At 39.9% G+C, this 64,196-nt stretch overlaps 5 protein-coding genes and 3 pseudogenes across 7 annotated transcripts; 2 read left to right on the forward strand and 6 right to left on the reverse strand.

Moving 5' to 3' along the window:
* Positions 1 to 10,082: 10,082 nt before the first annotated feature.
* On the reverse strand, positions 10,083 to 14,926 carry LOC103343681 (protein STABILIZED1 pseudogene; annotated as a pseudogene). The gene is made up of 3 exons (XR_514982.3): positions 11,475 to 14,926; positions 10,912 to 11,228; positions 10,083 to 10,613 (listed from the first exon to the last, which is right to left on the reverse strand). The product of XR_514982.3 is annotated as a protein STABILIZED1 pseudogene (transcript).
* LOC148915840 (protein STABILIZED1 pseudogene) lies at positions 11,492 to 12,334 on the reverse strand (annotated as a pseudogene).
* A 3,946-nt stretch (positions 14,927 to 18,872) lies between the features above and the next one.
* On the reverse strand, positions 18,873 to 22,230 carry LOC103336571 (SET domain-containing protein). Its single transcript, XM_008239625.3, is given in 6 exon segments — positions 18,873 to 18,947; positions 18,949 to 19,952; positions 20,738 to 20,836; positions 21,031 to 21,131; positions 21,239 to 21,278; positions 21,375 to 22,230. Coding segments are annotated over 6 exon segments (2,061 nt in total). The 5' UTR covers positions 22,161 to 22,230; the 3' UTR covers positions 18,873 to 18,916.
* Positions 22,231 to 23,208: 978 nt separating this feature from the next.
* LOC103336572 (uncharacterized) lies at positions 23,209 to 26,997 on the reverse strand. Of its 2 annotated transcripts, none has more exons than XM_089055247.1 (5): positions 26,664 to 26,997; positions 24,805 to 24,893; positions 24,209 to 24,386; positions 23,621 to 23,690; positions 23,209 to 23,519 (listed from the first exon to the last, which is right to left on the reverse strand). In XM_089055247.1, exons 1-4 carry the CDS (start codon positions 26,862 to 26,864, stop codon positions 23,625 to 23,627), a joined length of 534 nt encoding a protein of 177 aa, XP_088911373.1. In that variant the 5' UTR covers positions 26,865 to 26,997; the 3' UTR covers positions 23,209 to 23,519; positions 23,621 to 23,624. The 2 variants fall into 2 exon arrangements, with proteins under 2 accessions (XP_088911373.1, XP_088911372.1); XM_089055246.1 differs by having other exon boundaries at positions 23,209 to 23,514; positions 26,664 to 26,995.
* A 939-nt stretch (positions 26,998 to 27,936) lies between these two features.
* LOC103336573 (Sphingomyelin synthetase family protein) lies at positions 27,937 to 32,801 on the reverse strand. The gene is made up of 4 exons (XM_008239627.3): positions 32,385 to 32,801; positions 29,129 to 29,523; positions 28,594 to 28,784; positions 27,937 to 28,481 (listed from the first exon to the last, which is right to left on the reverse strand). Exons 1-4 carry the CDS (start codon positions 32,765 to 32,767, stop codon positions 28,080 to 28,082), a joined length of 1,371 nt encoding a protein of 456 aa, XP_008237849.2. The 5' UTR covers positions 32,768 to 32,801; the 3' UTR covers positions 27,937 to 28,079.
* A 301-nt stretch (positions 32,802 to 33,102) lies between these two features.
* On the reverse strand, positions 33,103 to 34,211 carry LOC103336582 (citrate-binding protein pseudogene; annotated as a pseudogene).
* A 6,378-nt stretch (positions 34,212 to 40,589) lies between these two features.
* LOC148915841 (uncharacterized) lies at positions 40,590 to 42,577 on the forward strand. Its single transcript, XM_089055004.1, has 2 exons — positions 40,590 to 40,878; positions 40,980 to 42,577. Exons 1-2 carry the CDS (start codon positions 40,590 to 40,592, stop codon positions 42,575 to 42,577), a joined length of 1,887 nt encoding a protein of 628 aa, XP_088911130.1.
* Positions 42,578 to 54,085: 11,508 nt separating this feature from the next.
* Positions 54,086 to 54,856, forward strand: LOC103336583 (uncharacterized). The gene has a single exon (XM_008239640.2). The coding sequence runs from the start codon at positions 54,086 to 54,088 to the stop codon at positions 54,854 to 54,856; it is 771 nt and encodes a 256-aa protein (XP_008237862.2).
* The last annotated feature ends 9,340 nt before the right edge of the window (positions 54,857 to 64,196 follow it).

Genomic DNA, 64,196 nt, shown 5'->3' on the forward strand with positions numbered 1-64,196 from the left:
AAAATTTTCACCCTCTAAAATTGTGCCACGTGTCCAATGTCAGATAAGATTTTCAGATATTTTAAAAAATTATAATCTCATATTTCAGATAAGATTTTTACCCTCTAAAATTGTGTTATGTGTCCCATGTCAGATAAGATTTTCAGATATTTAAAAAAAATTATAATATCAGGTTTTAGATAAGATTTTCATCCTCTAAAATTGTGCCATGTGTCATCTCTATCTTCTAAATCCCTCTATAAAACTACACCATCAACTCATACCTCTCACACCATCTCTTATCTATTCCTTCATTTCTCAGATTTTAGAAAACACATTCTACTCTCAATGTCAAACTTGTCGAGGGTGTTGGAGAGGCAACAGAAACAAAGGGAAGAAATCCGGCGTAGATATGCTCAAGAAGATCGGGACGCCGATGAAGAAGAGGAACAAATGCTTGCAGCAGCGGTGTGTATGATGGATCAATCAAGGCAACACCGTCGTCGTCGTGCCTCGAATGTAGACAGATGTAGGGAGTCTCGGGGTAAGAACCCGATCTTTGACAAAATTCTCCATGAATTTTGCTCCACATGTGATGAAACTTCATCTCATTGCCCGTGATAGGGTCATGACTAATGTTCACCCAAGATTGACACAACGCAATATCTTCATTCGTTGACCACGAGCCTCCGACTTCAACAGAAGATGCCATTCGTTTTTTTTATACAAATGGAAAGTAGTAGAAAAATGTGAGTGGAGAGTAAAAAATATTGGAAGGAGAAGAGTTTGTATGGAGAATTGGTGTGGAAGTGAAAAATGTGAGTGGAGATAAAAAAATATTGGAAGGAGAAAAGTTTGTATGAAGAATTGGTGTGGAAAGTGAATAATGTGAGTGGAGAGTAAAAAATATTGGATGGAGAAGAAATGGTATGAAGATTTAGTGTGGAAAGTAAATAAAATGGTTAGGTATTTATAGAGAAAAAATACAGAATTTTTGGGTATTTTTTTTAAAAAATTCAGAATTTTTTCGATTTTTTGCAATTTTTAGCCAAAAAAAGGACCGTCTTGAAAAATCCATCCGAGCACCTGTCGCGCCACGTGGCAAACGCCGTTGAGGTTGTGACGTTAAGCCGCGCCACGCCGAAAAAGTCACACTCGGGCTTCAGGCAAGACTTGCCCTTGGGCTTCCTCGGGCTCGTGGGACCCACCGTGAAACCGGCTACGGGCATTGGAGCCATCTCGGGCTCATGCAGCCTTTCACCCATTTAGGTTGGGTGCTGGACATGCTCTAATCAATGATATTTTTTGGTATTTTGAATGTTTTACCATTCTCTACCTTTTGCTTTATATATATATATATATATATATATTTAAAATATATAAAATTAAGCGTTCAGACACTAATCAGTAAGAAAACATTCCGGCAAGATTGCTAATTTGCTGGTCCCCCTTAATCCATGTTGGAGTAAGAGAGAGAATAAGTGGAGGAAATGCTTTGGTTGGGGCCGTTTGGTAGTGAGAAATAATTCACAGATCAATGACTGTTGCGGATTGCCGTCTACTTCTCTTGGATCAAGTAATAGTTTGTGATAAGGACAATGATTTCACTCCTATTTTATCACTTACACTACATTTTTAGTATAAAAATGGAGTGTAAGTGAATAAAATAGAGAAAAATGAGTGAAATCATCACTCTTGTGATAATTGTGATCAAGGCGGCTATAAAATTTATAATTTCATCGAAAACTTACATGTTTTATTACTGAAAACCTATGTTAATTAACCAATTTATTATAGACTTCAAGCTCTATAAAAATAAAATGATTTGTAAGCAATGTGTGATGTGTTTAGTTGTGGGTGAGTGGCGAACATGGGACTTGTAGATCAGTAATTTTAGGTTTGAAACTCGAACACATTCTCAGTGTGTGAGAAAATCTGACTCTTTGAATATAGCTTATATTAAAAAAATATATATATATATATTTAAAAAAAAAAAAGGTGTGGTGAGTGAATTGACCTAACTACTTATGGATAAATGGGTCCTCCTTGCATAAAGTCTGACACGTTATCCAATCAAATTAACATAGTTGGATAGGTGTGAGGTGAGAGAGAAATTGAAACAGGACAAACACTAATACAAGATGATTTTCAGGGAAAAGGAGATAAACCCTAAAAAGTTGAGGTGGGAACCAAATCCCTCCTTTTCTTCTTGACTAAGACAATTTATTATGGCCGGTGGTGGAGCTCGTTTGAATGGCAGTTGGAGCTTGGGGTTGTGTCGGCAAGAGTATATTCACCCCCAGATACTCACTCCCTAGTACAGCTCATCTATGGCTATGGCCCACAACATGTTATCCAAGATTTCTATTACAAGATTCAGAAATTCAACCAATAAAAGTGGGGGTAATTATGACTCAATAGGATCATCATGATCATCCTACAATTTGATGACTTCAAATGCAATCAAAACAAGCATGTGAAACACGAGATTGTCTTCCCTGAACAGTGAATGCAATCAAACCTTCTTTCAAAGAGACATGACATCCTTTTTAGTGTTGTTGTTGTGCTGTCGCGTTACGATTATTGGTCTTGTTCCTTTTTTTCTTTGTTGGTCGAAGGTCTTGCGGCTTATGTGGTCGAAAGAAAAGGAGAACAGAAATTATTCTGATTTTTTTATTAATTGTTTAGTGATCACTAATTCACTACGTGTAATAATTAGTGCTTCACAAAACACATTGCAAGTAAAATATGAAGAAAACTAAACATCAGGATTTGAAATTGTAAAAAGCATGTCAATTAGGTCTAGCCTAGTAAAAAAATGGACCTTAATTTGTAGACTAGTAGAATTTGAATCTCTATGTCACTTTGGTAATGTGTGTGTGTGAGAATCCTTCTCACCCTTGTTGTTTAGAAGCGTAAGATAGTTTATAAATAGTTAAAGGGACAAATCAAATACGATATTTCTTACGGGCAATTGAAATATTATGATAATAATCAAACGGTTAAACGATTTCCGATTTGAGTTATTTTATTTTATTTTGGTGAGGACATATAGTGTAAGGAGCAAAGATAATCTGATGAGCCTAACATTATTATTATTATCATTATTATATTAATTTATAATGTATTCAGATACAGTTGACCTGTGAGGTTGTGGCAATTTCCACAAATTGAATTATACCAATTTAGCAGTGCAGACTGCAGAGTTGATTTCCATGGGCTACACGGCAACCATGATCGTGTGGTCACGATATAGTGAAAGTGGTACATACAATTTGCGCCATAAGACTGCAGAGGAATGATGTTTATTTTCTTTGTAAAATTTTAGATCTGATTTGAGAATGAAGATCTGTGCAAAAAGTGCACAATGGCTGAGAATTTCTTTATCTGGTATTTTAAGAGGAATTAGAATTAATATAGGATCATTATACATTCTACATTTCACATTTCCACATGGAAGATGATGACCGATAAAGAGATACTCCTTCTTTTTGCGAATCACAATTTAAAACATATGCAAATGTAGAGCTCCTACTTACTTGGTGGAGGGAAGTACTCCTTGTCTATTAATGTGGCCCAACCACTGACAGTTGTCTTTTTTTTTTTTTGTCCTTTTTTTTTTTTGGGTTTAATTCTCACTAGTGCATTTATTTTTCACTTTCATTGTTCTTAACTGAATTTTTTTTTTCCATGCCTCAGTCAGTTTTGTTTTTTTGTTTTTATTTTTTTAAAGTACAAGCAATAGTATAAACTAGAGGAGATGAGGATTTCTCATAGACACACAACTATAATGTCGTGGGATTCAAACATGAAACCTTTGGTTTGCTTGTCAAGACCTTTTTCACTTGGCTATACCCCATTAGCCAGTCGGTTCAAATTTTAAGACTTTTGGTTTTATTATCATTATGAACTTGTTCATTGTAATGTTGTATATTTAAACATTATGTTTGTGCATTTGGGAGGTAACTTCTCAGCCATTGGAGGCCTGCCCTTCACTGTTTTTGGTTCATTGTGGCCTTTTTTCTTTCAAAACTTGGGCAGTGATACATAAAAAAGAAAGGAACAGAACCAATGAAAGGATACAACATCCATCTCAGAATATGAAAATACCAACAAATGCTTCCACAAACAACAAAGTTTCTACGTTTGAACTCAGAGCTAACTTTTTGTTCAAACCAAACCAAAAAAGACGAGATAGCTTGATGTCATTTTATCTTTCTTCTTGATTGAAGCTTCTATATATGTGATTGATACAACAAAAATGATTTGCTCATGTGGATGTTCTTCATCTTGGAGACGTTAGTTTTGTTGGTGAGATATCCTAGTCTTATTAGGATATTTCTTTCTTATTCTATTAGGATTTTATTTGTTTCCTTTTTGTATAGATATTATGTAATTATAACTTTTCTTATTTCCTAGTATAACCCTACTAGGGTTTGTAACCTTGTATTATAAATACCTCCTTTCGGAGAATGAAATACATCTGAAAATATTCTACCTATATTGTTTGACTTGGCATCAAAGCCAGGTTTTCTGGTGACCTGTGTGTTGTGTCCACCCGTGTTCTATCCCTATTTTTTTTCTCTATCTGCCGTGTGTGCCCTCCTGGGTTTGCGTTGTCGTGTTGTAGTGTTCGTGCATCTACTGTGTTCATGTCATTCATGTCTTCGTGCATCTGCCGTATTTGTGCCTTTGATGTGTTCCGATGTGTACTCTGTTGTGTTCGTGCCGCTTCGTGCATCTGCCGTATTTGTGCCTCTGCTGTGTTCTGCCGTATACTCTGCCGTAATCTGTTGAATTTCTGCTGCAATCATGGGTGATAACTCCATTGTTGGTGTTGTTGCTGCTGCCTCTACAAATTTTGTGTCTCTGATTCTATTCCAGGTACTGGCTCCAATACTTGGATAATTGACACTGGTGCTTCTGATCATATGACTTATGATGCTAAATTTTTTGATGAGTTGTCTAGTAACACCCGTGACCCATACATAACTAGTGCTAATGGCTTGCCCTCTCCAATTACTGGTGAGGGCACAATCTCTCTCACTCCTACTTTGTCCTTGTCTCGTGCGTTACTAGTTCCCAATATCCATTGTAACTTGTTATATGTTGGTCGATTACTTGATACACTTAATGCTTCTGCTACTTTCTATCCTACGCATTGCTCTTTTCAGGATCTCAAGACTCACGAGACGATTGGGTATGATAAACGGATAGGGGTTATATTATTTGACATTGCCTTCTGCACTTTGTGATCGTGTCGTTAATCTGTTCAAAGTTGCAGTGTCAAAGACAAACAACAAATTTGGTTATGGCATCGTCGCTTGGGACACCCGTCATTTGGCTACCTTAAGCGTCTGTTTCCATCTTTATTCCGCTCTTGTGATGAGTCAAGTTTTAAGTGTGAGACATGTATTTTGGCCAAGAGTCATCGCACTGTGTTTCCTTTGAGTGACAGTAAAGTTGCAAAGCTTTTTGATTTAGTGCATTCTGATGTGTGGGGTCTCGCTCGCGTTACTTCGAACGGATTTCGTTGGTTCGTCACATTTATTGATGATTGTACCCGACTTACTTGGGTTTTCTTGCTGAAAAATAAACATGATGTTGCTTCCATCCTTCCAGAGTTCTGTACTATGGTGTCCACTCAGTTTCATGCTCAGGTCAAAGTATTTCGGACTAATAACGGAGGCGAATATGTGAATAACACTTTGGCATCTTTCTTCCGTGCTCAAGGTATTATTCACCAAACGACAACCTCATTTACTCATTAGCAGAATAGTGTGTCTGAAAGCAAGAATCGTCAGTTACTTGAAGTTGCTCGCTCCCTTATGTTGGACATGTTTGTTCCCCATCATCTTTGGGGGTATGCTATTTTATCTGCTGCCTATTTGATTAATCGTACACCTAGCCGGGTTCTTGATTTCAAGACTCCACATGATGTGTTTGGTGACCATATTTCCCCTGTCTCAGTCTCCAAGTTGCCCCATAAAGTCTTTGGGTGTGTTGCCTATGTTCATGTCTACTCTCATTAACGGAGTAAACTTGATCCTTGTGCTCTGCGATGTGTTTTTATTGGTTACTCGTCTACTCAGAAAGGTTATAAGTGCTATCATCCACCTACCCAGAAGGTGCATGTTACTTTGGACGTGACTTTCCATGAAGAAGTGCCCTATTATGTATCTCTCTCCTCTCCAATTCAGGGGGAGAGGGGGAGTGAATTGGAGAGTCTTGGATTGGATAATGATGTGTTTGAAGATGCTGCTCTTGGGAAGGAAACGACCTGTCGCACTGAAGCAAGTGACCGATCACCCATATATGAAAACGAAACTTATGGTTCCTATGAAGAAACTACTGATCGCCCTTTGGAACTCGATCAGTCGCCCATATCTGGAGATGAAACAGGTGCTCTCGGTGTCATCAAGCAAGTTACCATCCTTTGTATCGAAAATAATGACAGTGATTCTTGTATGTATGAGTTCGATGTAATACCCCCCTCTGCCCTGCCATTGCCCAATCTACTCATGATAATGAATCAAGTGAGGTAATTTCTAATGATCTACCTGTGTCAACTTATCAGTTACCCCCACGAACCACTCTTGGGAAACCTAAAGTACAATATTCTCCTGATATACATGCCAAGTCTAAGTATCCCATTAACTATTTTGTGTCAACTCATCGTTTGTCTAAGTCATATGCATCATATTTGTGTCAATTATCTAGTGTATGTGTGCTAACTAAACTGCATGATGCTTTATCTAACCCAAAATGAATGGATGCCATGAATGTTGAAATGGATGCCTTGAACAAGAATAAAACATAGGATTTAGTTCCTTTGCCACGAGGGAAGAAAGCTGTTGGATGCAGATGGGTGTTTACTTTGAAGCATAAAGCTGATGGTTCCATAGACCGTTACAAGGCTACATTGGTAACAAAGGGTTATACTCAGACCTATGGAGTGGATTATTTGGAGACCTTTGCTCCAGTGGCAAAGCTCAATACTGTGCGTGTACTATTGTCCTTGGCTGCTAACCGCGACTGGCCCTTATTACAATTCGATGTCAAAAATGCATTTCTACATGGTGAACCTCAAATAGGAGATTTACATGGATCTCCCTCCTGGTATTCCTGTAACCTCTAAGGAGGGTGTTGTGCGTAAGCTGCAAAAGTGTTTATATGGATTAAAGCAGTCCCCAAGAGCGTGGTTTGGGAGATTTGCAGCATCTATGAAGAAATTTGGGTATGTACAGAGTAACTCAGACCATACTTTGTTTCTAAAGCGTCATAAAGGTAAATTGACAGCTTTAATTATTTATGTTGATGATATGATTGTGACTGAAGATGATCAGGCAGAAATGCAAAATCTTCAGAGTATCTGGCTTCCGAGTTTGAGATGAAGTCATTGGGTGATTTGAAGTACTTTCTTGGGATTGAAGTTGCTAGATCTAAACATGGTATTTTTCTGTCTCAAAGAAAATATATTTTGGATTTACTTGCAGAGACTGGAATGTTAGATTGTAAACCAATTGATACCCCTAGTGAACAGAATCATAAGTTGGGGTTGTATCCTGATCAAGTCCCTACAGATAAAGAGCGTTATCAACGACTTGTGGGGAAATTGATTTATTTATCTCATACACGTCCTGATATTGCATATGCAGTGAGTGTAGTGAGTCAGTTTATGCATTCTCCTAGTGAAGATCATATGGGTGCTGTGATGCGCATCTTGAGGTATCTGAAAGTAACTCCTGGAAAAGTTAATGTTTTCCAAGTATGGTCATACAAATGTGGAAGGATACACCGATGCTGATTGGGCAGGTTCGGCTACTGATAGACGTTCTACGTCTGGGTATTTTACGTTTGTTGATGATAATCTTGTCACTTGGAGAAGCAAGAAACAAAAGGTGGTGTCTCGATCTAGTGCTGAGGCCGAGTATCGTGGAATGGCTCATGGTGTATGTGAGTTACTGTGGTTGATGAGATTATTGAGAGATTTTGGCTTTGGGCCTAAGAAACCTATGGATTTATATTGCGATAATAAGGTTGCGATTGCAATTGCTCATAACCCTGTACAACATGATCGTACAAAACATATGGAGGTTGATCGAAATTTCATTAAAGAAAAGTTGGATGCGGAGATTGTTTCTTTCCCATTCATCGTTCTGAGTATCGTTAGCAGATGTCCTTACGAAGGCTGTTTCTACTAGTATCTTCCACAACGCGCTTGACAAGTTGGGCATGCGTGACGTCTTTACTCCAACTTGAGGGGGAGTGTTGGCGAGATATCCTAGTCTTATTAGGATATTTCTTTCTTATTCTATTAGGATTTTATTTGTTTCCTTTTTGTATAGATATTATGTAATTAGGACTTTTCTTATTTCCTAGTATAACCCTACTAACCTTGTATTATAAATACTTTCTTTCGGAGAATGAAATACATCTGAAAAATATTATACCCATATTGTTTGACTAGTTTATCCCATATGCTTGGTTTACCAATGAAAGAAAAAGAGAACAGAAATTATTCTGATTATTTTTTTATTAATCGTTTACTTATCACTGATTCGCTACATGTAATAATTAATACTTCACCAAACACATTACAAGTAAATATGAAGAAAACTATAACATATTTGAAAATTTTAAAAGGCATGCCAACGGCACACACACACACAACTATGATGCCGTGGGGATTCGCACCTAAGATCTCTCATATGCATCTCAAGACCTTTTTCCACTAGATAGATCTTATTGGCAAGCAAGTTAGAAATAACCATAAATGGATATTGAGTTTGAAGTTTGATGGATCTTTGGGATGTTGAGTTTTAGGATGGTTTTATATGCTAGAAAATGAAAAAAAAAAAAAAAAAACATATGTAGCAAGTTGTGAATTTTTTAAGTTGTAATGACTAACAATATTGAAAAAATGCAAAAGGAAAGAGAATTTAATATACTCCATCTCGTTTCTTCTCCATATCTGCAATTCTCCTTGGCTCTAGGGGATCTCTCCTGGAACCACCCCCTTCGGTTAATAATCCGGGCCTCTATCCCCCATTATGTTGTGGAGAGGTTTTCCCTTCCAACTTTTGTTGGGTTTTGTCTGCTCCTTGCTGTTGCAAGGGTTTGTTTATTCCTTTTCTTGAGGGTTTGTTTCCCAGTCTTTTGGGCTAGTTATTGGTTGATCTTGCTAGATCTGCTACTTGTGCGGTAAATCTAGTGTTAGATCTCTCTATACTAGAGGTGGAGCTGTTGAATTTGGTGGATCTACTTTTATTGTGCTTGGGGATCAAGGGGGATTAGGAGATGCTGTGATATTCTTTGGAATGTCCTTGTGGAAGTTGAGCGGTTATGCCCTCCACTCTTAGGGTGTTTCCTGTCCCATGAAGTTTGAGAAATTGTTCTCCATCTTGATCTTTTTTAAGCACTGGTTGCTGCAAAATTAGGGTCCTTCTCATCTGTAAGTCCTTGTTAGCTGGGTTTCAAGTTGTATATTTGTTTTTTAACTATCTTGTAATACTTGTGCTTAGTTGGTGTTGTTACAATCTGTATTGCAAGAACCTCCTTCCGGGGCTGTGTTCTTATTGTTGTATTCTGGTTTGTGCCTTGTTTCTTCAATTGCATTGCTATTGTTTTGGAAAAAAAAAAAAGAAAAGAAAGAAAGAGAATTGAACATGAGCCCAAACCATCTTAAATTGGTTTGATTTGATTCGGTTTTCTTCATGATTTTGGACTAAACCAATTGTACTTAGTTCGGCCTCAGTTTCAGACCCCAAAACAGAAACCGTACAATTTTCTAAAAGTGGACACATGGTCAGTCCACTACGGCACTACTTTCCAAAGATCGTAGAACAATTTGTAACTTAGAGAAAAAGGAAGATTTGAAAACCAAATAGTCTGGTTAAGTAGTAAACTGGCTCAATTGAGCTAAAGCATCCACTGCAAAAATAACACTTCTCTGAAAATACGCTGAACTTGTTGAACTGTTATTGCACTATTACTATTTTAGTCATCATGCGTTATATATTACATTATGGTAAACATATCATCTATGTCATTGTGATTGAATATATAATACAATGCTAATTTTCTGTTAGATTTAACTAAAATTTAGGGTAAATATGACTTTTCATAATTAATAAATAAAGAGAGGGTTAAAATAAATACAAAATTAGAACAAATTGAAGGAAAAAAAAAATTCATGACACCCAAACCCAACACCCGTGTAAATATCGGGCTCCATTTCATAATATATCCCGACAGAGACATTGATGTCCCAATGAATGTATCAAATGAGATGAAATATAAGTTATGTAATGCCCCATGCATAAATCCACAGAGTATTACAATCCAACATCTCCAATGCATCACCATCTAGATGTCATATATGTAACCCGAGCAGTTTATAAGTCAAACCTTCTCGAGCTTGTCCTTGTCTCCATAATGAAGTTTATAATCATGACCATCATCAAAGATGAGTTAAGAGTTGATAGATCGGCTGTCTTCTTCAGATGGATTGGACCTTGCATAGGGGTTTTGGGCAGCTGAATTTGGCCTTAAAACTTCTGAGTATGGGTATCTTGCTCAAGACACTCCGTCAGAATACTCAGATGTCACTACTGAGTTTTGGACATTAAGTCCTGAGTGGTAGAATGGGAGAAAAATGGTTAGGATACAGTTCACGGTCCAAATTTGAAAAAGGTACTTCTCTTCTAAGTTACCAGCAAAAAGTACATAAGGAATAAAAATCCAGATTTAAGTATTAATATACTAGAAAAACTCAAAAAGATTTCTGTAGAAGAATAAGCTTTTTCCCAAATAAAAAATAACAGATCATATTATGGGGGAGCTAAAATCAAAAGAAGTTTAGCCTTCTGGGTTCTTTCTGATGATATGTGAAAGTTTGGATTAATAAATAATAGGTTTTCATGAATTTACCTCCTAAGCATAGTCCATATACATAAATTAGGCCACATCTCCTACAAGAGCAGATAAACCGATACGTTGATCATAACTCTGACTGCCTCATTGCCTGGAGGTAATAAATTAACAGGAGAATTTAGGACAAGAAAGAAAGAAACTAATTGATCCAACTAAAATCATGTATCCCAAGGCAGATTAATCCAACTTCCCTATGACAGCATGGTGACTTCCATGTTCGCAACTATTGCCAAGTCGTTTGCGAATTCTGCTAAACAAATCGATCAAGTGTAACTGCATATGCATCCACTGTAACATTTCTGTTTTTCCATCCCCTGTAATATTTCAAGAACTATTAAAAATAACTTCTTTATCTATACAGATTTCAAGTCAGAACAAATGGATGCAGAGCTGAGCTGAAATAAAAGCAATCAAATGGAAATCTTTTGGAGGAAACAGTCATATAATTAAGATGTGAAACAATTGCAGTTCCAAATTCTGGGATAGATATACATCAGCATAGTTTGTCCACCAACTACTTCTAAGTAGCAAAAATCAGAAGCAAAGGCTAATTTTTATACCTCTATGATAAGCAGAACTACTGTTTATTATTTTCCGCTGCCGCCACAACTTTCTTCAAGATAGCTTCAATTGGTTGATGGGAGTTCTCCACAGCCTTTGAAATAGGTTGCCATTTTTCTCCATGCTTTGGCCCTGCAGCAACGCATCTGTTCAATACATCCTTTTGGTTCTCCTCAGTACCATGCTGAAGTTCAAATTTGTAGTATAAAGCCCAAAAATCCCCAACATCGGGGGCAAGCATTACTGCCATGTTGAGCCAATTCCTAGCTTTGTCCAACTTCCTGTTATGCCATAATAACTTGGCCACAGCAGCAACAACATGGGGATTATGATGACATTTCTCAAGGGCATCTTTACTCTTTGCCTTCCGTTGGGGACGAGCTACCATCTCGAGAGCTGCTGCCCACAAGATACCACTATTGGGACACTCCTGCAAAGCCTTTGCCATCAAAATATCAGATTCCTTCTTCTTGCCATGCCTCAATTCAGCTCGAACAGAAGCAAGCCACAGTTCAGGGTTCTGAGGGTTCTTCTTCCTGGCAATTGTGAGAACTGCGCGAGCTTTACTTAGCCCAATCATTTTCTCCTCTAGATTAGTGAGAGAAAGCCAGAGTTGTAGAGAATTGGGGCAGTGCTTCAGACCTGAGTGATAGGCCTTTTTGGCTTTTTCCAAATGATCAAGCTGTTCCCCTAGCTGTCCAAGCATTAACCACAATTTAAAGAATGAAGGGAAGCGCTTCAAGCCTTCAACAAGAAACTTCCTCTCCTCATCAATGTTCCATAATTCCCTCTCAACAATTGCAGATTTCATCCATACTCTTTCGTTACCTCCCCTTTCTAGGGCTTTGGCAAGAAGCATCTTAGCTCTCTCAGATTCGTGATTCTCAAACTCAAGTTTAAACGCAGCAAGCCAAATTTCTTGAGAGTTGGGAATGGCAGCATAAGCTTCTTGGAGGATTGCACAGGCAGCAGGCACGTCCCCTGCAAGCCACTTCTCCTTAGCACCAAAAAGCCACAAGTTTTCAGCCTGTGGGCAATACGTCACTGCTTTACGAAGCAAAGCAACAAGAGATTCCCTAGTACCATGGCTCTTTTCAAGTTGAGCCGCTTTCCTCCATATGCTCTTCTTGGTTAAAAAGACAGTAAGTGCATGCGCATAAATTGCTCAGGCTGTTTCAATAGAACCTTTTTTCATGAAGTCCTCTGCATCAGAAACCCATGTCCTCTTCCTATCTTCCTCCTCTACACCAATCCCAATTGCGCTCCGAATGATAGCTTGGCAAGTCATTATAGACCCTGCAGGTTCAGCAGCTTCAGCCTCTTTCATCCATGCTTCTCTATCAATAATAACCGCTGTATTTTGCAAAGCCCTTATACCTCTTTCAATAATCTTCCCAACCATGGACACATTCCCATTAGCTTCTTCCAACTTTGCGGCGGTGATCCAAATTGCAGGCTCCTCCGATAGATTCTCCCTTGCCTTATTGAGGACCTTCTTGGCGTTCTCATAAGTTTCCAATCTTGTGAGTGCAAGCCAGAATTCAATGTGCAATGGATAACACTCCACAGCCCTTTTGAGCAAACTTCTAGCATCCTCCTCATTCGCTAGATCCATGACCGCCTTCCACAGCCTAACAGAATCAGGAATGTGTTCCAACCCTTTCCTCAAGACCCTGCTCTTGTTCAAATCATCATGCTCCAATTTCGCAGCCTCCATCCACAAGCTGACTGAATTGGGAATAAATTTAACTCCCTTAGCAATAACAGCCTTAGCATCTTTGGGGGTAGCAAGCCTACAAGCCTCCAACCACACATACTCACTCTTAGGACACTCATCACACCCTTCCTGAATCAATTTCCTGGCTGCCTTCATCTTTCCTGCCACTTCCTCAAACCTTGCTGCCGAAATCCACACACGTGGGTTCTTAGGATTTGACTTCATTAAACTCGTCATCAACAATCTAGCCTTGTTTTTATCATGAACGTCTGTATCACTTGTGATGCTCATACTTTTAAGATCAGTAAGATACCCTTTTGGGTCAACAACTGTCAACCCCGAGACAGAATCCGAAATCCTATCCAATTTCAAAGACAACACTATATCTCTGCCTTTCCTCACGGCAGTCAAATCTGTATAAGTGGGATCTATTGCAGTAACAAGCTCTTTCTCTTGCGTTGCCTTCTCCAAAAGGGTATCCGGCACCGGCACAAAGCTCTCAAACCTCCTATTCTTGTTTCTCATTGAATAATCCCCAATTTCAGGTATACTCTCCCATTCTTGGGCAGACAATGTGTGCAAATTCCTCTTCAAACTTGCAAACTGCTCTGTAATCTTGGGATTGGAAGCTCTGTACTTTTCAATCTCTTCTCTCAACAGAGCCTCTCTCCTGTCCTTTCTCCTGGAGTCCATTCTCTCATCAACTGTTTTCCACATTGCATCAGCCTTCTCATCATCTTCATCCAGTTTGGCATCTGGTGCCAACAACCCAACATCGTTGCCTTCAAAATCATCAAATTGCTGATTCTCATCGTACCCTTTTTCCTCCCCTGCTTCCTCAAGCTGCCCAATTGCCCTATCGGGCAGCTCGGGGGCAGATCGGGCAGGCCCAATGTTGGACCTTATGGTGAACCCAGAAGCACCACAGCCAAGCCCAGCGACATAACCCTTAGGAGGCTTGGAATTGATGAAATCAAGGCGGGGTTTGGGATTTTTGTGGGGTAGGGTGCCACCGAAGAAGGGGACGTGGAGGGTTAGGGTAGAGTAGGGTTTGATGCCAAGGTCGGCGAGGAGGGTGGAGCCTTTTTGGGTCAACAATTGGAGGCTTTGGGAGATGAATAGGCGCTGGTGAGAGATGGGTATGTTGGAAATTTGTTCAATTTGGAATTTCAGAGATTGGAGGGTGGTGGTGTTTGGGTTTAGGTTTAGGGTTAAGGTTTTGTGGTTGGGGGATGCGATGAACACCATTGCTGTGATTCTGTGATTCTTGCGAGTATTTGCATCTTGAAAACTCACTCTGCTCTCCAACAGTGTGCTGCAAACCTGCAATGAAGGGCAAAGTTTGTGATTTGAGGCATGAGATTAATATATAGAAAGGCATTTGGGTTTCCTTGACGGAATAGGAATAGGAATAGGACTAGGATTATTAATAGGCTTGAAGTTGGTTTTGTGCGGTCTTTTTCTTCCCAAGTGAGAGAGGAGACGGAAAACGCGCTCGGTAGACCAAAGATGAAAACACGGAAATGGTTTTCCGGCATAAGAGATTTTTCTTCCGAACCTCCTTTTTTTCATTGATTTATCATGCCCAGATTGTAGATTCATAAATATTTGATAGCAGCAAAGTACTCAATAAACACAACCAGCTAGAATTACTCAACATACTTTCTCTCACATCATCTATCAGATTCAGACACAGTGCCCACAATCACGTTTGCCATTAATTCAGATATTATCCTCATAAAAAGAAATAATATCATTTAATTCAGATATTATCAAGTCCGACTCGATTCCTATGAATTTGGGTAGAGACTAAACTCATTATATTATCTATGAAACCCTAGCCCCGAGGCTCCTAAATAGACGACTTCATTCCTCATTCGAGGTACATCTAAACCTACTACTAATACCCGTTCTCTCTCCCTCTCCACTCTCCATATTTTCTCCACACGGCTCTGGCCACCACACACTGCCTAGTTCACACTATACATACAACGCCTTTGGGCAACACCCCCAGGTATGGTCTATTTACTCATGTCTTTTTTATAGGAATCGAGGAAGAGAGAGAGGGAAGATCGAAGGTTGAAGGATCTAGAAGCGAATATTCTCCCGCGAGATTATTTGCACAAACAACATCAACGATGTGAGTCTTGGCGACGAAAACATCCTTGCATTTTTTGTCTTTCTAATTTCAGTTTAGGGAATGAAATTTCTTCAAGAGTTTTGGGAGCTAACAAAACAACCAGTGGAGGCTTTTTAAATACAAGCTACTATTTGGGAATGAGGAATTAAAATACAGGATCTCATATATCTCATTGATGTAAACCACTTAAACTACAAGTTTCTTGTTAATGAAAATTGATATGTTTAATCCAAAAGATAGCGAGATATGAAGGAATTGAAACCTAGAGTGAAGGCACTACTTACATTTTTTTTCATAATTCCTTCTAAGGCAAGTCAAGTATAATTCGGTTTCACTTTAATGTGATGTGAGCATCTGATTTTTAGGTGTCAACAAGAATATTGATTTATGGTTTTTTTGTTTTTGTTACCAAAGTTAAGAATGGAGAGGAGGAAAAACTCACACACACGAGTACTGTGAGAGTTTGAACTCAGGACCACTTAGGAGTGCACCAAAGGCCTGAGTGAATCTAACTAACACCCCTAATAACTAAGATTTATGGTTTATAACAAAATTGAAAGGATGAGAGATTCAAATTTGAATTTGAACTAAATTTTATTTAGCTATATTAGAACTAGGGGTGGTTGCGGTTCGGTAACGCAATTTTTACTTAAACCGCAAACCGACCGACTATTTGCGGTTTGGTGATTTTGAAACCGCAAACCGATCGCGTTTTGCGGTTTACAGATTATGTAAACCGCAAAATGCGGTCGGTTACCGAGAATTAGCGGTTTAAAACCGCGAGTTCTTAAGCATTCACAAAAATATAAATTCACAACCTAAATAAATAAATACACAACATCAATTTCTCAAACATATATAAATTCACAATCTCCTCAACTTCTGAAGCATTCACAACCTATGAAAATTAAAGTTACAATTCCAAACATTCTAATTAAAATTAAACTTCTCAAGCATTCCAATTCCAAATCCTTTAAAGTTATAAACCAAAAGGAAAATGCAAAACAAAATGAATTAAAGTTACAACAAAAAAGAAAAATCCAATTCAAAGTTAATTAAAGTTACAAACTAAAAGGAAAATGCAATGCACCAATGTTACAAACTCAATCATGGTGGTGAGTGGATTTGAAGAATCCCGTTGTGTTGTTTGAGCACCAATGTTATTTACAAATAAAACAACATAGTTTAGTACATTTTATTATAAGAAGAAGCATAAATAACATTAGTATAAATAAACTAATTACTTACAAGTTATCATATGTTCCATTTCCTTGTAAAATTCAATTTCATCATCCGTGGTTATACTTTGCGGTTTGCGGTAACATAAGTTTTGAAAATCAAATACCGCAACGCAAATGCGGTTCGGTTCTTAATACCGCAAATGCGGTTCGGTTTACTGCGATTGCGGTTTCATTGCATAAATTGTCGGTTGGTTTTTGCGGTTTTCCGATTTAAAATGCCACCCCTAATTAGAACTACAAGTCCCACCAAGAATTTCAATTTTGAAACTTTAGAATGCATACACTCAAACGGAGATACAAAAGAAAATAAATAAATAAAAATCCTCATAATAATATAGACTTACTATAAAAATAAAAATAATTTCTTTTTGGATTTATTTGCTCTGTTGTAAAATTACCAATAACAGAGTCGGTGCTTGTAAGCACAACTCAGGCGACCATTTTGTGTGCAAATTTAGAATCCGAGTCCTTAGCTCTGACGCGTCTTGGTCCCGGTAAAATCGCTAATTTTAATTATTCTTAAGCCCCTGTAATTCCGCGTATCTATATGTTTATCTTTACCTTGCAACTCTTTTAATTGCATATTTGTCCTTTTCCTTTTTTGTTACTAAAATATTACAAAACGCATTCAACAATATTTCATAATCTTGTTTTACATTTTACAAGAACTCAACTATGAAGAACAAGGAATTTCTTGGTCATTCCATGATAACAAATTATTCAAACGTCAAGATTTTATTACCGACATATAGAAAAATAAATCCTAAAATACGTGCAATCACACTCAAACTACACAAATCATATAAGTACGAGTGCTTTACGTGCTTGTACAAACCTAGGGTTATAAGCAATTAAAAAAAGTGTGAGAAATGTCGTATAAATGGATAACTAAAGTCAAATATACTAGAAATGAAGGGATCGATATGCAAATACATTGCCAGAAAAGGAATTTACAGGAAAAATGTGAAGGACCAACGAAGCACCTAAAAAAAAATATTAGGCAAAATATGAAGGGAAGGCAGCTATATAAACAAGCCTACATCCGCCTCTACCGTCAGAGAACACCACAAATCTCTCAATGAGTCTCTCTCCCAACTAATTTCAAATCTCGTCCCTTTTTCCTTCATTTTCTTTCACTTTCTCAGCCTTTCTTTTCTCAAGAGTGGGAGAGAGACTCAGATACATACAAAGATTACAGAGATTAATAAGAGAGCAAAATGGGGATGAAGTTTGTGGAGATTTTGGATCAAGGAGCGAGAATAGTTTCCAGGTCTTATTCTCATTGCCCCCAAACCAGCCGGTTGTACTACCATCCTCCCCTAGCTAAACATGAAGACCGCCACCATCACCAGCACAACCAACATTTTGGAGGCAGCACCACCACCTCTGGTGACGGTGATGCCACTACGTCCCAGAGGTGCTCATTTGGTCCCAGGGCAGCGGCTGATACTAACGAGTTTATTCTTTTTTCTGTCTGATTAATATTCAGGCAAAAGTGTAATACATGCTCACATATATTGGTTATATTATACTTGTTTATTTGAGAGCGACATATATAATATAATGCAACCCAAAAATTAAAAGAAAGCAAGCATGAGCTTAGCCAAGTTGGCTAGGACAGATGTGCTCCCATTTTACACCCGAGTTTGAATCCATCTCCCTATAGTTTAAAGTTAAATATCGCTTATATAAAAAAATTTAAAATAAAAGAAAAGGAAAAGCTATGTATTTACTCATGTTGTTTTTAAATACCGTGGTTTTCTCTTCAATGACCAAGGAAGGAAGCATGACTTGGCCTTGTTCACTGGTACTAATTAGTTTTAGGTTACAAGCCTAATATATCCACCCAACATAATTCAAAGGTACACGTAATATTCAAACACCTAACTTATTGCCTCTTCTCTTGCAAGTTTTCCAAAGAATCGAAGCTCAATCCTTATTTAACATGACCACTGTGAAAGAGTTTTTGTGATAGATACCACACGCTAGTATACCTTTGACTTTCATATAATTTTCTTTATGTGATTTTTCCGAAAGTAGATTGGTGAGGTTTGATCTCCTCTACCAAATGAAATCAAATCTCATCCCTAAATACTGTTAGGACGGAAGATCCCACATTAACAAAACAGCATATCCTAGAATGGCTTAAGAGCTCTTGAGCACCCTTCCTTTACAAGCCGGTTTTGAGGGCAAAATATAAACGCAGTCAAAATATAAATTTTAATTTTCAAGCAAACTGACCTTGATAATTGATACAGAAAACTTCAATGGGCATATAGCTTTCAACTAAATACAACAATTAACAATAAATCAAGTATAAATTTAACTTGCAAGTTCTAAAACTCAATCTGGTTCATGACAAGGATTCAATGCTTTCTTCCAAATCTAAAATTTTATCAACATTACGAGTCGAATGGGAATTACCATAACATATGCTCGCTAGATATCCTCCATAAAGTAAGCAATGGACACCAAGCTTAAAAAGACACATCCTTACCTGGTTGTTGTATCCCTCTGCTTCACTTCCAGATATTCTTCTGCCAGCCCCACACTTAGAAGCCACTTCAGTGCCACTAGATCGAACAATATCTTCCCCTACACTGGAATATCTTATCGTACCAAGCCAGCTGAAATCTATAGGATTCTTAACCACTCTCAGATACTGGCAACCGAGACCCAAAAAGTTCCAAACATTCTGTGTAAAATTAGTGATGCAATCGACGAACTCATTTGATACATAGTCAAAATCTGCATATCGAACTTGACCATGAAATGAGTCGGTTTCAAATTTATCTGCCAATGAGCAGTTTGGACATCTATACTTTCCAGTAGAACTTGGGTTTGACACAGGTAGATCCCGTTGGACAAACTGACTCCAGACTGAGCTTCTAGCAAGAGTTAGCAAGGACTCTCCTGCACTCGACCAGAAATTCGCAACAGATACGATTAGAGAAGATTCAGAGCGAAACAGATGGTGAGTTGCACCTGCAAGTAACAAGGAGTATGCTGTGCTGGTCCTGCTCAAGTCTAAAGCATTCAGTAGATGATCATCCATTTTGGAATATAAAGCAGATAAGTCAGTAGCACGGATTTTATACGCTGAAGCCAATGTTGTGTAGGCATTTAGAGAGAGGTGGTGCAAGGGGTGCAACCAGTAAGTCAGCTGAGATGTTTCTTCCTTGCACTCTGACTGCTTATCTGAAAGACCTTGGGTAAGCACATGCTCAAGCCTCACAGAAGAAGATTCAGGATCACCAATTGACAGGTAGTCATCTATAGCATCATCAATGTAATCGGTCAACCTTTGTGTTGCCTTATCTCTATCGAAGTTTATATCTGAACTCAAACTGGAAGAGTTGAAATTGGCTGCAGATATTTCCTGGAGTATTGAGCCAAAGGTTAATAGTTGTCCAAGATACTCCACCACATTCAGTTATCTCCAGGTAGAATAGAAGAAAAAAAGTTAGGATGGTACTTCGTGTTCAAGTTGAAAAGGTACTTTTGTTCAAAGCTACCGGCAAACCATATATAAATAAGGGGAGAAAAAAACACAAAAGTTATATGTACCAATACTAGTGGGATCTGGAAATTTCTGTAAAACCATTATTATAAGGATATTAGGGAATAACTCCAAACATACTTAAGAATTAGTATTTAATTAATAATTTGAATATAATTGTAGAACCAGCGATAGTATCAAAATAACATTTAGATCAACATCCATCTTCATTCTTCAGCGCCACAAATCTGGAACTCAGGCATGAGGGTAGGCATAAGTCAGACATTTGGCTTGAATTCTTAAATTACTGCCATGTTCATAAAAAGTATAGAACCAAAGAACTACTAGATTTTAGGCATGCAGTTGCAAGAAGGTGGAGTTGAAGGTTCAAACAGTAGGGAGGGATAAAATGAGAAACCCTCCAAGTTACTTTACCTCACTGTGGTTATTTAGAAGAAATGTAGGCATGGCTGAAATTATCAGGACTATATGGATCCATGAGGTCAGAGGGAATGATACAAATAGGTAATAAATGGATGCACACAACAACAATAATAGAGAAGTTTGTCACCATGTTGTAATCATAATTTTTTTGGATATCAGCTTGAACCCAGCGATTTCTGAAAGTTCATACTAAGAAACAATAAGTTTTCATGAATTCCCACCTCCAAAACCTGATCCACATAAGTTAGGGGTGACGCACTACATCTCGTACAAGAGCAGATAAACCGATACCTTGACCATAACTCTGACTGCCTCATTGCCTGGGGGTAATCATGACAAAATATACGATCACAAAGAAAGAACTTCTTAACATAGAACGTAAATGAAATAATTCTTTTTAGGGAAATAAGTAAATGATAAATCGAATCGCCAAGGATTTGGGTAAGCCCCCGGTATAGCAGAAAGAAGCTGGATTGTTTAGCTATAAGCCAGTTTGTGGAGAAATTAAAGATACCTTTGGCTGCAACAAGTCAGCGTAGGTAACTGTAACTTCCTCTCCTTTCTTGATTCTCTTGATGCTCCTAACTATCACTCTTGGACCATAACTACCGCATTCTGCATTCATATTGGCTATAGTTCAACAATACAGGGAAATCTCAAACTCTAATTCAAACAAACAAAAGAAATTAAAAGTGACAAGAAAGCAATAAGGACCACAACACCTTTTATAAATACATTATTGCTACAAACACCACTCTCAATCTGCAACAAATATCAATCTCACAGCTCTGAATTTTATAGCTGAAAATACTAAATTAAAAAGAAAAAAATGGAAATAGTAAAAATTTCAAGGATTACTTGTGTTCCTTGGCCGAAGTGGGCAATGCGGAGAGGCGTCTTTTCAGCTGAGCAAGGTGGTGCTGGGGGCGACACCAAAAACCGGTAGCAAGCATTGGGAGAGCAGCTGTGGTTGATCCAGCAGAAGCTGGGACCGTAGACGGAAATTCCAAGGGTGCGCCCGGTCTTATCCTGCACCTCCACAGCGTTGGTTAGCACCAGGCACAGTGCAGCCTCCTCCAAGACGGCGTCGTCTGGAGAAACTGAAGAAGAATTATCGGAACAGACGTTTGGAGCTTCGTCGCGCATCTTTCTGGCAAGGAACATAGCCCTGGCGCCGTCGCGAATTCTGTGCTGGTCGTGGTGGTGGAGGAGCTTGTGGTGATTGGTTAAGAGGCCGGCGATGCGCGAGGAAGGACGCGTGGCGGGAAGGGAGGGGAGGAGGCGGAGGGCGGCGCGGAGGTCGGACGAGTCGCCGTGGGGGTACGTGGAGGGGTGGGATTGGAGGAGGTGGAGGAGGTGGGGCTCGGCGCTGGACACCTGGAGGGGAGAATCAGAAGTGGAGCACAGAGGGGAGCAGTAGAAGGAGGAGGAGGAGAGGACATGGTGGGGATTATGAGGAAAGGTAGGGGTAAAGTGGAGAGGAGGGAAAGGGTGGGGAGGGAGGAGAGAGAAGCAGGAAGAGCAGTGAGAGGAGAGAAGGGAGTCGTGGAGAGCGAAGGCGAGGGGAGTGAGTGGTGGGGTTATGTCTTCTCCTATCTCTATGTCTTCCTCAGCTCTCATTTCCATCTCCATCTCCATCTCCATTGCAGCTTTGCTCAGGGATTATTAATAAATAGTATTTACAATCTGGACATAACAATGTAGCATAATTTGAAAAGAAAAAAAAATTGTAACAACATAACATATTTGATTGTTAGAATTTAGAAAAGTAAAAATTCATCAATATTTTGGGGAGGGTTATACAGAAATTTTGAGGCTGCTTATATTTTTTTTAATTAAAAACGATCTCTAAGGGAGGGGTACTCTAACAAGAATTTGAATACACGGATAATTGCTTTTAACTATATGAGCTACAAACTCGCAAAATCTTGAGGCTGTGTAGTTTTGAATTGATTATACGCAGTAAGCAATTAATTCTCAAAAAGACTCGTATCTCTTCACCAATTGCCAATTGAACTTGATTTTTATGCAAAACCATTCAACATAAGAGCATCCACAACGGGGGGTGTAAATTTGAGGGTGTAAAGTCACTTTTACATCCCCTTTACACCTCTGAGGGTGTAAATACGTTTTTTGCTCCAATGGGAAAAGATATAAATCTAAGATGTATAATTGTTTTGTTTATCTTAATTCGTTTTTGTGTTAACTTTGTATTTTATGTTTACTTTATAAAATTAATTTTTTTTTTGTAATAGGTTAATTTTAATTTTTCAAACAAATAGACCTAAATATTTAAATTCGGAGAAAATATGATTTCATCCAAAAACATTTAGGGGAGCATGAAAACCACAAATGAGCAAACATGTGATTTTTTTTTCCAGCAATTACTGTAGCAGTGGGTCCCAACCTTTTATGCTAACTTTTCTTTATTTTTCTTATCTTTTCTCGGGTGGATCCTACTTGCAAAGGATGTAAAAATAGATGTAAATATACATTTTATTTTACATCTCCATGATGGTGATGTATATTTACATCCCTTTACATCTCCCCATTGGAGACGATTCCGATGATAAGGGTGTATATTTAACATACACTTTGATATACTTTGGTTGTGGATGCTCTAAGGTCTTTATCTGAAACTCCAATTCAAGCTCAACTCTGAGGTAAATTTCAATACAAATGAAGGCCCATATGATCAATCACGCCAAATTTCCATCAACTTTCCAATTCAAGATTTTGAACATAATGAAACTGTTTTTGGGTGTTGTTGTGTATAACAGAAGTCGTCATAAAATCCTAAGCTTTACCCGCACAAAATCCACCAATGAGATGAACAAATTCTCTCTTTTTCTTTTTTAGAAGTACAAAACAGTTACATACAAAGAGTAAAAAGCAGAGGAACATCCAACAATGACTGATCTTCCCATGCCCTCCTCCATCAAATCCATATTTCTTCCAATGTTCTGAATAGACCAATTTCCCGGTTCAACCTGAGAAGCTGGACTGACAAAAGAAGATTGGTGGTCAGGAAACGGGGAGAGAGAGGGGGGGGGGGGGGGGGGGGAACACAACAGATTCATATAAGAGTTCTCTATAAAGCTCACCTGTCTATTGCTTAACTTGCAAAGTAGTTTCTATTCGTTCGACAAGCTGATCGGCAGTCAAAGCACCCTCCTGCAAGGAATGAAATCAATTTTCAGAATCCGAAAAAAGAAGAAGAAGAAGTCAAATTAGAAGAAGAAAACCAATATCAAACTGATGATGGTAATGATTATTCTAGTAATGGCTTAAATACATGGCCCAGAGAACAAACATAATTTATTTAGCATATATTCTTCATAATTTAGCATGTAAATCAGACAAAGCAATGAAAAAAGGATGCAAAGGGACACACCTGATGAAATTGGACAAACCAAAGCACATGCATAGTTATATTACAAAATCTAAAAAGTGAAATTAACATCAATTCATAACAGCAACAACAATAACAATACCCCTCCATGTACTCAAAAAAAGAAAAAGAAAACAATACCGCTCCATGTTCTAGCCCTATATACAGGATGCAATCACTATGAGAAATTATGAGAGAGATTACACATTTCCAGGTATGTAATCATCTACCAGAGGCAAACTAATCATCAATACAAGTGAAGTAGTATTTTTCAGGAAAGAAGAAAGCAAATTCAACTTACAAAGCGGTCATATGGTTCTCCATCCTTAAATATGATAAAAGTAGGCAATGCCTGTATGTTGTATTTATCAGCAATGCTAGGATACTTCTCAGTGTCAATTTTCACCACCTGGATCTTGTCATTCAGAGTAATGCTAACTTCATTGAGGATAGGAGCCATAAATTGACAAGGACCACACCTGTCAACCACAGATTTTGTTACTCAGATGTGTTACCTTCCTTTCAAGGCAGAGAGAGAGAGAGAGAGAAAGAAGGAGGGGAAAGAGGGGGAAGAGGGAGGGAGGGACCTAATAGGTGAACAGTTATCATCTTGTTCAGGAAGTCACGTTTTTACTGACAATATAACAATAATTAGAAAGTTACAAATGGTTAAGTAGTTTGAAAGTAACTCATTCTGCATAGATAAATTAAAATGGCTATACAGCCCCGTAGCATTATAGGACCATTTCTACTCACGATCCCTTGTCGATAATTTAAATGAAGGGCTTTTCTCTTACAAGCATGAGAGAATAAGCACCTTTATGTGCATTCTAATATTCATAATTAGAGAATTTCTGTATGAATGAAATAAGAAGTGAAACAAACAAGAAAGCTTACCAGGTTGCATAGAAGTCAACCAAAACAGGTTTGTCAGAAGTAGCCAGCAAATCCTCGAAGGAGGAAAATGTTTGCTTCTTTGCTGCAACCTAGTAATATCAATTTTTTCAGAATAAACATGTAATTAATGTATCACCAATTCAGTCAAACTTCCTAATTCAGATACGCTACGTATTCAAAAGACAGCAATGAAACAGTAAACGAAGTCATTGAATAGTCACAACAACTTCCAGAAGAATAACTACAAAACTGAAAAATCATCATCCCCCATGAAATCTTCCCTTGTAGTTTGAGGGAATGCTAATAGCAATAAGAGGAACAATACTAGAGGGGTATAAATAATTGGCTTCTAAATTAGTTGATTAAAGAGCTTGTGACTGAATGCATGACGTTGGATATGGCTTTCATCACATCACTAGCACAAATATTTACATGAGATTTCTTCTTATATATAAAGAAAAAATCTTTACAAGATATTTTCAAAATTCAAGTTTTAGAATCTAATCCATACCTTCCAACCCATTCTTTGATCAATAACATACCTTCCAACCCATTCTTTTAATTATTTTTTCTCTAGGCACCCCCTCCCAATTTTATTCCCAAACAGTCGACATGAAAAGGTACTTTCTGTGGCAAAAAGGTAGATCAAATTGTCACGACATAATTCACATTAATGATTGCCCTGACAATGGACATCAATACCCTAAATAGGGGACAATATTGTGATTTCTTATCATTTTTCAAAGGTTTGGTGCCAATTTAGTTCACTGATAATAAGGTTAGAGATAACTGAGTGCTTCCAAATGAATCCCACTAACATTTTCAAAAATAATCCACAAAAATTTCCATGCCCTTCTGAAACTCTGTAAAAATTTCTGTTTGGCCTCTGGTACCATAGTAAATCTGTGTCTTGAGTAGCTTAACCACATAGCCAGCGAGACAGGAGGACAAAGCCATATTATGTCAGCATACCATGGTGTGTATACCGGAAAGTACATGTAGTGAGGCTTATAGTCCAGAGAAATGAGATGGCTACTATATTTATATAATCTATCATGGGAAAAACGAAGAAACTTGTTACAAAGGGATCAAATGGAGACTGCTATCCAATAGTTTTTTTGTTCAATGTATGGTGAATATCTTTAATCAACACTTGCACTTTTTGCAATGAATGGTATATGCTTTGAAAAAAAGAAGGAAACAAACAATTAGTTGTATGCTGCGATATGCAAAATTCTGCAATTTGAAAGCAAATAGTAATTTTAAATGCAGCCACAGACAAGGATACCTCTCTAATAGTCAGAATTCATTCCTTCTGACTACTGCTTACGCCGCATCGTTTAAGAAGAATATAGACACATCAAATGATCACCATTTCAATAATCCAACTATCTACCTGTGACTTAGCTATGACTAAACCTTTTTATGAATATTACCTCTCACTTACACATAATCAGCTTTCTTCTCCCAAAAAGGACTCCTATTTGGAAATCCCAAAAACCCCATGCTGCTTTTGGTTTTCTCAGAACTTCAAGAAAAAGCAAGGGGCAAAGTAATAGCAGTTATTGGTGTTGTGGTTATAAACATTTTAACAATATGCTTCCACCTTCCAGTTATATGCCCTGTAATTTTATTTGTGTGTTTACAATCAAATTAATTAGTGAACTCAAACACAATTCTAACCATAAACAATAATGTTTTACCATAAAACAGAGAAATATAATTCTTTCAGAAAAAGAAGAACCACAACTCAGGTTAAAAGAGCTGAACTTGCAAGCTTCACAATTTTCAGGTATAATTCCTCGAGTTTCTCGGGAAACAAACAAAGCATGAGGCTAGGAAATTTGAAAAAAGATTACCACAGGAAGAATCCGAGGCCGTGAGGGAGCCGAGACTCCACTTCTTCCGATGCGAACACATCGAAGCTGTACAGGAACTTGCAGAAAAGACGATGAAGATAGCTTTGAACAAGAAGCCGAGGATGAAGAAGTCGCAGCTATGCGAGTCGTACGGTCAGAGCTGAAAGAAGAAATTGTGGATGCCGTAACAGAAACCGCCATTTGGATGCTCCGGTCACAGAGATTTCACCCCACGAATTTTCTCTCCTTAGCTGCGGTTTGGATAATCGGAAAAGACAATGAAAGAAAATACTTCCAGCGAAGAACAGTAGCCCTCCCGGCTCGCCAAGAGGAGTAAATAATATCCTGTGTCTGCAGCTGGATGAAGCTATGAAGGTTCTTGATTACGAACCGTTCGATTGTAGGAATAATTAAAGCTCGTTGACTTTGGGATTGTTTTCGGGAATTTAAGAGCTGGTTGACTTGTTTAATATACTTCGCCGATTCGTTCATTTCTTTCGAAGTGACCTAATTGAAGATTCCGTCATTTAGCTGTTGCCCAATTCCCAAGTTATTGGATCTCACGCGCTATTACAGGCGTGACGCTGCACTCTCCTTCACCGTTTCGTTAATTTTAGTTTTAATTTTAATTTAACTTCAAATTAAAAAAACATTTTGCTACACATGGCAAACTAAAATTTGTATACTAATTGTTACTCGAAATAATTTAATATTACATTATTCCTCATTTAAATTATGTTATTATGCTTAAAATGAATACGAGATCCCATTCTAAAAATTCATGGAATTTAATGCCGGAAATGAAAATAAATTTATTAGAAGACCGAAAGGAATTTTATTTTTTTTAAAAGCACAAATATAAAAGTATAATTGTCATTACCTTTCACCCTTAAAAAAAGAAAAAAAGAAAAGAAAAGGGAAAACTCCCATTTTGGGCATTTTAGAAACACATGAGAATGAAAAGCTCATTTCTTCCTTTCCCATGTTTGCAGCACCAACGGGAGAAGAATCTAATACACATTCCCTCAAGTGTCAAATCTACGAAACAAACATTACGTTGGGTGACTTAAACCGGTAAACTGAAGAATGGAGCAGAACTATGTGTAATTTTCGGTTTCAGTTTGAGGGGTGAACCAAACCAAACTAGACCGTGCCCACCCCTCCATTTCATAGCTATTCATATTAACAAGAGAATGAAATAAAAGCCTAAGATGTAGTTCTAAGTAGAGAGTCCGAATTAATTACTTTTGGATCCACTCACTAGCTTTATGCCTTTGATTTCAAAAGATTTTCTCTATATATCATGAGAAAACCTCAACCTGCTACAACACGAACAATTCTTCACAAAATTTTACAATACAAGGAACTACAAGCTCTAACCCCCTAAAATCGTGGAAGGAAATCATGAGCAGAAAATTATCCATCAGTTGTCAATGTCAAGGCGAGAACAACAATGACAATTGCAGTGATTATGATAGCACAAGCAAATATCCACATACCCGTGCTTGGCCCTTTATTACTCAGGCTCTCTTGACTTCCCAACTCAACCCCTCTGAGAAGCTCTCTCACTTCATCTATGTCGTAGTCCTTAGCAGCTTGGGTAAGTCGACTTTGAATCTTCTCGAGCATTGTGATCCTCCTATCTCTGGATGCATCCTTGGATGGCCACAAAAAACCTGTCATCTTCCATAGCAGGATTCCCACATAAATGGCCACAACACAATCTACGCTATAATGGTGACGTTCCCGTATTTCTCTCTGTGCAGCATGCGCGACAAGTGACCATATGAGAACTGAGCTAAAACCACCATAAGCTTCCTGCAACATTTGATCAGATTTATAGAAATCAACAATCAACAGCACAACTAGGTTGCATCTTAGACATCAAGTGGCAATGGCCACAAATTTCAAAACACATAATAGGTAGTACCGTCCAAGCCATAGCTGTCAACACAGCAACTAGCATATGCCCACTGTACATGAGGTCATTGCAGCCGCCTCCGGCATTCTTCAGTAAATTATACCATGGTCCATCCGATTCACTGGGTCGCAAGAAATCTATTAGGAAGCTCATTGGACCCCAATCCGGCCGGAAGTCCCCAAGTAATTTTCCAGTATCAGCTGCGGGAAACAAATGAAACATGTTGTAACATATACTGCCAGCGGATCCTAAAAGGAGAATGTATTTGCAGTAGAAAAGGGAGCGGCATTAGAGGAATACTGTATAGGAAAATGCTGTACAACACAACTCTTTTTTCCCCGAACTCTCACATGGGCCATGAAGGACCCTATCCATGTGTGAGAATTGGGAAAAGACTTCTGAATTTATAACTCATGCCCAGCTCATACCAAACTTGGGTCAGAAGGTCAGATAGTAAATGGTCTTTTGGTCATACAGTTGCAATCGAGAAAATGAAATCCAGGGGCTTCAGATCAAGAAGAAAAGGAACCTATTGAGTACTTACCGAAAGCTATATCCTGTCGTAACAACTCACGAATAGCATTAGCATCCGAAGCATAAGGAACATAATATTTCTGAGCCCAGCGATGAGGATATAAAGGGACATTGAAACGAGCAGTAGCACACCAAGGCCGGGCTGATGGCAGAACTGTTGATACAAAAGTTATGGCACGAAGAAGGCGGCCAATAGCCATGGTGAACATATAGCGTGCACCTAGTCCAAGGCCAGGAGCTTTAACAGAGTCAAACAGTACGGAAAAAGCCAACATCACAAACAACATGAGGAAATGGTGCAGTCCAATAATACGGGCTCTCAATATTTCAACTAATGGATGAGGAAGCTTCTCATTCAGCGCCAAAAGCAACCACTGGCCAGTGTCGGGAAGGGGAGATGTATGACTGAAGTGACAAACATTAAAAAAGCCAATTATTCTTCCCTCTTGTTAAATACTTATCTAAAAATTACGGCTAATTTCATAAACAATGAAACAGTATCGTCTATGAAAAGATGCTATGAAATATAGGAAAGCAGAAATCATAAATCATCTGATAAAACCCACATATCAATCTCAAATTATCACATAATGCACAGGGCCTTTATTTAAAAGAGAGCAAATGAAAAATGTTGCTTATCTTTGCAAAATTGACTAAAAAAATCTCAGCATGATCTTTTTCTGTGTTTTTCAAATTCTTTTTGTTTGGTTTATATTACATTACACTGTGACCCATTCCCTAACAGTTAAAGCTTTTGTGGTCCAGTTGTCGTCTAACTTTCATGCTGGAATATGCATTATATTGAAGCACACAGTTTTACAGCCAAATAAGCGCTAACAGGCATGGAGCAAAGATGCATAACCATAACAAAGCACCTCCATAATTTCATCGTTAAGCCACTTTACGGACAGAACCATATCAGACCTTCCAGATGACTAGTGAATGTGTGTGAGAAGCAAAATTGCTTATTTAAGAACTTGATATTTATGGAAGAAACCATGATTTTCATTTGTCTGAGTCCTTAAAGAAGCTTTGGAAGATGATTTATGGGAAGGCCTAAAGGACTGGAGTAAATTAAATGGAAATTGATGCTTGAGTGTACAAATTGAACATGTACAGGATGGAAGCTTACAGGGGCAGCTGATGAAGGTGTTCCAATGGTGTTGTGAACAGCAACAAACTTGATAACTTCCAGAATGATGTAAAGACGAGCAACAAGCACGCAAATAGAAATTTTACAGTAACAAGAACCCAATAGAAACTGTGCAGCAGAACCCAAACAACAATGCCGAAAAGAAACAAAGGGATGACGCCACAACTAGTTTTACCAGGGACATTCAATTGGGACATTTCTTCTGTGGAAAATTTTAAGGATGAAAGGAAGGAGGTGCCAAGCTATGCATAAGTTATAAAATTTCAAAAAGAGATTGTATACTATATATGTTGCTGTGGTACGCCAATCTCATCTATTAATTTCTCATTATAGGAAGGTATGGCCTTAGTAACCCTAGCCACCTGCAACATTTGGCTTTTTCTTTGTCTGAATATTCCTGACTTTGTCAGAGTCAGCATTTGGCCTACAATCAACTGGCCTAGCAAGCTTTAGCCTGACTGAATGGCCATGGAGCAGCTTGGGCCTGGAAAATTTCACTTCTTCCTCAACGTACGAATACTATGAGGGACAAAACATGTTTCAATAGGTTAAGAAATTTGATAGTTTTTCTACTCTAGGTAAATCCAAGTTTCTTTATCTGGAAGACAAATTATTATTATATAATTTGTATCTCTAGCTATTTAGTCTCTTGTTCATTTTTCTGACATATTTGGGAAAAGTTTAAAGAAATACTTGATGTATATTATCATTTAAGTTTTAACAGAATTGTATCATTATTATTTGTGTGTTTTTATCAAAATTTTATTTAATACTTATATTTTATCAATACTTTAGTACACCTCGGACCCTCGAATCATATACTTTCTGGCTACTGTTTATTGGAGTTGAGCAAGCGAACCAATGATGATCCAGATCCCTGATTGACTTGATCACAAAAGCCCAAATGGTTCTTGAAAGGACCCACATCAATTGGTATCTCCTAACGTTCAATAGGGTCTCTCACAGGTCATGTCACAAAGAGCTGTTGTGGACATTTTTATAGCCTGTAAAGGCCAGCCACAACCACGGTCTACACAAGGATGCAACCACATGAAATAATTTATGCAAAAGCTTATCCAACATGACCAATCTTTATTATATGATCTAATACTTATTCATTAAAAGATTTATGACATTGCATTTTTATGATAATAGCCAAAAACATTCCTGGAAAAAGGTTTAGAAGACTCAAAATGAAAAATTCTTACCTTAAATATATGACAATACGCTATAGACTAACATGCAAGGGTGGAAAGAGGAATCTTTAGAAGCATAGGAAATGTTTTTATTTTTAAAGTTTCTCTTGGAGCATGGAGTGTGCTTTAGATGTAGGATGGGCAACATGTTTGTTTTCGGCAATATAAGGCGGAATATTAGTACTCATTTTTTATCCCTAATAGATGCAATGTGCTACATGCCAAGGGCTGAAAACCCTAACTATATGTAAATGGTAGTCAACAAAGTAACTCTGAAGCAATGGGTTCACCAACTGAAGAAGGGAACAAATTTTCCCAGACCAAAATTGAACCACAATTGCTATTGTAACTCGTAAAACCCAGTTGCTTTGTCCATGCTCTCTATCACAACAAGTGGCACTGGAAGGGCATTGCAATAGGATGGATATTAATGGGTAGAAACTAAGTTCAAATCTCCTTCGTTGTAAGCCAAAGAAACAAAAGGAAAAAGGCAGCTCCTTTAGAACAATTATTAATAAATAATATCATTAATGAAATAAATAATATCATTAATGAACATTTCATTTGATATCTTTAATCATCATCTGAGTATTAATTCTAAATTTGGCATCTCTGATCCAACAACATTCGAAAAGTGTATGATCAGATCCTTAAAATGCCGGGACTAATCCTAACATGAAATTGACCAAATTGATTGGATAAGTCAGAGATTACGAGCATCAATCGAAATGACAAGAGAAACAACACAAATCAAACTCAACCCACATAATATTTAAGCAAATAAAACCCAGAAGAAAGCACAAAACCCAAAATTCTAACAGATTCATCATCTGGGTAGCTTTATTCTAAGCTCAATGAAGAAACAATGCAGATCAAAACAGACCCAAAAAGAGAATCAAGAGAAAAAGCAGAAATACCTGTTCCAATCAAGGCCGAGGGCAGCGGTGACAAATCGAACGCAGAGAGCTTCAAAGAGAAGAGCTAAGAGCATAAAGAGCATAGAACCAATAAAGGGAAAGACGGAGCGAAACTCAGAGGACCAGTGCTTGTAGAAGGGGACGCGACTGACGGCAATGAGAGCGAATCCGGACAAGAGCGCTGGCTGAAGACGGCCGTGCCACGCAGGCGACAAGTGGCGGATGTAGTCAACTACCACATAGGCGATGGCGGCGATTCCAAGGCCGCCGGACCTCGGCGGCCACAGCATGGTGGTGAAAGCGAAGGAGTGAGTTGATGCTGATGAGTTTGGTTTCGAGGAAACTGGGAGGTAGGGAAGGCTGGGACACAGGCGTTTGAACATTCCAACAATATAAACTATAGTTAGTTGTTTTGTTTTCTTGGTGTTTCTGTTAATGATTGTGAGAAGTAAATTACTCCATTTGTTGGGTTTCTATTAACTACTCTCTACACACGTCTGAATTTTATTATATTAACTGGTGGTAAAACGATTTTTTTTTTAATCACGCGCGCTATCCATGTCTTAAAATATTTTCCTTAATTTTTGCAATTGTATTGTCTACAAATTATTGAACAAATGTCTTTGTCTCTTCTTTATTCTTTACACGTGAGTATTTTGGGCAAATGAAAAAAATACCCTAATGAAGCAAGAGGTTGATTTAGGGCCCTTCACTTTTTTGAGTGTCTTTCATTGATTTATTTTAGTTTCATTCTAATATGTCATCATCGTTAAGCAGCCAGCCCTAGGGCCCTTCACCATCACTTTTTGAAAAGCTTGATCCCCTTCCACCTTGATTCCATGTAGTGAGATGAACCAGATGGGGCTGCATAAACTCCATATTTGAAGTAGATGATAGCTCGACCGTGATCTTTTACGAACTTTTGTTTCTCCTCGTCAACTTCCTTGCACCAACATTGTGAATCACATTCAGTCTGAACCATTTATTATAGATATTTGCAGCCACCACATTGTGTATGTAGTACTTCAAGTCCCCATCGTACACCCTTAATTGTAGGGTTGTAGCTTGATGGGCTGCACCAAAGATCTGCATTATTGTAACGCCTGAACTACGCTGGGGCACAAAAGAAATGGCCTTCAAATTGCCAAACTCCAGAAGTGTAACCATGCCCCGTGGAAAAAAGAGAAGCAACTTTTTTTTTAGGAATTGTGAATATCAAAGACAATATATTGTTTCAAACACACATTTTGAGATAACACTCTATAAACACTCAAAAGATGTCATATATTCAAATTTAATGAGACGTTTTATTTTGTGGAAACATGTCATCTTTTAACTGAACTATTCTGTCATTAATTTAATAATGTCTTTGTCACGTGAAAAGAATGGCCTCACACAAGTGTTTCTCGCATCATGAACTCAAAGAGGTTCGTGGGCCGTAAACACAACTTTGATACACTATATTTACTACAAGAAACATTAATTTGGTACTTAATTTGAAAAGGGTATTAGCCTAGAGATAGAGAGGAGGGGAAAGAATAATACATACAGAAATTCTTATTTCTGTGCGTGGTCCGGTTGGACTGTGCTTTTTAAAGGGCTTATAATTGGCGTAGAGACCCAAAACTTCTCAACTCCATCCACTCTGCTGTAACGATCTGCCGGAGATTTGTTATATGGTACCTGTAATTTGCGGTCGTGTTCAGTCAATTGCACACGAGTGAACCCATGAGTAGGATCAGCACCAGAAAAATGTTGGGGTTCCAAAAAACTCAAGATTTGCAGTTGCAGAATCACAACCCTCCTCAAGTAACAAGTGATTTCCATTTTGTACGAAAATGTATCTCAAGTTGTTGAGTTAATTTCAAGATCTTTATAGTGATATATATATATGAACAACAGCAACTTCCAGGGATGGGAATTGATTTAATCGAATAAGAGGCCTTTGCCTCAAGGGTGGGCAGCTGGCTAACTTACATGCATTGCCCTTTAGATCACGCTGCTGCACGGTGACACTGACATCAAAATTGAAGAGTAAACAAGAACTTTGGTCAGATAGCATACTGTAAGCATGGCTTCGTCAAAATGTGCACTTTAAAATTTTAGATTTTCTATTGCCCGTTTGGGTAACTAATTCGTTTTCACTTTTTATTTTTTATTTTCAGTTCTTTTGAAAACATAATATTGAGAAATATTTCAGTGTGTCCATAACACTAGCTTGCGGTTTTATCAATCTATTTATATTATAAATTGTATAGTGTAGTAACACTAGCGTGATAAAACCGCACGCTAGGTGAATTGGATTTAATCGTTAGTAATAGTACCAAGTATAGTGTGAGTGTCTGATGGGCCGTATCGTCCAATCCAATACAACAGGGATTTTCAGAGTTTAAGCCATCTCCCGCATGAGCTATATCCCAAAATATAACCTTAAAATAATGCAAAACCCATCTTGATCATAGGCTAAAATTTTTTGTGGGCCCCATGTATGTGCTTTTCAAGAAGATAAATTATCAATGTGGTCATCTTTTTTTAAATGTTTTCAAGTGTTGTTTAAAAAATATTATAAAAAATTCTTGGTCATGAGTCATGACTGTTGGAGGTCAGACCATTAAAACCCATCCATTTTTTATTTTATTTTTTAAATATGGTCACATTTTTAAATGTTTTCAATTCGTGTTGTTTAAAAAAAATATATAAAAAATTCTTGTTCTTATCAACGTATACGTGTGTTGAGGCCCAAAAAATCCACGGATCGGGCCCAAGCAACTATCAGCCCAATACAATATTTCCACGAGGAAAAGGAAAAAAGGATCTATCGCATGCGAGTTATAATCCACATGCCACGCTAAACAAATAAATTATCATGCTATGATTCGCGATAAAATATGATTAACTCATGCTAAGATTAAAACAATTCTTCCCAAGGGCGATAAATTAAAATATGCCAAGCAACATGCCATGCCATTATCTTGCATCCAACCACGCTTCAAGCTAGGTGGGCCCAAGCCACTCAAAAACCCGGGGCTTGCTTGAGTGGGTTGTGGCATGGATAGCGATAATCAACATGAGGCCCATTGATGGACCAAGAAATGGAAAGTCTCGGGTTGCTTGGGAGTCTCGAGACTCAAGCCCATTTCTTGGCGAAACATGTGGGTAGCGAGAGAGAAAATAATCAAAAGCCCAAGCAAAATAACCTAGCCAAGAGATGACCCAACAAAAAAATAATAAGCCCAAATCAAGAAGCCCAACAAAGCCCATTTGCTTAGAAAGCCATCTTGGCCCTTAGAAAAAACCAAAATAGCCTACCAGAGCTTTAGTTTTCTTGAAAGCGAGAGAACACGTGAAGGAGTAGTTGGCGGGCTCCTTACAGAGCTGCTGAAACTAGTCCCAAGCCAAAGACATCCAAAGAACCGATGAATACCATCCCGCATGTCGAAGCATCCCTTGGACCAAAGATACGCTTGCATCACTTTTCCTTCACGATTCAAAAGGAAGAGGAAAGAAAAGAAGAAAACAAAAACCAAGATTGAAGCCCTCATTGCACACCAAGGGAAAGGGGGATGTTGAGCCCCAAATCAATTCATGAAGAGAGAAGCAATCTTTGCCAAGAAAGGGAAGTCGAGAAGGAGGAAAAGGGAGAAAAGCTCACCAAAGTAAGAAGAAGCCATTAGGGTTTCTTGAAAATGGTGATTTCCAGCAGCTATAAATTGAGCCTTCCCTACCCAACAAACTCAACCCACAACCTGCAGAGAGCAAGCTTTACTCTCTACCTTGCAAAACTCAGATTCGTGCATGTTCACCTCCTTCTCCGATTTGTTTTTTTTTTTCTGCATTCTGGAAGAGCCCTGCCTTTCTTTTCTTTTTTTTTCTAGTCAAAATCCTCACAAAACACCTCATCCCTTACTTAGACCCTTTCATTTCTCACAAACCAAACCTAATTTCTCTCTTAGTGCTAAACCCATGTTGGTTTTGCTCTCCATGCCTCATGCCACTCATGCTCAATGAGAAACCATCTGTAAGCATGCCGTAACTACCTGCAAGTCATCATTATTCTCAGTTGGTGAAGATTATCCAAAATATCTCCTAAGGTTTTGCTGCCCTTTCGAGGTATTTTGGGGCTTGATTTTCAACCTAAACAAAAAGGGCAATCTCTCGATGCGCCTTTTGCAACAAGCCCAACCCATCTGCTGCTGGAAGGAAAAAGCCCCTACATAAATTGGCGACTCTGCTGGGGATTAAGCCATTATCTTCATCAATGCCTCCAAGGAAGAAGACCAGAAGCAACAACATGACCTCCCAGGATGGGCCAAGCCATGCCGACTCAGTAATCAAGGCAACATGCCTCTTCCAGAGAAGAAGAACGTGCAAGTGAGGGAACTTTACCCTCACAGACCTTGTTACAGCCATTCATGCTATGGGTGAGACTCAGAGGGAGATGGCAGAGATGATAAAAGAACTCAAAAATTCGGCTCCAAAGCCAAGTGAAGTGAACGAGAAACACCCACAAGAGGAATCTGCTGCTAAAGGAGTCTGAGCGAAGGGACCATCTTTCGTCACTCGGAGGACGTTGTCGCCATGCTGAAAAGGAACTGAGTCGAAGTCGGAAGATTGGAAGTATCTTCCTCACCGCCGTATCCATCAAGCTTGCTCCAGCAGCCATATCCTAAAGGCTACGAAGCACCAACCTTTGTCCTCTTTGATGGGAGTAAGGGGAGCCCGAAGGAGCATGTCAATCGCTTCATTGATGCCTTGGGACCATATGCTGGTGATCATAATCTTCGACTTAGAGAATTTTCAAAGAGCCTCACCGATCGTGCTTACACATGGTATACAACGTTGGCACCAGGCTCTATTCATTCCTGGGAAAGTCCGCAAGGTGTTCAGAAGAAGTATTTCCAGCATGAAGAACGAGTCACCACCACTCAACTCAACAACACTCGCCAGAAGCATGGTGAGGATCCGTGGACTTTGTACGCAGGTTCCGGGACCTGGCGGATTGCTATGATGAGAAAGACGAGGAGGCGCTTGTTGAAATTTGCATCAGCAATATCGTGGCGGATTATAGAGTGTATTTGGAGAATATTGGCATTAGTCAATTTTCTCGGCTGCTGGAAGCTGTGAGGAAGACGAGCATGTCTGTCAAGCCACCAGGACAAAGGACTTGGAGGAATGAGAAGAAGGAAGGGCATCAGACATTAGCAATAGATGATAAGCCATCCAACGACTACAATTCACGCAAACGGAAGGATAGAGAGACGTATCCACCGCTACCATGCAAAGATGAAGAATTTCATGCTATCCTTGACACAATGATTGCTGATGGCGTAATCAAACCTGTCAGACCCTACAAGGTCCCTACTCGAGAGGAAAAGAATGATCCTAGGTACTGCCGTTATCATCAATTTGTGGGGCATCCAACCACTGCCTGCCAGAGTCTGAGGAAGATTTTACACGCCAAAATACATGAGGGAGTCCTCGAACTTCCCTCTAGGAAGCAAACGATTGATGAAGACCCCTTGCCAAAACGAAGGGGAAAGGAGGTAGCCGCTGTCATTACATGCTCCGGTGATTTGCTTGATGATGATGAATTGTGCCACCCTTGGAGGAATGACCCAAAGCCGCCGGAAGCTATATGGGAACCTTGCGGAAACATGGAGAAGGCATATTGGTGTAAATATTCGAGGCCTTCAAGTTACAACACACCATGGCCACTCGCTGATAGATGGGGTAATGACTAAATTTTGTTTTGGACATGCTAAGAACGCTACTCGGGGCTTTATCTGAGAGCGAGGTGCCGTGACATTTCATAATATCACGGAAGTCAAACAAGTGTGATGGAACGTTATTTAAGCATGAAACAGGGGCCCACAGCTTCACAGGTCCTTCAAAGAAACCCAAGGTTCAAATCACTCTTTGACCAACTTGGCTTTGGGCCTCAAGTAAGAGAAGCAGTTGCCGTAGCCCTGATGAATATCTCTGAGGAGTCTAATTCTCAATGCTTTACGACTCAACCACAAGGGTCATTCTTGGGAAATGACAATGCTATCGTCTTTACGGACGAAGACATGGAAGTTCCATACCCGGACCATAGGAGGCCGCTTTACTTGGAGGGACAAATCAATGATGTGTTTATACGGAGAGCTTTGGTAGACACGGGTTCCTCTGTCAACATATTACCTCTGTCTGTGCTTACGGCAGCTGGTATCCCATTGTCCAAAATTGTTCAATCACAGCATTTAACATCAGTGGTTTTGGGAATAAGAGTGAGGTCACGGTCGGGCATCTACAAGTACATTTGAAGGTGGGGCCAATTCGGTCACTTACTAAGTTCTATGTTGTGGATGTGGATGTGGCTTACCATGCTTTGCTTGGAAGACCATGGCTCAACAAGCATAAGCTCGTGGTCTCTAGCTATTATCAATGCGTAAAAGGAAGGATTGAGCTGAGGCCGCTACGCATACCTGGAAATCAAGCACCGTTCAACAAGGATGAAGCTCACTACTCCGAGGCGGAATTCTGCATGAATGCAGTCCGAAGCAATCCATCCAAGGATTTCGGGACCTACCTTCCCTCGTGGACTGAAATTCGTGATTTAAGCAATGAGGAGCTCATCACCATTGTTGATCGAGAGAGAAAGAGGCACTCGGAAGTCAACAACCACGCCTATGATCATCCCCAATGCTTAAAGGTGACCCGCCCGATGGGCGATCTGTGTACCGCTTATGACGGGGTTGGGGGCTTGACCGTGTCTTACGGGAAAGCCCCGAGTATGGAGGAAAAGTAATGCAAGCAAATGGCTGTGGAAGTTCCGACAACAAGGCACCCATGCCTTGTGTTTTCCAAGAACCAATGGCAGCACCCAGACACATGCAAGATGGATCGGCAGCAGTAGCCGAGCAGCTGGAAACAATTGATTTGAGTGAGGATCCCTCTACCCCAAGGCCTATTTCCATAAGTGTTCATTTAACAGGTGAGGAGAGGGCGGCTTTGGTATCTTTGCTAAAGGAATTTCGAGATGTATTCGCTTGGAGCTATGAGGAAATGCCTGGCTTAAACCCAAGCTTAGTAAGTCATACTTTGAATATTGAGCTTGGTGCAAAACCTATCGTGCAGCCAAGAAGGAATTTTCATCCTGAAGTTGAGAAGCAAATCAAGGTGGAAATTGAGAAGTTGTTAGCTGCCGGATTCATTAAGCCAATCAAGCATCCTACGTGGCTAGCAAATATTGTCCCTGTGAAAAAGAAAACCGGTGTGATCAGAGTATGCACGGACTATCGAGATCTCAACCGAGCTTGCCCAAAGGACGAGTTCCCGCTGCCTAACATGGATATCTTGATTGATTCGACCTCGGGTCAAGGTTTGTTGTCATTCATGGATGGGTTTAGTGGCTACAATCAGATCAAGATGTCTCCCAAGGATGCCGAGAAGACAGCCTTTCGAACACCATATGGGAATTTTTATTATACGGTCATGCCATTCGGCCTCAAAAATGCTGGCGCCACCTACCAAAGAGCCATGACAGCGGTGTTTCACGACATGATGGGAAAAGAAGTCGAGGATTATGTGGATGACCTTGTGGTGAAGTCCAAAACCAGAGAAGGCCATCAGGAAGCTTTGAGGAGAGTGCTGGAAAGGTGTCGACTCAGTACGGTTTGAAGATGAATCCAAAGAAGTGTGCGTTCGGGGTCTCATCCGGTAAATTCTTGGGGTTTCAAGTGCACCAGCGTGGCATAGACGTGGATCCTGAAAAGACTAAAGCCATAAATTCTCTTGCACCCCCTAGAAACCAAAAAGAATTGAAAAGCTTTATGGGAAGATTATCTTATATTCGGCGCTTTATCCCAGGTCTTGCTGCCACCATGAGTGCTTTTACTCCATTGCTCAAGAAAGGCAAGCCGTATGAATGGAGTGAGAAGTGCCAAGAAGCTTACAAGAAGGTGCAACAAATAATCACCAAGCTGCCCACTATGAAAGCACCTATCCCGGGGCTTCCTCTCAAGCTTTATCTGGCTGCAACAAACACAATGCGGTTGGGGCCTTACTTGCTCAAGATGACCACAGTGGGGAAGAAAGTCCTATTTATTACATAAGTAGGCAAATCGAGGGATCTGAAGTAAGATATCCAAAACTGAACTTTTGTGCCTTGCTCTTGTCTATGCCGCATAGCTATGACATTACTTCCTTGCTCACAAGCTACATCTCATGGTGAAGTCTGATCCCGTAAGATATTTGCTTACAAGACCGGTATTGTCCGGACGCCTTGCACGCTGGTTGCTACAATCGTCCGAGTTTGATATCACCTGCACCACCCCAAAAGCTATCAAAGGGCAGGCCGTGATTGACATGTTGGCTCTATTTCCCGAAGTTGAAGGATCGACAATCTCTAAGGAAGTTCTGGGGGAGCTGCCGGAAATGGTTGCCGTAGTCACAAAGGCAAAACCATGGACCCTCTACTTCGATGGGTCTTCTACGTCGAAGGGTGGAGGGGCAGGTGTGGTGCTTGTCAATCCCGAGGGGCAAGCCACGGCCCTCTCATTCAAGCTAAATTTCCCATGCACAAATAATACGGCGGAGTACGAAACTTTATTGCAGGGATGTCTACAGCAAGGGAAATGGGTGTCGAAAGAATTAAAATTATTGGGGATTCAAACTTGGTGCTGAGCCAATTACAAGGAAATTTCGCCGTGAAGGAACCAGCATTGGCACCATATCGTACAGCTGCTGAAAGGCTTGTTCGTTCATTCAAACAAGTTGTGTTGGAACATATCCCGGAGGTCACTAATAGATATGCTGATGCGTTGGCCACTTTGGGGTCGAGGCTCTCATTTATTAAGGAACAGCCCAATATTGCAGTAATCAAGAAGGACATGCCAGTTGTTGAAGCAATGGCTCAAGAGGAGCAGCTGGAAGAGGATGACTGGAGGAAGCTTGTGAAAGAAAAAATAGGCAAAGGAAGCAATATCAAAGAATTGAAGGATTATGCGATCATCTTTGGGGAACTGTACAGGCGCCTTACGGGAGGTATTTTGACCCGCTGCATAGGGATAATAGAAGCACAGGAAAAACTTCAAGAGGTACATGAGGTTACTTGCAATTTGGAGCCAATAATCGCTTGTACCGGCGCTGCAAGGGTTATTCTTGGCGAAATGAGGAAACAAGCAGCTGAAATACAAGCCAATTGTCCCAAGTATGCAAAGATACCTTCCACCGAGGAATCATTCACCGTCTCGTTTGCGGAGGATTGGAGGGCTCCATACTTGGCATCCTTCATCAACGGAGTCTTGCCAACCAATCCCAAGCATGCACGCAAGCTCAAAAGGACAATGAAAAGATACTTCATAGATGGGTCAACTCTTTACCGTAAGGGGTTTAATGGTGAGCCATTAAAATGCTTGGGAAAGTCAGAAGCACAACAAGTCATGCAAGAGATTCATGCTGGAGAATGTGGTGAACACCAAGGAATGAAGAAGCTTTACCGGCAGCTGCTGAGTGTTGGGTACTATTGGCCTACAATGAAGAATGATGCATACGACTTTGTGAAGAGGTGTCACACATGTCAAGTTCATGCCAATTTAAGTCATAAGCCTCCCACGCTGCTGCAAGACATGCGCACTCCTTGGCCCTTCCATACTTGGGGGCTTGATTTGATCGGGACTATCCATCCACCGTCCGACGGCTACATATGGATCCTCACAGCCACCGAATATTTCACAAAGTGGGTTGAGGCAGTTCCTTCTAAGGCCACGGGAGCTGCCGTTGCCAATTTCATCCGTGAGAATATTGTATGTAGGTTTGGGATCCCATACAAGATTGTCACCGACAATGGCACCCCGTTTGTCAATAAGCAAGTAAGCTCGACACTTAGTGGTTATGGTATCAAGCATCGTCGCTCCACGCCTTATTATCCACAAGGAAATGGTCAAGCGGAAGCCACAAACAAGACTTTATTGAGGATCCTAAGCAAAATGGTTTATGAATACGAGGGAGGTTGGAGTGTTCACCTGCCGGATGCTTTATGGGCCTACCGCACCTCTTCAAGAAGTGCCACAGGTTTCTCGCCATATTCACTTGTGTACGGGTCCGATGCCATTTCACCGGTAGAGATCACCATCCCCACTGCCGAACAGCAAATTGTTAACGACCTCGAATGGGATACAAAGTCATGCTCGAATGGCGCCGCTGGACCTTGAAGCTTTGGATGAAAAAGAGCAAGAGCCGGCGAAAGAGGACAGCGTTGTACCACGTAATCAGAACTCAAGCCTATAACAGGACAGTCAAGCCTCGCGCCTTTCAAGCAAGGAGACCTTGTGCTAAAAGTTGCGGAGCATGTGAGAAGACAGGTGTCGGGACCTTCCAAGTTCGCACCGCAATGGGAAGGCCCGTTTACAAGAAGGTTCACAGCAGCTATTATCGCTTGGTCTCTGTCAAGGAAGGCATCGACCGACCCCGTCAATGGGAAGTGGCTCAAGCTCTATTACTGCTAAGTTAACTTTATGCCTAGTACTTTTGTATTTTCTCTCTGTCAAAAAAAGTAGACTCCTTCTGTCTTATTTTCATGTTTTGAAAAGAAAAGACACTTTTGTATGATGCACCATTATGGTAGCAAGGGGCTTTTGCAATGAAGATGAAGGAATATTTTGAAAAAAAATACATACTGTGTCTCCAAAACTTTACTATTATTAACCCTTTATCAAATTTTCCATATCTATATATGTATATATAAACATGCTACTTAGCAGTAAAACATGCCGGGCAAAGTCACTTAGATGGGGTCCCCAAGCATCACGCTTAAGCAAAAAAAAAAAAGTAATAATAATGGCATAAGCCATGTTGCAAAGAAACATGCAATTTTGAGATCTGGAGCAGGTTGGCAGAGCAAGGTAAACAAAGTAGTCATTGGACAAGGCGCCTTTTCGGTCTCTGTGATCTCCGCCTGATGATCTGAGCGCCCGCCGATCTAGAGCCGGCTGATCATGCGCATTTCTTCGATTCTAGCTCCGAGCGCGGCTGATCGGGAGCGATTCGGCTGATCGGGAGACGGTTACGCCGATCTGGGCGAGGGCCGCTTCGCCGGTCAGCGGCGATTACGGGGCCTGGCCGATCTCGAGCGATTCTGGCTGGTTCAGAGCGATTCTGGCTGATCTTCTTCCAAGGCATCAAAAGATTGGATGATGCTGGAACAACACGATACAACACCTGGAAGCTTTATAAAGCCCGAGTAGGAAATCATGCACATATTGGTTCGACCCTTTGGGGAAGGTGGGGAGCTATTTTGTCAAGCCTAGAATCTAGATAAGCCATGCAAAAGAAGCTTTCGAAGATTTTGCTTCTAAACAAAAAAATTTCAAGCAGTTTGTAAAGACAATCCCGCCAATGAGCAAAGACATATACATATCTACACAGGAAATATGCAACATGCCTCAAGCATTCGAAATTCATACAAGCTTCAGTAGTTTAATATCAAAATTACAAAGGCATGACGACACAGTCGTTAGAGTCTCAAAAAAAAATAACACTACAAACAAAGCAAAATAAAGTTGCATATACCGAAGGTTCATGCGCCCTTGAGTCACGAAGAAAAGCAGGATCATGTGCCAAGCTAAACGATCTCTAAGCTAAGGATGGGCAATCTGCAAACGATAAAAGAAAATGTGCGTAAAAAAATGGTCACGCTGGAATATGTAATAAAGGGATATAATGGATGAGCCGCACTGAGGCTAAGGGGAATGTCCAAAGGAACAAAGGAAGCCCGGAGATAGTCCGCACGCCTCAATCACGCACTCACAATGTAAATACCCTTGGCAAGGAGAAGGGCATGCATCTCCCACGATTCTCCAACTCCTCGTTGTTTAATATTCAAAGCATCCGCAGCCCTCACTTCATCAGAGTCATGCGATAATTGTATACCCCGAATGGCCCTTGCTCCAAAGACCGCGCGTGCTAAGTTCTTCACAAGTTTGAGAAGAAGTTCCACACGAAAACCCAGTTACGGCCTCACATATCGCGTCTCGCCAAAGCAAAGTAGTTTGTGATCTGTAATGTCAAGGAGTTGCATGGTGTCCATCCCGTGAAGTACTAAGCCGAGGGCTCGAAGGGCAGTGCACCTAGAGAAAGAAGAGGTGACATCTGTAGCTTCCATCAAACTTCCATATCTATCCATAAACCTTTTCAAGGCTCCAACTGTCTCCGGATACACGAGGGCACCTTGAAACGCCACATAACCATCGAATCTGTGGCAAAGCGGAAGAAGTTCATCAATGGATCTGAGAATGGTGACACCACCATCAAAAAAGGCTTTGAATGTCGTGTAGGAGTTTTCCCAATCTCGCCAAGACATGCCTTTCTCGAATGAATGCCCTTTCGAGGAACCTGCGATAAAAGCACCACCATCCCTATGGCTATTGTCAATAACCCCGGCAAAGGGAGGTCTGAAGAAGGGAGCAGGGAAGCTATGACGGTGCGCTCAATTGGAGAAATAGGAGGAGGAACTGTTGGAAGTGGCGGGAGGCGTCAACAGCCATGTCGAGTACATGGGTTAGGAGAAGGAAGAGGTTGCACCGCTCAAAGGCTCGTAACAACTTCAGCGATGGCGGGAAGGGCAAAATCAGCCTCTGATGAAGCACCTATTGTGCCTTCAATGGTGGGCACGACCTGCAGGAGAAAGGCAAAATATGAACCATGGGACACAAAAATCCACGGATCGGGCCCAAGCAACTATCAGCCCAATACAATATTTCCACGAGGGAAAAGGAAAAAAGGATCTATCGCATGCGAGTTATAATCCACATGCCACGCTAAACAAACAAATTATCATGCTATGATTCGCGATAAAATATGATTAACTCATGCTAAGATTAAAACAATTCTTCCCAAGGGCGATAAATTAAAATATGCCAAGCAACATGCCATGCCATTATCTTGCATCCAACCACGCTACAAGCCTAGGTGGGCCCAAGCCACTCAAAAAACCCGGGGCTTGCTTGAGCGGGTTGTGGCATGGATGGCGATAAATCAACATGAGGCCCATTGATGGACCAAGAAATGGAAAGTCTCGGGTTGCTTGGGAGTCTCGAGACTCAAGCCCATTTCTTAGGCCCAAACATGTGGGTAAGCACAAGAGAGAGAAAATAGCTCAAAAGCCCAAGCAAAATAACCTAGCCAAGAGATGACCCAACCAAAAAAATAATAAGCCCAAATCAAGAAGCCCAACAAAGCCCATTTGCTTAGAAAGCCATCTTGGCCCTTAGAAAAAACCAAAATAGCCTACCAGAGCTTTAGTTTTCTTGAAAAGCAGAGAACACGTGAAGGAGTAGTTGGCAGGCTCCTTAAGCAGAGCTGCTGGAAACTAGTCCCAAGCCAAAGACATCCAAAGAACCGATGAATACCATCCCGCATCTGTCAGAAGCATCCCTTGGACCAGCATACGTTTGCATCTCTTTTCCTTCGTCACTGATTCAGCCAAGGAAGAGGAAAGAAAAGAAGAAAAACAGCAAACCAAGATTGGAAGCCCTCATTGCACCCATGGGAAAGGGGATGTTGAGCCCCAAATCCCAATTCATTAAGAGAGATGCAATCTTTGCCAAGAAAGGGAAGTCGAGAAGGGAGGAAAAGGGAGAAAAGCTCAACCAAAGTAAGAAGAAGCCATTAGGGTTTCTTGAAAATGGTGATTTCCGTAGCTATAAATTGAGCCTTCCCCTACCCAACAAACTCAACCCACAACCTGCAGAGAGCAAGCTTTACTCTCTACCTTGCAAAACTCAGATTCGTGCACTGCTCACCTCCTTCTCCGATGAGCTTTTTCTTTTTAAAATGGAAGAGCCCCGCTTTCTTTTTCTTTTTTTTTTTCTAGTCAAAATCCCTCACAAAACACCTCATCCCTTACTTAGACCCTTTCATTTCTCACAAACCAAACCTAATTTCTCTCTTAGTGCTAAACCCATGTTGGTTTTGCTCTCCATGCCTCATGCCACTCATGCTGGGCTGAGAAACCATCTGTAAGCATGCCAGAACTACCTGCAAGTCATCATTATTCTCGTTGGTGAAGATTATCCAAAATATCTCCTAAGGTTTTGCTGCCCTTTCGAGGTATTTTGGGGCTTGATTTTCGAACCTAAACAAAAAGGGGCAATCTCCTCAGCCTGCCTTTTGCAACAAGCCCAACCCATCTGCTGCTGGAAGGAAAAAGCCCCTACAACGTGTCATATATGGAATATTGTCTCTAAATAGTAGTTTAATTAAATTAAATAATACATAGTTGTGGAATGTATGAGTGTTGTACTATAGTTTTTCTCAAAATAATAAAACATGAAGGACTCTAAAATATAGTCATGCATGACTGGAGATGGAAAAATTTAGTCCTACACTATAGAGGGCTAAATTTTTAACCCTAGAGAACTTTGACAAGACCCGCCTCGAATTCCTCGGAATCCAAGACGAATCCTGAGGTATTTTCGACATCAAGCTGATGACGGGCTCACTTATTAACAATAAAGCCTTTATTTTTATTTTTCAAATCAAGGAAAAGAGGGACAAGACTTTCTGTTGAAATTTGCACAGCTTTCCTGAAAACTGGACATTTCCCAAATTTTTCAACTGTCAAAAATGAAGTTTAAAATTCTCAAACTTCAGCATGCACAATGTAAAAGCACACAATTCACATAATAAGCCCCACCCTACATGGGCGATAACAGAGCAATTCTAAAGACTTAGACCAGGATCAATCATCCATCCAAATAGGTTTCAGACTCAACAAGACCACAAACACCTTTTGACCACAACTAATCAATAATACTGAAATATAACTAATCATTTAATCTCACCTTGACTGGGCTTCAAGCTCCCCGACATAATTCAAACCAAACTTTATAAAACTAATAAATAGGATATGGTCTTAGTGACGAAAGTAAAGTCCAAAAATATACTTGATCTTACGGATACACCTTGGGTAAGGCCCCAGGCTACCTACGTACGCTTACTAAGAGATCAAGCCACATGTAATTCTACAATACATAATCACGAACCAAATGATATACAATTATTTTCAGTAATACCAATAAGTTAATTCTTTTAAACATTAATATCGTTTCCAAATATAGTACAAAAATTCCTTTTTCATCTCCCTGTTACTTTACTAGACGCCGAAGAGTCCAATGCCATGCGTAGAAAAGTAATAGTAACCAAAGTGTACGGATCCTTTACCACACGCAGGAAAATCCAACGCCACGTGTGGTAAAGTAACCAGTGTTCCAAAGAGCACACACGCCGGAAAATTCAACATCACGTGTGGCCCAACCAAACTATGTTCTATGCACACAAACTGCTTTATCACACGCCGGATTATCCAACGCCACGTGTGATAAGCTAATAACATAATCATCTACACGTATGTGTTTTGGCTCCACCAGAACCACCCCAAGACGCTATTATGCAACCTCCCCTCCATTGCCCTTCCATTCGAGAGTTTTTATGACCTTCTCGAGATTCTCTACCACCTTACGAACAAGGCCAAGATGCTGCAGAGCGGCTCCACCGTGACCTGACTATAAGCTCTTACACGATCGGTTATGGATGTCTTCATGGAGCAGTTGAAGTCTGATATTGACAAATTCAAGCAGCACAAGCTCGATTTGAAGCCATCCGATTATATAACTGACGGTGATGAAGACGACGAAGACGACGAAGAAGAAGATGATAAAGATGGTACTCTTGATGCTGACACTTATGTTGATCTTTTTGTTAGCAAGGCTGCAGTGTGTTACATTAGCAAACACCCCAAGGCCACCCGTGCTTCCCTCGTCATTTTACTGTGTGAAAACATTGCGAGGAGGCTTTTCCTACGCAAACCAGATCAATCAAATCAATCATATCAATCATATCAATCACAAGAGTGGGAGCGGCTTAGGAATGAAATTTTGGTGCCCTTGTTGTATAGATACTAAAATAGTCAAGGCATGTTTTTGGGATGACAGCGCTCAGAAGTTACGATGTATTTGGAGGAGTTGAAAAAGGCAGGAGGAAGATGAGGCAATTTGTGTTTAGCTAATGATTAGAATTAGTGTGACACGTGTCTGTAATTAGTTATGTTAAATACATGAAGGTTGTTAGGGGTTGTTAGCTCAGAAACTTAACCATTAAGCAAAGCCTAAGTATAAAGGCTCTATTGTACGTGTATAGTGGCAATGAGAAAAATAGATTTGATTCCCACCATTTTCAGAATTCTCAAAGCTCTCTCTCTTCTATTTCCCTAAATACTCAGCATGGTATCAAGAGCCATGGACCGATTTGGGATTTTCTTTGCTTCCGCCATCTTCTAGATCTCATATGAGTCTTCCTTGCTTCTGCTTCTGAATCTGATTTCTCTGATTTCTCTTTGACATTCTTGGATTCTTTTCTTCTTGTTCTCATCCGATTTCTCTGATTCCTTTGATTCTTGGTTTCTTCTGTCATCTGATTCCTCCGATTCTTCTGTGTTTTCTGCAATTCCTCATCTTCGTCTCTGTTTCTCTGTGTTTTTTTTATGGCGACTTTAACTCTCAAGCTTGATGGCCTCCTTGGCATGCTCACCATTCGTTTGACGGATGGCAACTATCTAAAATGGCGATATCAGATTGAATCTGTGTTGGAAGGTCATGATCTCTTCGGACATTTCGATGGCTCCAGTGTTGCTCCACCGAAATATGCAATTCTCGATGAGGAAGGCGTCACGTCGATAATCACCGCGGCATATAAAGACTGGTTGAAGGTTGACAAAGCGTTGCTGAGCTTGTTGATTGCAACGCTTTCCAATGAGGCGATTGAATACGTGATCGGATCTAAGATTGCCTCTGAGGCGTGGATGAATTTGACAGATCGATATGCTACCGTGTCTCGTGCTCGTGTGAATCTCTTGAAAACGGAGCTTCAAACTGCTCAAAAAGGCGCTGATTCTATTGAGAAGTTTTACTTCGCTCAAACATGTCCGTGATCGCTTGCGTCGCTGGTGTTTCTGTCTCTAACGATGATTTGATGCTTGCTGTGTTGAATGGCCTTTCTTCTGAGTATGACATGATCAAAACTGTGCTTCTTGCTCGTGACACTTCACTTTCTTTCAAAGATTTCCGCAATCATTTGCTTGCAGCTGAACAACCACTGAGTCTCGTGTACTCTTGCCCCATTCTCCTATGGTTGGTATGTTCAGCCATTCTTCTACCTATACTGGATCTACCTCTTCTACACCGTCTCCTAATCTCTCTGGTGCTGGTATTCTCCCCACTCCTTCTGTGCCTTCCTTTTCTCCTACTGGTTATATGAGTTTACATACACATGGTCGATCGTCTGGTTCCTTTGGTGGCCGAGGCAGATTTTCTGGTTCTAGGCCTTTTGGTCGTGGTTTTTCGAATAAATTTCAGGGTCCTCCTAAGTCTGGAATTGTTCCAGAATGCCAAATTTGCAGTAAGAGAGGTCACACAGCTGCAAATTGCTTTTTTCGCAATTCTACCTCATCTCAAGGCTCCACTATTATTGAGTGTCAAATTTGTGGCAAGAAGGGCCATGGTGCATTGGATTGCTATCATCTTTCCAACTATGCCTATCAGGGATCTCCTCCTCCATCCTCTCTTCACTTTCTTTCAAAGATTTCCGCAATCATTTGCTTGCAGCTGAACAAGCCACTGAGTCTCGTGCACTCTTGCCCCATTCTCCTATGGTTGGTATGTTCAGCCATTCTTCTACCTATACTGGATTTACCTCTTCTACACCGTCTCCTAATCTCTCTGGTGCTGGTATTCTCCCCACTCCTTCTGTGCCTTCCTTTTCTTCTACTGGTTATATGAGTTTACATACACATGGTCGATCGTCTGGTTCCTTTGGTGGCCGAGGCAGATTTTCTGGTTCTAGGCCTTTTGGTCGTGGTTTTCCGAATAAATTTCAGGGTCCTCCTAAGTCTGGAATTGTTCCAGAATGCCAAATTTGCAGTAAGAGAGGTCACACAGCTGCAAATTGCTTTTTTCGCAATTCTACCTCATCTCAAGGCTCCACCATTATTGAGTGTCAAATTTGTGGCAAGAAGGGCCATGGTGCATTGGATTGCTATCATCTTTCCAACTATGCCTATCAGGGATCTCCTCCTCCATCCTCTCTCACTGCTATGGCTACTCAAGCTTCTTTCTCTCCTGATGCGGTGTGGATTGCTGATAGTGGAGTGAGTCACCATATGGTGCCACACATGACTACAATGCACAATGCTACACCTTGTACTTCAGCTGAGAATGTTGTAGTGGGCAATGGGGAAGGTTTGCATATTGCTCATATTGGCAAATCTCATATTCCCACTGCCTCTTCTTCTCTAACTCTCTCTAAAGTTTTACATGTGCCTCAACTTACAACAAATCTCTTATCTGTGTATCAGCTATGTCATGACAATAATTGTCGCATGATCTTTGATACATCTGGATTTTTAATACAGGACAAGGTCACCAACAAGAAGCTTCTCCAGGGCAAGAGTGAGCAAGGCTTGTATCCTATTCCTACTTCTTTATCATCAGTTGGTACTAGTAGGCAAGCTTCTCAGTCACAGACAAGTGCTTTTCTTGGTCAGCAAGTTCGTTCATCTCTTTGGCATAGTAGGCTTGGACATCCTACGAATGAAGTTGTTCAACTCATGCTTACAGTCGCTCAAATCCCAGTGGTATCTGATTCAATTTCTAAGCTGTGTTCTTTTTGTCTATATGGTAAAATGCATCGGTTACCATTTTCTAGTCATCACAATAAGGCTTCGTCTCCATTTTATAGACTCTATAGTGATGTTTGGGGTCCTTCTCCATGTAACTCCATTTCTGGCTATCGATATGTAGTGTCTTTCATTGATGAATACACTGGTTTTCTGTGGTTATATCCTCTCTATGCCAAGTCTGAGGTGTTTACAATGTTTACCAGATTGGTTGCTTTTCTTACAACTCATTTTAATGCTTCTATTAAGTTTCTTCAAAGTGATGGTGGTGGTGAGTATATGAGCACTCAATTCAATGAATTTCTTGCATCTCATGGCATTGTTCATCAAGTTTCCTGTCCTTACACACCCCAACAGAATGGCCTCGCTGAGCGGAAGAATCGCCACTTATTAGAAACCTCTATAACCCTTTTACAAGAAGCTTTTATGCCTGATCAATTTTGGTTTCATGCTATGGCCCATTCTGCCTATTTGATTAACCGCATGCCTAGTAAGGTGCTTTCTAATCAATCTCCATATTATAGGCTTCTTCATAGGCATCCTGATATAAGACACCTTCGTGTCTTTGGTACTGCTGTCTATCCATGTTTAAGAGCCACTAATACTACTAAGCTTCAACCTCGCACTGTTATGCGTGTTTTCATGGGGTATCTACTGGGCTATAAAGGAGTGTTGTGTTACAATTGTTCCACTAGCAAATTCTTGGTGTCTCGACATGTTATTCATGATGAAACCATTTTTCCTTTCAAGCCACACTTCTCTCTGCCTACCTCATCCTATTCTCCTTCAATTGTTCTCTCCCTATTCCTATGTCGCTACCTACGCTCGCTACATCACCTTCTGCTTGCTTCTCATAGTTTCTTTAGTGCTCCTAGTCTTACAACTCCTGATTTGTTAGCCTCCCGAAATGTCCTCACCGAGCCTTATACACCGCCTGCAGAGCAGCAAGATTTGTTAGCCTCTCCTGCGCTTGTCTCACCAAGCCTTCTAACCTGTTCTTTCGGAGCAGCAATTACAAGTTCTTCTACCTTCTATTGATTCTATTCCTTCTTCTCTCGCTTCAGACAACCCGTGTTCTTATTGACTGCTCCAAGAGCCCGCCTCATTCGATGCTTACTGGCCTAAAACTGGGTTGTTCAAGGAAGGATTTTTCTGACTACATGTGTTACACCCTCCATGACACTACTTCTCTAGATGAACCTTCTAGCTATCGTGTTGCTTTTTTCTGCTGATTGACAAAGGCCATGGTCGAAGAGATTTCCGCATTACATATGCAAAGTACCGGGCGTTGGTACCTCCTCCTGCTAATACAAACATTGTTGGTTCAAAATGGATTTATAAGTTGAAAAGACACTCTGATGGTTCCATTTCTAGATATAAGGCACGACTGGTTGCCCAGGGTTTTAGTCAAGAGGCTGGTTTTGATTATGAAGAGACATTTAGCCCAGTGGCTGTTCGTCATGCTACAGCGCATCATTCTTAATTTGGCAGCTTACAATCATTGGTCTCTTCGCCAATTGGATGTAAAGAACGCCTTCTTACATGGGGAACTTGAGGAGGAAGTGTATATAAAGCAACCTCAGGGGTTCGAAGATCCTCACCATCCTGACTATGTTTGTAAACTTCGGAAGTCGTTGTATGGTTTAAAATAGGCTCCAAGGGCCTGGAATGCTAAGTTCACTGGTTTTCTTCCAGCGCTTGGGTTCAAGATGTCTCATAGTGATCCAAGTTTATTCGTGAAGTATTCCGACTCAGCTATTGTGGTTTTGTTGCTCTATGTCGACGACATTATTCTCACTGCTCAAACCCGCAGGTCATCCAGAGGTAATTACAGAGTGGGTTCAGTGTTTGAGCTCAAGGATATGGGCACCCTTACTTATTTCCTTGGTCTTCAGATTTCCTATAAGTCTAATGGAGACATCTTTGTTAGTCAACAAAAATATGCTACTGATTTGTTAGCAAAGTCTGGGATGAGTTCTTGTAAACCCTGTCCTACACCTCTGAAACCTCACACATAGATTTTACTCACTGATGGTATTCCTTTGAAGGATCCAAAACAGTATCGTAGCATTGTGGGTGCATTACAATATCTTACCTTTACAAGGCCTGACATTGCCCATTCTGTTAATACTGTCTGTCAATACATGAATAATCCTACCGAGCATCATTTCTTCTCGTGAAACGCATTTTATGCTATCTACAGGCACACCTACCATGGTTTTACTTATTATGCTTCGTGTCCTTCCTCTTGTCTCGCTTATAGTGATTCTGATCAAGGTGATATTAACACTGCAGATCCACTACGGGCTTTGTGGTGTACTTGGGGTCCGACCCGTCTCATGGCAATCGAAGAAGCAAGGTTCTGCTTTCACGAAGTTCCACCGAAGCCGAGTATAAGGCTCTTGCTAATGCCTCAGCAGATGTTGTCTAGATCCGCAACTTCTTGTTGATCTCCATGTATATTTGTCCAACCTCCTATTCAGATTGGATAATCGCGGCATTGGCTCTGAGCCCAATCCTATATATCACTCCAGATCAAACACCTCGACACCGACTTCCATTTCATCAGTGAGCGCAGCAAGCAGGGATTTCTTAGTTCAAGATATACCAACTGATGAGCAAGTTGTGATGTCCTGACTAAGGGGCTTCATGGTCCAGTTTTCTCTAAGCATTGTACCAATCTCAGATTAGGTCCCTACTCTGAGATTGAGGGGGGATGTTTAGCTAATGATTAGAATTAGTGTGACACGTGTCTGTAATTAGTTATGTTAAACACGTGAAGGTTGTTAGGGGTTGTTAGCTCAGATGCTTAACCATTAAGCAAAGCCTAAGTATAAAGGCTCTATTGTACGTGTATAGTGGTAATGAGAAAAATAGATTTGATTCCCACCATTTTCAGAATTCTCAAAGCTCTCTCTCTCCTGTCTCTCTTCTATTTCCCTAAATACTCAGCAATTTGAGTGGCCATGGCAGCATAATAAAGCCGGATGCTATGCTCCCAAATGAGATCATACGCTATGTAGTAGAAGATGGGGATGTCGGGGAAGCGGCTGAGCTTCAGTGGAAGGCAAAGGTGGAAGATATGTACATAAAACAGCAACAGCAGCAAATGCAGGGGCATGGTTTGGGAAAATTAAAAAACTGCTTGGCAGTGTGTCATATCAAAGATTTCGTGGGCATACGCCCTAGAGAATTGGTGGTGAGTTTGGGACTTATGGTGTCTGAATTGAGTGAAGAGACGGCATGGAAAGGAAAGGTGATCAGTTCCAGTCATTTGCCGAATCAGCTGCTGCTGTATTCGATAGAAGGGGATGATCTCAAGTCCAAGTGCGAGTTTATGATGAGGACATGTAATAGTGAGTTGGGATCGTATGTTCATAGTCGGAAGGTATGGGACTTCATTCTGGAAGTCGCTGTGAAAGAGAACTTGAAGGCAGAGCAGATGGTTAAGAAGGTGTTTGTGTTCATCGACTTCGGAGGATATGGTGATGGTACATTCTTGAAGACTCTATATGAGGCAAAACAGAGCGAGTTTAAGGAGCAAGGGTACGGGGATAATGCAGTGCCACACATTTTGCTTTGGAATATGGGGGACTGGAACAAGCCTTGTATAGAACATCATCCAGGGGTGACGCTGTTGAGGGGCTTCTTTGAAAACTTGCTCAAGTCTTTCTTGGACAATGGTGGGGAAATTGGCCGGCGCCATCTCATGGAAGCAGCCATTGCTGACAAAGAGTTTCAAGTTCTCTCTGTGGTGGACTGAATTTGAACTGAGATCCAGATCATGATCACGATCAATCCATTCAGTATTTGGAGGGATTGATCTGATGATTCATCATCTGGTATCATAAATTTGAAGATTATCAGTACGTAGAATCTCATTGAATTAGTTTAGTAACCTTGAATTTAATTTGCTTAGAAGTTTTGCACTGATATAGTCTCTGTCTTAGCCTAACCAGTGCTTAGATGGATATATGTCTTAGATTCCTGATCAACATTTCCAATCATCATTGTACATCATCTGTTTTAGTTAAATTTAATTTTAAAGTTGAGTTATTTGCCAAGGTAGCTAGCTAGCAACATTGGGAACATTAACCTGACTTTACAAAGCATTGGAGATATTGAGACATAAATCCCAAACACCATGAAAAACACTAGCAAAGAATACATGGATTTGAACAAATTTCTTATTGTGACTATCCCTTCAGACTTTATACCAGAAAAAGCATTGGCATAACGGCCAATTCACTGCTCATAAGTCAACTAAAGGAACCATCACTTAAGCGGGGGCACCGTCATTTAAACTATTCCTAATGAACATCTTAGGAACAGTGAGGTGTGAACTCAGTTTGGTTTGTCGAAGTGAGTTTGACCAGAAGAGGGAATGTTTCTCTCGCACAAGAGGCTGGAGTATCTAGTCTAGAGAAAACTTGCCCCGTTTTTTGGGTCTGAAGTGCTGTGTGGGTTTTTGGGATTATTTTTGTTGAATGTGTTTATTGAATTATGGGTTTTGACACAACTTCGGGTAATCAATCAAAGCTATGTCCTTTTCATATCAACTGGATGCTCCACGGATCCTTTTGTTTTGTTTTTGTTCGGTGTGTGTGCTGTCTTTCTATTGATTTTCGTAGTGTTTTATAGTTTTGCAATTCTGAGTAGAAATAAAGAAAGCAAATATTTCTCTCGGAAGAAAAAATAATAATAATAAAGCAAATACAACCTCAAACATATGTATGATGTCGAAACAATCCGAGCCAACATAGCAAATGAACTGTTCAACATTCACCATAACCTAATCCATCAGTGTCCATCACGACAGAATCCTTAATAAACCCATTAGTGTTCCATCATCACAACATCCTTCACCACCTTCACCGTAAGCCCGGCTTTGGTAGCCGTCTCCCTTATACCTTTTTTAACATGTGAATCGGCAGAATCGTGGATTAACAACTTTACCTTTCACGGCTTAAGTTCCACCAATTCACAAAGGTTAGCAGCGTCCTCCTTAGTCTCCACAGCAACTTTTGATTTAGACAGAGAAGCTATGGACTCTTCCATGGCATCTTCTTGTTTCTTCAATCCTTTCGTCCATGTTCAATATAATTTCATTAGCCCTCTTCTTTTGACTCACAAACTTCCTTCTTGAGTGAGTTTCTGACATGTCCGAGTCACTCAAGAAGGAAGTTTGTGAGTCAAAGAAGAGGGCTAATGAAATTATACTGAAAGACATGAAGGAAAGGTTGAAGAAACAACAAGAGGCTATGGATTTACGTTAGCAACTAGCAAGTAAAATTTTTGGAAACTACAATCAGAAAAGAAAGATGCAATACTTGAAGGGCAGGGGGAGGGGGTATTTAATGATTGAAACCATATGCATCCATTGTCCTCATGCAATTAAAATAAATAGGGTAGAATGTGGTTAACATGTTAACATGCAAATGGTAAGTGAACATGGTCAAGGGATGAACTGACCTTTTATCAACGAACATGAGAAAGCTATGGACGAACCACAAACTACGGACAAGGGATTGAACTGACCTTTTTATCCTTCCACGCAGTGCGCACAGTGGACTCAAATTGAACATATATACTATGGACAAACCACAAGACGCACGAGGAGCATCTGTGCAATTTAGTCAATTTGATATTTTCAGTTTCGGTTTGAATTACAGTAGAAAAGTGGTCCCACCCTTACTAAAAACATTGGTGGTGTATTATAGTGGTGATTGCATTTCTTACAAGGATAAGGGAAGGGAAGTAATATACATTTCTTACAGACTTCTCAAATGTAAATTGAGATATTCTTTTAGGAGAGAGAGAGGTTTAATTGAGAGATACCCTTTTAGAGCCCATCGTGCATTGTATTTTAATAATCTAAATTGTCTAAAAAAATCACTCTAATTTGATAAATCGTCTAATTTTATGCTATTTCTTCTCAATGTTTAAGTACTTTATATAATGCACTATCTATATAATTAAGCTTCGATTAGTTATAAACTATAGTAGTTTATTTGGTGGGAGATGAAAACTTGTTCCGATATTCATTAGCCTGTGGAATTTATTTGTCTTGTTTGTGCCTTGCGTGGCTCTTCCTAACTCACCCCCTATTCAAAGGAATCATAGTACAATTTTGACTGCTTTTGCATTAGTATCATTTATATTAAAACTTTGAAGCAATGGTACGACATGTGTGTAGTGTGGTTCCATATGATTTAGATGATATTGATCATTTTAAGGACACTATTTGTATTTGTTTCTGTAAATTTCCCCATTTTGTGCCTTATCTTTTGACGCACAAATGTAAAAACTACTTTTATTATTTTTTTTTTGAGAAGAAAATTTGACAGTTCAAATTCTTTTTCATAGGTTTATTCTGCTGCAAATTGCTTGCTTTATAATTATCTCGTGTGTATTTGATCCGTGTTATAATTCCTTTTCCTACTCCTCAAGTCATCTTCGTCTCCAAAACAAAACACACACAGAGAGATAGACCATATTCACCTATCGTTTGCATGTTAACCACATTCTACCCTATTCATTTTAATCATTGAAACCATGCATCCATCGTCCTCATACGATTAAAATGAATAAGATAGAATGTGGTTAACATGCATATGGTAAGTGAACATAGTGATTTTTCATTTAGTATGACTGAATTGAATGGATGCAAGGCTAGTACCAAAATAAATACTTAGTGATTGAATAATAACTAATTAACAATAATGGCTGCTGGTAGCCATTAATCTTAATTTTCATTCTTTAATTTTGCACCTACAGTCTACATGAAAAAGAATTTTACTCTCACACTCTCACATTCTCACACTCATTCATCACAACACCAGTAGATAACAAGAAATAAAACAAAAAAAAGGAAAGGCAGTGCACTTATGTGGGTTTAGAGTTGTCCAATAGGCAGTTTTAGGGTGGAAATCACCATGAAGATGCTCAAGGAGGGTTGTCATTTTGAAGCCTCCTTTACCGAATTTGAAGATTCATGCGGTTATGGTTTTGGGCGCTAGAACATTCGAAACAACAAAACTACAAACTTTGCTTACATACAAATGAGAATTAAGTGGCCTCATTTTAATTTTTGGACATGGGCCATTCAAAACTCAGAATTGGCACTACTCTGCGTTGGCTTAATTATGCTTTTGGTGTTGGGTTCATGGGTTTAAAAGTTTATCCTCATAACAAATAAGATATACTAGCCCCAATTGGTTTTCTTTTTTATTTTTATTTATTTTTTTTATTTTTAAAATTAAAAAAATATAACATGAGTAGTTATGTTCTTTAAAAGTAGGACTTATTATTTGATTTTTTTTTTTAATTTTTAATTTTTTTTAATATGAAAAAAATATGAATTTACCATATTATCCTCATTTAATTAATAATTTCAATTCTTAATATTTGAATTAACTAAGGACATTTTCTGGTATTTACCATATTATCCTCGTTTAATTAAAAAAATTAGCAAAAACAAGTATAGCCGAACGGCTATACTATCTCTTAAGAAAAAATAAAAATAAAACAGCAGAGTAAAGCCGTTTGGCTATACTCCTTAGAAATTTTCTTTTTCCTGGATCGAAAATCAGCGAATTACTATGGATCATTTTAGGAAAGTGATGCGACTGTTGACTTTAAGCAAACACCGTGCGAATCTATCTATATATGGTTAATTTACCATCTTTTTTTCAATATCCTAAAATACGCAAATATACTGAGATTGCAATTCAAACTTGGATGTAAGAGAGCGGGCACACTACCATTGCCAATAGTCAATTGATCCAACACACATGTATGATTGCTACTATATGAGCAATGCACAAAATTGGTCTGTCTGCAATCCAACTGATTATAAGTTTGTCACTACAGCTCTTCTTTTCCCCAGGAAATTTGATCAGGAGCAATCAAAAGGTTTGTAATCGTCAAGTAAATTTATAAACAGTTCTGAATGCATGTGCCCAAAACCAGTTTTCATTTCTAGGAAATCACCATGAAGATGCCTTCCATTTTGAAACCTCCCTTACCGAACTTGAAGATTCACACGGTTATGGTTTTGGGCACTAGAACATTCGTTGGTTTTGGGCTACACACGGTTATGATTCACAATGTAGGAACCTTACCAATGTAGGAGCCTTGTGTTATGGTTGGCTCAATTGGTAAGGTTCCTACATTGTGTGTAGCCCCATTAGTGTTCGACTTCCGTTGTCAGCAGTCCTCGTTGGTGTGTGATATGTAATTGCATACATAAATCTATACTGGTAGCAGCTGGCAGTTGGGTGCCATGCGTAAGTCCTTCCGGCTCGAGGTTGTGAGTTTGCCTTGGTGTTGGTGGTGAGAGTAGCCAATCTCCTCTTAAACTTTGCTCATAAAAAAAAAAAATTATTGTTCATACAAAAAGGAGACAAACTTATTGGACATTGCGAGCCTGGAAGGTAAAGCTTTTACTCCACGGCTCCACCTTGAGCGGAACCTATCCTCCATTGCGTCAGGTTCTTGGGTCACACTACTTTGATTGACACTTTCCACTTCTTGCACCAATTCATCTTTTGTGTTGTTACATGATGCAATCACCTACAATGGTGTTCTGCAAAGCAATAGAAATATCAGGTAGTGTCAAAAGAAACAAGAACTTCACTGAGAGAAATTTAAAATTAAAAAAGAAAATAACAATAAGAATAATCACAGTGCAAATGTTAAAATCTAATATAGTTTTAGGGTGTGCTTGGGCATTATTCTGACAGTGCCAAAAGCACTTTCAAATATCCAAAAGTGCTTCTCATATTGTTTGGCAAAACACAAAATGCTTTGGGCTATAGATGAACTTTTAGGTGCGTCATCAAAAAACACTTCCAAAGTGAATGTGTAAGAAGCACGTCCCAAATGAACGTGTGAGAAGCGCTTGTGTTCTATACTCCTAACTAAACTGTCCTTAGCACTGTAAAAAAATAAAAATAAAATAAGCATGCCATAAATGAAATTGAGTGCAACTTTGTTTGAGAACAAGTATTAACCAAAGTGAAGATGCTCACCAATACTCCACCAAGATTAGTCCATCAACTAAACTAATATTAATGGGCTCTTGCGCATATCATTCCTTAAATTTAAGATTAAGACCTTGTTTTGGGATTCTAACCTAATGAATTTCAATATTTTGAATTGGGGTTCTTCGATCTAAGTCTAAAATTCCTAGCCGTCATTGGGTTTAGTCCACACCTTTTTTGCTGTAGATTTGGGTCCATTGACTTTTATTAATTTTTTTCACGTGTTAATTTTACCCTTTGAGGTAAATAAGGAAAGAACAATAATTGAAAATCCAAATTAATGTATCGATTCTTTTCTTCTAAATAGATTTCAGATTTAAAATTTGAAATCCTTCTATTGCCGCCATGACATAAAAGAAGTTCATATAAAACAATGAAAGTAGGAGAATTATTGATGATTGTAGGGGCTTTTTCCTTCCAGCAGCAGATGGGCTGGGCTTGTTGCAAGAGGCAGACTGAGGAGATTGCCCCTTTTTGTTTAGGTTCGAAAATCAAGCCCCAAAATACCTCGAAAGGGCAGCAAAACCTTAGGAGATATTTTGGATAATCTTCACCAACGAGAATAATGATGACTTGCAGGTAGTTTTGACATGCTTACAGATGGTCTTTCAGCTCAGCATGAGTGACATGAGGCATGGAGAGCAAAACCAACATGGGTTTAGCACTAAGAGAGAAATTAGGCTTGGTTTGTGAGAAATGAAAGGGTCTAAGTAAGGGATGAGGTGTTTTGTGAGGGATTTTGACTAGAGAAAAAAGGAAAAGGAAAGGCAGGGTTCTTCCAGCAGCTGCGAAAAAAGAAAACAAATCGGAGAAGGAGATGAACAGTGCACGAATCTGAGTTTTGCAAGGTAGAGAGTAAAGCTTGCTCTCTGCAGGTTGTGGGTTGAGTTTGTTGGGTAGGGGAAGGCTCAATTTATAGCTGCCGGAAATCACCATTTTTCAAGAAACCCTAATGGCTTCTACTTACTTTGGCTGAGCTTTTCTCCCTTTCTCCTCCCCTTCTCTGACTTCCCTTTCTTGGCAAAGATTGCTTCATCTATCTTCATGAATTCAGGGGATTTGGGGCTCAACATCCCCTTTCCATGGCTGTGCAATGAGAGCTTCCAATCTTGGTTTGTTGTTTTTCTTCTTTTCTTTCCTCTTCCTTGGTCAATCTGATGAAGGAAAAGAGGTGCAAATGTATGCTGGTCCAAGGGATGCTTCTGACAGCATGCGGGATGGTATTCATCGGTTCTTTGGATGTCTTTGGCTTGGGACTGGTTTCCAGCAGCTTTGCTTTAAGGAGCCTGCCATCCACTCCTTCACGTGTTCTCTGTTTTTCAAAAGACTGAAGCTCTTGTGGGCTATTTTGGTTTTTTTCTAAGGGCCAAGATGGCTTTCTAAGCAAATGGGCTTGTTGGGCTTCTTGATTTGGGCTTATTATTTTTTGGTTGGGTTATCTCTTGGCTAGGTTATTTTGCTTGGGCTTTGGGCTATTTTTTCTCTCTTGCTTACCCACATGTTTGGGCCTAAGAAATGGGCCAGTCTCGAGGCTCCAAGCAACCCGAGACTTTCCATTTCTTGGTCCATCAATGGGCCTCATGTTGATTTATCACCATCCATGCCACAACCCACTCAAGCAAGCCGGGTTTTTTGAGTGGCTTGGGCCCACCTAGGCTTGTAGCGTGGTTGGATGCGAGATAATGGCATGGCATGTTGCTTGGCATATTTTAATTTATCGCCCTTGGGAAGAATTGTTTTAATCTTAGCATGAGTTAATTATATTTTATCGCGAATCATAGCATGATAATTTGTTTGTTTAGCGTGGCGTGTGGATTATAACTCGCATGCGATAGATCCTTTTTTTTCCTTTTCCCTCGTGGAAATATTGTATTGGGCTGATAGTTGCTTGGGCCCGATCCATGGATTTTTTGGGCCTCAACAATGATATCTTCCCAACAAATATTTACCTGACTACTAGGTAAATATGATATAATATACCTAATTATTAGGTAAATATAAGATAATAGACCTAATCAATATTACCACCTGTCCAACCATGCCTCATCATCTGCCTGGTCGCCATCTGCTGTTACAGGTACAAAATACCTTGGCCCTCATTTCTTGTCTTATTCTCGCATTTCATCACCACATTTTGCCTTCTTAGCCAACATTTCAGGCACCACCGAACCCATTAGTTACGCTCAAGCTATCCTTGATCCCAATTGACAGCAGCAGCAGCAGCAGCAGCAATGGTGGAAGATATGTACCTAAAACAGCAGCAGCAGCAAATGCAGGGGCATGGTTTGGGAAAATTTAAAAACTGCTTGGCAGTGTGTCACATCAAAGATTTCATGGGCATACGCCCTAGAGAATTGGTGGTGAGTTTGGGACTTTTGGTGTCTGAATTGAGTGAAGAGACGGCATGGAAAGGAAAGGTGATCAGTTCCGGTCATTTGCCGAATCAGCTGCTGCTGCATTCGATAGAAGGGGATGATCTCAAGTCCAAGTGCGAGTTTATGATGAGGACATGTAATAGTGAGTTGGGATCGTATGTTCATAGTCGGAAGGTATGGGACTTCATTCTGGAAGTCGCTGTGAAAGAGAACTTGAAGGCAGAGCAGATGGTTAGGAGGATATGGTGATAGTACATTCTTGAAGACTCTATATGAGGCAAAACAGATCGAGTTTAAGGAGCAAGGGTACGGGGATAATGCAGTGCCACACATTTTGCTTTGGAATATGGGGGACTGGAACAAGCCTTGTATAGAACATCATCCAGGGGTGACGCTGTTGAGGGGCTTCTTTGAAAACTTGCTCAAGTCTTTCTTGGACAATGGTGGGGAAATTGGCCGGCGCCATCTCATGGAAGCAGTCATTGCTGACAAAGAGTTTCAAGTTCTCTCTGTGGTGGACTGAATTTGAACTGAGATCCAGATCACGATCACGATCAATCCATTCAGTATTTGGAGGGATTGATCTGATGATTCATCATCTGGTATCATAAATTTGAAGATTATCAGTACGTAGAATCTCATTGAATTAGTTTAGTAACCTTGAATTTAATTTGCTTAGAAGTTTTGCACTGATATAGTCTCTGTCTTAGCCTAACCAGTGCTTAGATGGATATATGTCTTAGATTCCTGATCAACATTTCCAATCATCATTGTACATCATCTGTTTTAGTTAAATTTAATTTTAAAGTTGAGTTATTTGCCAAGGTAGCTAGCTAGCAACATTGGGAACATTAACCTGACTAGAGCATTTACAAAGCATTGGAGATATTGAGACATAAATCCCAAACACCATGAAAAACACTAGCAAAGAATACATGGATTTGAACAAATTTCTTGTTGTGACTATCCCTTCAGACTTTATACCAGAAAAAGCATTGGGCATAACGGTCAATTCACTGCTCATAAGTCAACTAAAGGAACCATCACTTAAGCGGGGGCACCGTCATTTAAACTATTCCTAATGAACATCTTAGGAACAGTGAGGTGTGAACTCAGTTTGGTTTGTCGAAGTGAGTTTGACCAGAAGAGGGAATGTTTCTCTCGCACAAGAGGCTGGAGTATCTAGTCTAGAGAAAACTTGCCCCGTTTTTTGGGTCTGAAGTGCTGTGTGGGTTTTTGGGATTATTTTTGTTGAATGTGTTTATTGAATTATGGGTTTTGACACAACTTCGGGTAATCAATCAAAGCTATGTCCTTTTCATATTCTTTTTTCGTCAAAATTGTCCTTTTCATATCAACCTGGATGCTCCACGGATCCTTTTGTTTTGTTTTTGTTCGGTGTGTGTGCTGTCTTTCTATTGATTTTCGTAGTGTTTTATAGTTTTGCAATTCTGAGTAGAAATAAAGAAAGCAAATATTTCTCTCGGAAGAAAAAATAATAATAATAAAGCAAATACAACCTCAAACATATGTATGATGTCGAAACAATCCGAGCCAACATAGCAAATGAACTGTTCAACATTCACCATAACCTAATCCATCAGTGTCCATTACGACAGAATCCTTAATAAACCCATTAGTGTTCCATCATCACAACATCCTTCACCACCTTCACCGTAAGTCC

Source organism: Prunus mume, linkage group LG6 (genome assembly GCF_029339155.1).
Source record: "Prunus mume cultivar Tortuosa linkage group LG6, ASM2933915v1, whole genome shotgun sequence".
Taxonomy (NCBI): Eukaryota; Viridiplantae; Streptophyta; class Magnoliopsida; order Rosales; family Rosaceae; genus Prunus; species Prunus mume.

What these genes read in the sequence shown, in the direction of transcription:
- LOC103336572 (XM_089055247.1), bottom strand. Translation starts at nt 26,864, where the DNA reads ATGGCGGTTTCTGTTACGGCATCCACAATTTCTTCTTTCAGCTCTGAC. An exon ending in GGCCTCGGATTCTTCCTGTG is followed by an intron (nt 24,894 to 26,663) that starts GTAATCTTTTTT and finishes TGATATTACTAG; the next exon opens with GTTGCAGCAAAGAAGCAAAC. An exon ending in GAGAACCATATGACCGCTTT is followed by an intron (nt 23,691 to 24,208) that starts GTAAGTTGAATT and finishes CATTCCTTGCAG; the next exon opens with GAGGGTGCTTTGACTGCCGA.
- LOC103336573 (XM_008239627.3), bottom strand. Translation starts at nt 32,767, where the DNA reads ATGTTCAAACGCCTGTGTCCCAGCCTTCCCTACCTCCCAGTTTCCTCG. An exon ending in CTCGGCCTTGATTGGAACAG is followed by an intron (nt 29,524 to 32,384) that starts GTATTTCTGCTT and finishes TTGTCACTTCAG; the next exon opens with TCATACATCTCCCCTTCCCG. An exon ending in TGACAGCTATGGCTTGGACG is followed by an intron (nt 28,482 to 28,593) that starts GTACTACCTATT and finishes CAAATGTTGCAG; the next exon opens with GAAGCTTATGGTGGTTTTAG.
- LOC148915841 (XM_089055004.1), top strand. Translation starts at nt 40,590, where the DNA reads ATGGTGAAGTCTGATCCCGTAAGATATTTGCTTACAAGACCGGTATTG. An exon ending in GTCGAAGGGTGGAGGGGCAG is followed by an intron (nt 40,879 to 40,979) that starts GTGTGGTGCTTG and finishes ACTTTATTGCAG; the next exon opens with GGATGTCTACAGCAAGGGAA.
- LOC103336583 (XM_008239640.2), top strand. Translation starts at nt 54,086, where the DNA reads ATGCTCCCAAATGAGATCATACGCTATGTAGTAGAAGATGGGGATGTC.